Raw genomic sequence first — 72,089 nt, 5'->3', positions numbered from 1 at the left:
TTTTTAAATTTAGCCCCTGCAATTTCATTTTGTTCCGACTTGGCCCATTTCAACGCTGCGTTTTGGGCCTGTGGTTTATTTGCAGTTTTGGCCTTTCCCTTTTCAGCACGCGTTGCAATTTGGTCCTTTTTTTGTTTTTTATTTCGATTTCGCCCAGTACTTCCGTTTTTATTCTGATTTAATCCATATTTTAGCAATTTTATTATTATTATTACTATTATTATTGTTATTATTATTATTATAATTGTTTTCATGCATATACATATTTTTTTAACTTATCTAATATGTAAACACTCATTTTTATATACATATCTATCTATATATATAATTAAAACATATATATTATATATATTATTATTTCATATCTATTTTTTATTTATTTTTTTGAAATACGTATATTATGTATTATCTTATTTTATTTTATAATCCACATCTGTATATTTTTTATCTACATACATACCTTCTTATGTTTTGTAATATTTATGCCTTTCTTAATATATATATGTACATATTTTAACCTTTGTAAATACATATATATATATCTATATATACATACATTTTAATTTTTTGCCTATATATATATCTTTATATTTAATCGTATTTACTATTTATTTGTTTCATTTTCATTTTTATTTTGAATGAATGTTTTAATTTCATTTGTTTTTATGCTTTGTTATTTTTATGTTGTAGATTTGGCCTTTTTATATCGTTGTTATTGCTCGTATTTTTTTACTTTTTATACTTTCGTATTCATTATGGTTTTACCATGCATAAAAAATGTAATTTGCTTTCGTATTTTTTGTTACGGTTTTCGTGTTTTTTATTATACTCGATTTAACAAAATTGGTTTTGAATAAATAATATTTCGTGTTTAGATTTGAGAAGGCCGTACCCTAACTTACTGGGTTTCGATTTTCACGATAAATCTAAATGTACGAATCTTTTTGAACTCAAATTTTAAATGATCTCGGGGTTTTAAAAAAAGTCGCGTCCTAACTTACTGGTCGTGATCTCGTTTAAATCCGAGAGGGCTAAATTTTTTAAATAAACATTTTTCATTCGCGTATCGGGAATTCGAGGCATCGTGTTCTAACTTACTGGATATGACCCTCTTTCTCGAATAACGTGAAATATGCTTCTTTTTCAATTTTTTTTTAATACAAGGATTGTATTTTTAATTCCTTCAAGTTCTCAATTTTCGACATCAAAACATTAGCTAATCAACTAGGTACCAATTTTGGGCGTATCGAGGGTGCTAATCCTTCCTCGTGCGTAACCGACCCCCGTACCCGTTTTCTAAATTTCGTAGACCAAAACCGTTGTTTTAATAAAAATCAAATTATTTATTAAAAACATCCTTTTTCAAGGTGACCCAATCACACCTCAAAAAAGATTGGTGGCGACTCCCGTTTCTTTTAAAAAAAAAACCCAAGTCGACCCCGTTTTCCGTCAAAAAATAGTGTCAACAGCTTGGCGACTCCACTGGGGAGTGTGTAAGTGAGTCGAGCCACGAGTTGATTATTTTTTTTGTCTTTTTGTCGAAAATCAAAAACTTGGTTTAAATATACGATCCTTTCATCGCATTTCATTGCTCTTTATTACAATTTTCATCGTTGTGGTTTATAATTGCTGTGTTAGTTTAAGTTTTTGTATCTTTCTGCACATTGCATTGCATGACCGTTGGTCACACCCTTTTAAGTGGGAGTGAGAAACTACGCCTTCGTGAGGTTTTCACCTCCGCATGGGATAGTGAATCGCTTTCGGGATACATCCGTACCTATGTCTTCGTGAGATTTTCATCTCCGCATGGCCATAGGGAAATGTATTCCCCTGAACCGAACTCGGTCTGTATGAGCCTATAATGGGTAAAGATCGAGGAATCTGCTGGTTCAGGTACCTTATCTCTAGAGCCATACCACATGTAGTGAACCTTAGGAACCGACCTAGGTAGAGCTACTCCAAATTTTAGTGCTTACCTAAATGAATGTTGTATTTATTTGTCGCTTATTTTAAATCTTATTCTGTGTTTAATGCTAATTTACTTTGTTTGTGATTGCATGGCATCTTCATTCTAAAAGAGGTGTCAATTTACGTTCAGTTTCTTGGTAGAAAGCTTATCATGGAAAAGGAGTTTGTTGATAAAGTAGAGGATAATGCGGCTGTGCGAATATGGGCTGAAACGACACAACGGGAGAAAGGCGATAGTTTTACCGAAGGGTACGTGTCAGAATTGTGGGATTTTACCCGTATCAATGTAATCCAGAATGACCTTCGAGAAATGAAAGAAGTCTGGGATCAATGGGATGTCGAGGCCAAGCAGCTGTTCTATTGTAACTATGGTGACCTACCTTATCTGCTTAGTGTCAAAGTGGACAAGTATTTATTCCGAGCCCTTGCTCAGTTCTGGAATCCTGCCTACAGTTGTTTCACTTTTGGGAAAGTAGATTTGACGCCTACTGTGGAGGAGTATACGACCTTGCTTCGGTGCCCAAAGATTCAAGTCGACAAGGCTTATTCCAGAGCTGCTTGTGTCCCTCCGTTGTTAAAGAAATTAATGAACATCACTGGGATGAGCGAGCAGTGGGTCGCTGCCCGGATCCAACAGAAGGGCGACAGTAAATGTGTTCCTTGGAAAAGTTTGCGAGATTTGGTGCTTGTACATCCTGACTTAAAGAAAAGGGTCGATGTCTTCGCTTTAGGTATCTATGGACTAGTGGTTTTCCCCAAAGCTTTAGGACACATAGACGAGGCTGTATCTGATTTGTTTGATCGGCTTAGTAAAGAGGTTACACCGGTTCCGGCAATACTCGCTGAAACTTTTAGATCCTTAAATGCGTGTCGAAAAGCAGGGGAGGGAAGGTTTATTGGATGCGCGCAGCTCTTATTGGCATGGTTCCATAGCCACTTCTGGAAAGTCGAAAAGGTCTCTTATCGGGTATTCTCCGATAGCTACTCCCCTCTAGGAGAATTGGTGGCCACGCCAAGACGGGATGATATTTCAGAAGAAAAATGGATAGAGATACTCCAGAATCTCCAGGAGGAAGATATTGAATGGAGGGCTCATTGGTTAATTCCTGATGAGATATTGTACCGATGTGGAGATTTTGACTGGGTTCCGCTGCTCGGGATATGGGGAGCTATCGGATATGCTCATCTACTCGTATCAAGACAGTATAGATCACGACAATTCATACCAGCAACGCAGGGGTTGGCTTATAGTGATTTTTCCTATAGGGAGGACAATTACAAGAAGAAGGTTCGAGAAATATCTAGTGCCTGGAACCAGACTCGTCGAATAAAGATCTTAGCCGTGGGTCCGACAATTACCCCCGAGTATGGTCAGTGGCGTGATCAAAGGATCAACGACCACATCCCGGCGTCAAATTCAGAAACTACTCGATCTTTAGAGGAACACTTACAAGTTTTGCCTTCTGAGATAGAAATCATCAAACAAGAATTCGAAAAAAGGAGTTTAGAATTGGGGAAGAAGATAGAACAACTAGAGGAAGAAAAAATGCAGTTAGGACTGGACGTGGACATTCAAAGATTAGAGGCCAACAAATTGAGAAAAGGAAAGAACAAAGCAGAAGAAGATTTGGACAGCCTGAAGACAGATTACAAGAAGTTGCGTAGGTCGGTAAGAGCTGCTGGCTTGGGTAAAACGCCAGAACAATGGCGACAAGAAATTCAGGAGGAAAAGATGAAAGCTAATCAGTGGGAAAAGAAATTTCAGGATACTCGGGCTCGAGAAGTCGCCTTGGGAAAGAGTCTACTAGTTTGCCAAGACGAGAAGACGGAGTTGAAGGTCCGGATAGCTGAACTAGAAAGATCGCTTCACCAGTACTGTAATCGTAATGCTACGGTGGAATTAAGGGCGAGCTTAGACAAAATTGAAGAATTAAAAGGACAAATAGGAGGGCTAGAGAATGCATTGCAAAATAGTGAAATCCGGATAGAGCTTCTGGAGGAAAGTAATGAGCAGTGGCAAAGACAATTCCGTCGGTCTCAAGAGCAGATTGGAGAAAGAGATTATATTATGGGAGAGGCGGTGACTCAAGTGCGCGAAGTAGCTGATCATCTGCAAACTCTAGCGGTTCAGGCTGATCTATTAAGTTTGAAGTATGAGTCAGAGTCGGACAGGGGCCGAGAATTAGCTTGGCTTCTTAGAAAGGTTAAGGCTTTAAGTGTAAGGGCAAAGCCATATATGTAGTCTATTTTATGTAAAGAAACTCTTTATCTAGTAAAGTTTTCTAATGAAGTTGAATTAGAATCAGTGCCTCTTTTTCTTTGCATTCTTTTCATGCATTGCATCACATCACATGCATTAATGACCATTAAAAACCTAATCGAATAAAATCATTTCAGTTAACCTGGAAAACCAACAAAGTTACGGCACCCGAGCTAAGACAAAAATTATGGACCAAAGGTTGGAGAAGCTAGAACGACTTCAAAAAGAAATGCAAGACCAGTTGCAGGCGCAAATGAAAGAGCAAATAGAAAAGATTCAGCGTGACATGGTGCAAAAGATGGAGGAGTCCCAAAATGATCTGGTGGCTAAGATGACGCAATTATTGAAGGGAGTAGATAAGGGTAAAGGTCCTGTGATTGTTAGTGAAGAAGAAAACAATGGTGAACCACTTTATCCTCCAGGTTTCACGCCTCCGCATGCGCAAGTACAGACTGAGCTGCATCCGCGGAGACCCTCTGTGTCGGTTAGGCCCCAGCAGTTCCAAGGCGATGCTTCAATCCCAATGAATTTTCAACCCGGAGCGGGCTTTAATCCCGGTGATAGCCCGAATAATATTGCTGTCCCAGATCTTGACGAGATGGTTGAAAAGGACAAGGCGAAGGAGGAATTTCCAAAACAATTTGAGGAGAAATGGAAATGGATAGAAGAGAAGTTTAGGGCAATAGAAAGCATCGAAAGCTATGGAATAGATGCAAAGGATCTGAGCTTGGTGCCGGACTTGGTGCTCCCTTACAAATTTAAGATGCCGGAATTTGAGAAATATAACGGGACTAGTTGCCCAGGATCCCATATTACTATGTTTTGTAGAAGAATGACGGGGCATATTAATAATGATCAATTATTAATACATTGCTTTCAGGAAAGTCTTACGGGAGCGGCGTCAAAGTGGTACAATCAGCTGAGCCGAGCTAAAATTGCTACTTGGAGGGATTTAGCACAGGCTTTCCTGAGACAATACAATCATGTCTCAGAAATGATGCCTGACAGGATAACCCTGCAAAATTTAGAGAAGAAATCGAACGAAAGCTTCAGACAATATGCGCAGAGGTGGCGAGAGGTGGCGGTTCAGGTGCAACCACCGCTTTTGGAAAAAGAGATGACGACGCTTTTTATTAATACTTTGAAAGCCCCGTTCATCACTCACATGTTGGGAAGCGCTTCAAAAAATTTCTCGGATATAATCATGAATGGTGAAATGATTGAGCATGCCATTAAAAGTGGAAAAATAGATAGAGGAGAAAATAATAGGAGGGCACCCCCGAGGAAAAGAGAAAATGAAGTGAATAATATGAATGCTTATGGTAGGTCAATTACCGTGAATCAACCAAAGAAAGTGGTTGCTAATCAACAGGGATCATCAAGACAAGAGTCAGGAGCTAGGCAAACTACTGAAAAGCCCCAATTCACGCCAATCCCGATGTCATACAAGGAGTTGTATCAGACTTTATTCGATGCACATGTTGTTGCTCCTCGTTACTTGAGTCCTCTACAACCCCCGTATCCAAAATGGTATGATACGAACGCGCAATGTGATTATCATGCGGGAATTTCTGGGCACTCGATAGAAAATTGTACTGCCTTCAAGAAGGTAGTAGAAGGACTTATCAATTTAGGTGTTGTCAAACTTGACGACTCACCTAACGCAAAGAATCCGTTACCTAATCACGCAGATAAAGGGGTGAATATGGTTAGCGAAGGTACGGGAGAAGAAGTCAAGACTGACATTGCTGAAGTAAAAACTCCATTGAAACGGGTCTGGAAAGAAATGGCGAAAAGAGGTTTGGTTATTTCAGATTCTGAGGAAGGGCATGAGATGGGAAATTATTGTGAATTTCACCATAAAACAGGGCACGAAATCCAAGAATGTGAAGGATTTAAGGCTTTGGTTCAAAGCATGATGGATAACAAGGAGATGAGGTTTTACGAAGATGCGAAAGAAATGAGGAGCATATGCGCGACAGAGTTGGGAACAAGGCTCCAAATCATCCTGTGGTCATTATCTCACGCCCTAAGGGTAATGAGGTTAGGGCTCAGGTAACACCGAAAATTGTAATCCAGAAACCATCAAATTTCTCTTATAGGGATAACAAAATGGTGCCGTGGAATTACGGGTGTAATGTGACCATTTTGGGAAAAGAAGCAGAAAGAAATCAGGAAACAGGTTCTTACACGCGCAATGGAAAAAGATATGACGCTCAAGCAGAGTCGTCCAGGGAAGAGAATTGGAAGAAAGAACAGAGGAAAGGGAAAGCAGTAGAAGTTGAACCATTGGTAAATGAACCAATAAAAGAAGAGGAGGCAAAGGAGTTTTTGAAGTTTTTGAAATACAGTGAATACAGTGTTGTGGAGCAACTGCACAAACAGCCAGCCCGCATTTCTGTATTAGCTTTACTCTTAAACTCAGAAGTACATCGGAATGCACTATTAAGGGTGCTAAACGAAACATATGTGGCTGACGATATTTCGGTAAACAAGCTGGATCGGCTGATCAACAATATTGGTGCTGACAATTTTATCTTCTTCAGTGATGATGAAATACCATCAGGAGGAAGAGGTTCTACTAAAGCCCTGCATGTTACTGTCCGATGTAAAGAGTACACACTCCCGGGGGCCTTGGTTGATAATGGATCTGCACTAAATGTATTGCCTTTGTCCACTCTTAGTCGATTACCAATAGACAGTTCGCACATGAAAGCATGCCAGAGCATAGTAAGGGCATTTGATGGAACAAAAAAGGAGGTTATGGGGAGAATTGAGGTACCATTAAGGATTGGCCCAGTCACTTATGAGGTGGATTTCTTGGTAATGGATATTAAACCCTCCTACAACTGTCTATTGGGGAGACCGTGGATACACTCAGCAGGGGCAGTACCTTCATCATTACATCAGAAGGTGAAGTTGGTATCGGAGGATCGGTTGGTAACAATAGATGCAGAGGAGGATATTATCGCAATGATGACTAGCGATGCACCTTATGTGGACATCAACAATGAGGCACTAGAATGTTCTTTTCGGTCGTTAGAATTTGTGAACGCGATGTTTATTGCGGAGGGAAATAGAATTCCAGTACCGAAAATATCCAGGACCACTGAGATGGGATTGCGATTGATGGTAGAAAGAGGAGCCTTACCCGGGAAAGGATTGGGAAAATATCTTCAGGGAAGGATCGAGGCACCAATACCGAAGGAAAAGTTTGATAGATTTGGTTTAGGGTACAAGCCAGACATGAAGCAGAAGAAGAAAGAAGTAGAGAAGAGACAAGAGAGAAGAAGGGCGCGTTTGAATGGACATGAAGCTAAGTGTGAGCCTTTAACCTTTCCCCACATATCTACATCTTTTGTGTCGGGAGGATTTATTCATTCTGAATGTGGAGTGTCCGGTAGCGGCATGGGAGGAATGTTGGAAAATGTTTATACCAACGCCATAGAAGCAACGGAAAGGAGGGCTTTGTTGGAGATCTGCCCTTATGAGCCTGGAAGCGAGCTAAACAATTGGACTGCTGAAGAAATCCCTGTAGTCTTTAGGGCTTATTCAGAGTAATGCTCAAAACATTCCTGTTGTTTGTTGGCCTAGAAACAATATGAAATTTTTTGTGAAATAGGCATGGGGCCTAAATATCATTATTTTAATGAAATACGTGTCAACGTTCATCTTGATCAGTCATTTTTTTCTTTTTATATTTTTCATTTGGTTGATTGTCTTACAAATAATTCTTTCATTTGTAATTCTTTTGCACAAACATATTCATAAATTTATATTCTTGGTATATTCTTTGATATGCCATCATAGGTCTTCAGATATCAATGACATGAGTGACGCTACCTCAAACACGGAGCCTATTTTTGAGCAAGAGTGTGTTCAGAAGGATCCCACGACTTTGAAAATGACGAAGATTATGATGCATCTCCGGACTTGTTAAGAATGATGGAACAAGAGGATAAGCATATCCTACCTCATAGGGAATTGTTAGAAATAGTGAGCCTAGAGGATGGAAAGGAGGTGAAAATTGGAACTGAAATCACCGCAAAGACAAGGCAAGACCTCATTAATTTGCTCCGAGAGTTCAAGGATGTTTTCGCGTGGTCGTACCAAGATATGCCTGGGCTAAGTACTAACATTGTGGTGCATCGTCTGCCCATAAAGGAGGATTGTAAACCCGTTCAACAGAAGCTTAGGAGAATGAGACCTGACATTGTGTTGAAAATAAGAGAAGAAGTCAAAAGACAATTCGACGCTGGTTTCTTACAAGAGGTCAAGTATTCGGATTGGGTAGCCAACATTGTCCCGGTTCCCAAAAAAGATGGAAAGGTACGAATGTGTGTGGATTATAGGGATTTAAACAAGGCTAGTCCAAAGGACAACTTTCCACTGCCTCACATTGATACTTTGGTAGATAACACGGCGGGCTATTCATTGTTTTCTTTCATGGACGGTTTCTCTGGATACAATCAAATAAAGATGCATCCTGGAGACATGAGGAAAACCACATTCATTACCTTATGGGGAACATTCTGTTACAAGGTAATGCCCTTCGGATTGAAGAATGCGGGAGCAACGTATCAAAGAGCTATGGTGACTTTATTTCACGACATGATGCACAAGGAGATCGAAGTCTATGTTGACGATATGATCGCGAAGTCTAGAACGGAAGAAGAGCATGTTCAGGTCTTGAAAAGGTTATTTTTGAGGTTAAAGAAATTTCAGCTCAAGCTTAACCCAGCCAAATGCACGTTTGGAGCCAGATCAGGGAAGTTATTAGGCTTCATAGTTAGCAAAAAGGGGATCGAGGTTGACCCAGACAAAGTAAAGGCAATACGAGATTTACCTCCCCCGCGCACTCAGAAGGAGGTTCGAGGTTTCCTAGGGAGGCTGAATTACATTGCTCGGTTCATCTCACAACTGACAGAGAAATGTGATCCAGTATTCCGGCTCTTAAAGAAACATAATCCGGGCGAATGGGATGAAGAGTGTCAGAGGGCTTTCGATAAGATAAAGCAGTACTTGGCTAATACTCCAGTCTTATCACCTCCAAGTCCAGATAGGCCATTGATATTGTATCTGACAGTGTTGGAGAATTCCATGGGATGCGTATTGGGCCAACATGATGAGACGGGAAAGAAAGAAAGGGTAATATACTATCTCAGTAAGAAATTTACCGATTGCGAAATGAGGTACTCATCAATTGAGAAGTTGTGTTGTGCTCTAATCTGGGCAACCCGAAGACTGAGGCAGTATATGTTGTATCACACGACTTGGTTGATTTCAAAGTTAGATCCTTTAAAATATATGATGGAATCGACTGCTTTGAACGGGAGAATGGCTAGATGGCAGATCTTGCTCTCAGAATTTGATATAGTATATGTCAGTCAGAAGGCCATAAAGGGAAGTGCAATAGCCGATTTCCTAGCTAGTAGAGCCTTGGAGGACTATGAGTCTTTGAATTTTGATTTTCCAAACGAGGACTTGATGTATGTGGCGAATACTGAAGAAAATCCTCAAATGGATCACGTATGGAAGTTAAATTTTGATGGAGCCTCAAATGCTACGGGTAATGGAGTTGGGGCAGTCTTGGTATCCCCAAGTGGAGATCATTATCCTGTTGCTAGCAAGTTGGACTTCGATTGTACAAATAACATGGCAGAATATGAAGCATGTATTATGGGCATTCGTGCAGCCATTGAACGGAACATCAAAGTACTGAGAGTATACGGGGATTCAGCGTTGGTGATATACCAACTCAAAGGGGAGTGGGAGACTAGAGATCCTAAGCTAATCGGTTATAGAAAACTAGTTCTTGAATTGGCTGAGGAGTTTGACGATATCACCTTCTATTACCTCCCACGGGAGGAAAACCAAATGGCTGATGCATTAGCTACTCTAGCTTCGATGATTCAGGTGAATAGACTTGAGGCAATGAGGCCTGTTCAGATGAGTATCTCTGAGACCCCGGCTAATTGCTGCAATATTGAGGAGGAGGGAAAAGATGATTGTCCTTGGTATCGGAGTATCTTACAATATGTGAAGAATCGGGAATACCCTGATCAAGCGACAGAGAATGACAAAAGAACTCTGAGAAAGATAGCCATTGAATATGTCTTAGATGGAGAAGTGTTATATAAAAGAAGGAAGGATCAAGTACTGTTAAGATGTGTGGATGCTGTGGAAGCCAAGAAAATTTTGGAAGAAGTCCATGAGGGTATTTGTGGGATGCACGCCAGTGGTTTCACGATGGCCAGACAGATCATGAGATTTGGGTACTATTGGCCCACCATGGAAGGAGATTGTATTGATCATGCCAGGAAGTGCCACAAATGCCAAATTTACGGAGACAAAATACACGCGCCTCCTTCACCTCTTCACGTCATGACCTCTCCTTGGCCGTTTTCCATGTGGGGTATGGATGTTATTGGGCCAATATCACCAAAGGCTTCTAATGGGCATCGCTTCATCTTTGTAGTAATTGATTACTTTACCAAGTGGGTGGAGGCTGCTTCATATGCAAATGTCACAAAAGCAGTAGTCAGCAAATTCTTGAAGAAGGAGATCATTTGTCGATATGGGATGCCTGAGAGGATCATATCCGACAATGCGATGAACTTGAATAATAGCACAATAGCTGAAGTTTGTAGCAAATTTAAAATTAAGCATCATAACTCATCGCCGTATCGTCCCAAAATGAATGGTGCAGTGGAGGCGGCCAATAAAAATATTAAAAGGATTGTGGGGAAAATGACTGAAACCTACAAGGATTGGCATGAGAAGTTATCATTTGCTCTCATTGCCTATCGAACATCTGTTAGAACTTCTACTGGGGCAACGCCTTTTTCTCTGGTTTATGGAATGGAGGCAGTATTACCCATTGAAGTTGAAATCCCTTCTCTACGGGTGTTATCTGAGCTACAGTTGGATGAAGCCGATTGGATCCAATCTCGGTACGATCAGTTGAACCTAATAGAAGAAAAGAGGCTAAGAGCTATTCACCATGGGCAAATGTACCAGAAACGAATGATGCGAGCCTATAATAAAAAGGTTCACCCCCGAGAATTTCGTGAAAGGGACTTGGTACTAAAAAAGATTCTTCCTATGCAAAAAGATTTTAGAGGAAAATGGATGCCAAATTGGGAAGGCCCTTATGTTGTAAAGAAGGCCTTTTCCGGTGGAGCTTTGATCCTATGCGAGATGGATGGCAAAAGTTTACCAAATCCTGTAAACGCAGACTCCGTCAAGAAATACTTCACATGAAAGAAAGGGGAACCAAAGTGAAAACCCGTAAAGGGCGCTTTGCTTCCTAAAAAAAAAAAAACTTTGGAGAGGCTAAGGTGAAAACCCGTAAAGGGCACTTTGAGACCAAAGAGGGCTTGAGTCGAAAACCCGAAAAGGGCGACTCAAGTATTGGGCAGGATTGGAACATCAGGACTTGAGCGGATCAAATTTTGATCAGGGGCATATGATGATCTTGCTTTACCAATAAGAAAGGATATGCAACGTCTTGGAACATTGACAGAGTATTGCAGATCTCCTGAACACATGTCAAACTTAGAAGGGTCTTCGGAAAGTTTGTACAGAGAAACTCAAGCGGCGATAACTGGGGCATCTAGTTCTTAGGTGTATTCTTGAAAATACATTTTTTATTTTCTTTCTTTCTTCCATTCCTTTTGTGAAAACGCACATTCTCAATCCACTTCTTTGTTACCTTTCTTTCGCCATCTTTGATGTTTTATTCGAGTTATGATCAGAACTAGCTTTATTCTTATCCATTGTTATGATCTTTTTGTAAACATGTTGCATAGGAATATTGATTAACGAACTAATAAAACTTTCAGGAAAGAAGTTTTGCATATTACTCTGAAAAGTTCTAAATAATATAGGAACCTGAAACAGGACTAATGTTTAGAACACGCCAATTTTAAAGGTTGGAAATCTAAGAAGGAAGAGTCTAAGTTAAAGACTATCCTTTCAGATTTTGTTGTCTAAACATTGATTGAACAAAATGACAAGCTGTCGTGTTAATTACAAAGCTTAAATGAACAAGCAAGCAATGATCATCAGGCAATAGGAAGAGGTTACCTCGGAGAAGAGAGCCTTCACTTGCGCATAAGGCTTTGGTACGACACCTTGAGAATGGTGTAGGAAACCAAAACGGTTCAGATCCTATATCCCCGAATTGTGATAAAAGAGGACAGAGGAAAAGCCACATATTTCTACCCTTAGATTACTGTGAGAGAATGATGGTACAAATTTTGGCGTCTCAGTGGATATAACTTTGAGGTTTACAATGGGGACAGTCTGGCTAAATGTTTCTTCAGAAAAATCAGTCAAGCGAGAAGGCGTTGTAGCACATCAGTCACAAAACCTTGATAAACTTCGAGTAGTGATAACCTAAGCGAGATCATTCTCGGAAAAATAAAATTCTGCATTCATGCAAACACCATTCACATATGTCAAGTTAGGAGCATTTGTTTCATTTTGATCATGTCATCCTAATCATTAGGCATAATTAGGTTTATTATACAGGTCTTATCTCCCTGAGATTACAGTGGAACAGACCAAAGAATTTCAGATCTTATCTCCCTGAGATTACAGCGGAGCAGATCAAGGATAGTAATCCTATCTCCTTGAGATTACAATGGAGCGGATTAAAGGATCTTATCTCTCTGAAGTTACAGTAGAGAAGATCACATCAGGTCTTATCTCCCTGAGATTACAGTGGAACAGACCAAAGAATTTCAGATCTTATCTCCCTGAGGTTACAGTGGAGCAGATTAAAATAAGAGATCTTATCTCCCTGAGATTACAGCGGAGCAGATCGAAGACACTATCCTATCTCCCCGAAGTTACAGTGGAGCGGATTAAAGGATCTTATCTCTCTGAGGTTACAGCAGAGTAGATCGCATCAAGTCTTATTTCCCTGAAGATGCAGTGGAACAGACTGAAAACAATAAGGCGTGTCTCCCTAAAGTTGTAGCGGAGCGGACAGAAGATAGTGATTCTTATCATGTCTAATCTTATTCCCCTAAAGTTGTAGTAGAATAGATGGAAGCGAAGTCACAAACCTTGTCTCTCTGAAGTTGCAGTAAAGCAGGTTGAAGTCACGAATCTCATCCCCCTGAAGTTGCAGTGGAGCGGGTCAAAATGATGGACCTTACTCCCTGAAGCTACAATAGAGTGGATTGAAGCTACAAGTTTTGTCTTTTGGAAGTTACAGTGGAGTGAGTCGACGCAACAAGACACAGTGGACTAGAATAAAGTTACTTGAAAAGAAGCGTCAAGAGAAGTCAATACTCGGCAAAGACTGGACAAAAATTGGTCTTTCTTAGTCTTTGCTCTGTTATCGTTACACGACAACGAGCAAAGAGGGGCAGCTGTACAAGCCCAATTTTTGACCCAGGGCCCAATAACAAATTTTAACCTAAAAACTACCCAGGCCCAACTAGCCTAACCCAATCAGCCCAATTGGCAGAGCCCAAACGGCCCAATAAGCCCAACCGGCCCCAAACCCAGTCAGACTAGGGCGGAAACCCTAGCCAAGCCTAGCGCCGTGCCCATCCCTCTGCCATCGCTTTGTCCCATCGGCCACCTGCCCCAGACCTACCGCCACTCCTCTGGTAGACACCAACTCCACCGCCCTCGTCACATCACTTGCAAAGAAGATGGCAAACACGCAAGCAGAAACGAAGACAAACTTTTTTTCTCTTCTTTCTTTCGGCTATAAAAAGCCAGATCTATTATGTTTGAGGGATTTTTTTTTTCAATTCTTGGAAAGATAGTTGATATACAAATGCTACAATCCTAACAGAGGGAATATTTTTTAAACACCACTAACATCAGAGAATATCAAGAAAATCGAAGAGCAAAAACTGAAAAGAAGGTTGACTCATTTTTCTTTCTTTCGATTCTGTTTCTTTCATTTTCATATAATAAAAGAGTAAAAGGAATTCGATCGGAGCCTCCGACGGTCGTGGATCCCTCACCATCGTCGGAATCGGACCTAGAAGGAAGCCGAAAGCCTCCTCCCTTCGGTGTATCTACGTCTCGGTGGTATGGCCTTTAAAAGGTGTCTGAAGCCCGACTGAAAAATCCCCTTTTGAGCGACGATGGCCACCGGTCACGGTGGTGGAGCGATGACGGCGAGGATGGGCTTCTTTTGAAACCCTAGCAGAGCTCAAATAAACAAAAAGGGGGGGTGTTCTGAAATTTCGGACGAAAATGAAGCAAAAAAATGAATTTTTTTTATTTAAATAATGAAGTGAAACGGTGCCGTTTTGCACCTGGAGCACCAATGTCCAAACGGTGTCGTTCGATCGACTATACCCGCGTGTCGACCCGACCCGACCCGGAGGATCCGCGTTTGTTAGTTTTTTGGACTATTTGCGCGCGCAGTCCCCTGATTTGGCAGCGTGTTGTAATTTGATCCCTTTTTCGTTATTTTCTCTTTTTTAAATTTAGCCCCTGCAATTTCATTTTGTTCCGACTTGGCCCATTTCAACGCTGCGTTTTGGGCCTGTGGTTTATTTGCAGTTTTGGCCTTTCCCTTTTCAGCACGCGTTGCAATTTGGTCCTTTTTTTGTTTTTTATTTCGATTTCGCCCAGTACTTTCGTTTTTATTCTGATTTAATCCATATTTTAGCAATTTTATTATTATTATTACTATTATTATTGTTATTATTATTATTATAATTGTTTTCATGCATATACGTATTTTTTTAACTTATCTAATATGTAAACACTCATATAGTAAAAGTATGTTTACATGCATCATATGTAGTAAAAGTATTTATCAGGTAAGGTATTAGACAAAATTGTATGTTTCCAAGGTAAGATATTAGCAACATATTTGAGATTGTTAAAAATTGAGCAAATGTGCTCATATAGATGTGTTTGATTTGGGTTTGCTGAGTGTGATTGATATGTTTTTGTTGGATTTTGAGTTTGAAGTGTTTGAATGTTCTAATTGTTGATGTAATTGTAGTTCTCCACAATAATAGTCAAATGGAGTTAATTAAGGTATTTTCTCTTATGTGATGCTTTATTCTTTCATTATGGTTCTCCTTAGCTTTTGGATTAATCCATTTATCCTTTCAACTAAAACTGTAAGTATAATAAATATTTTTAGAGATTACAGCACAAATACATATTCCAACAAACAATTAAAAAGTAAAATTGAATTAAAAAGCATAAATAAACAAAAGAAAACATACAAAATTCACCTATGACGATTGCATAGACTTTATTCATAGAAGAAATTCATTATTATTTTTTTGTTGAGAAAAAGCGAACAACCAAAAATAACAAACGAACACCCCTGCTTATAGATCTGCCTTCTTGTCCTCCTGCAGAAGATGCAGTGTTTCATTCTGTGCTTCCGAAATAATCTGGACTACCACCCCATTTAATTTTTGAAATTGGAGGAGGTAGTAATTCTAGAACTTAAGGAATTAGACGATGATTTAGTGTCCGTAATTTTGAAAGAAGTGGGAGGGAACATCAATGGACTAATCTTGACTCTCTTAGAGCTAGATTAACAAACATGGATCCTATTTTTGAAAGACTAAAAAGTTCAAAGCAATCAAAACTTAGTTCGAGCTTTCTTAAAAATGCAAATGCTAAGCTAGGGAAAGCAATGTTCAAGTTTATATTGCATGAAGCTTTACTTGCAAGAATCGCAGTCACCATTCCTCCAACTTGTACTTCAAGTTGCAGTGGAAGTTGGAAAATTGGTTAGGGATCCTTCAACTTATGAGGTGACAGGAGTGTATTTGGAAGAAGAGTATAAAGAGATACAAGAATGGGTAAATAGCTTTAGGCCTATATGGGAAGAAAGAGGGGTGACCATTATGTGTGATGGGTGGAAAGGGAGTAAGGGACAACTAATCAACATATAATCAATTTCTTGATTTATAGTACAAGAGGAATTGTTTTTAAAAAATCCACTGATGCTAGCAGTGTTACCTCTTGTACTGCTGAGTTTTATTTTGGTTTAATGGACAAATTGGTTGATGAAATCGGTGAAGGATTTGTTGTTCAAGTTGTTACAGACAATGAAGCAATTATTAAAGCCGGTCATATGTTGATGCAAAAAAGAAGGCACTTGTATTGATCTGCATGTTCTGCTCATTGCTTGGATCTTATTTTGGAAGAAATTGGTAATAGAAAAAATATGAAAAGGGTCTTAGATGAGGTAAAAAAGATAACTTCTTTCATATACAATCATACTTGAACAATTGATTATATAAAAAAATATGCCAAGGGTGTAGAACTCTTACGACCTAGGATCACTAGATTTGCTACCAATTTTATTGCTTTGGAGAGCATTGTTAGAAACAAACAAGCACTAAAGGAAATGGTGACTTTTTCAACATGGAAAAGGTTCACATATGCAAGAAAATCAGTGGGACTAGAAATGATGGAAGTCATTAACTCAATAGAGTTCAGGAAAAAGGCTGTTGATGTCTTAAAGATCCAATGAACGGTTGGTTAAAGTGTTAAAAATGTGTGATGGCGATGAAAAACTAGCTATGCGTTTTATTTGTGAAGCTATGGATCGAGCAAAGTTGGCAATTCAAAGAGATTGTCGCTATTACTAGAAATGTTGAAATTTCATTGATAAAAGATGGAGTAACCAACTTGATAATGATTTGCATTCAACTAGTACATCGTAAAATTTTTAAATATATTAATTTATAAAGTGCTTTATTTAGATATTTACTATATTATTTATTATTCATGATATTTCTTAAATCCACAATTTGTAAACGCGAGACCCGTTCAAACAAAAAGAAGTGAAAATAAAAAGTAAAGGGAAAAATATCATGGAGGTATGTTTGTGAGTTAGAAGTTGGGTACAAGTGAAAATAAAAAGTAAAGGGAAAAATATCATGGAGGTTCTTATTTTAAGAATTAAATTGTATTGTGTCACTCTATTAAAAAAATTGGCAAATTGATCTCTATAAGTTAGATCAAAGAACAAATTGGTCATTTTGTTAAAAATTTTATCCAATTTTACTATTAAAAACTAGTATTTGTATGTTAGCGTAAGATATACGTGGCACACCACGTGCCACTATATAGTTATTGTGTCAAACACGTCAGTTTTAACGGTACAAATTGATGAAATTTTTAATAGAAAGGACAAATTGCTCTTTAATATAACATACAATACTAATTTTTCTATTTTTTAGTGGAGGGGACAAAATAGAATCTAACTCCTAATACAGAAACCTTTATGATACTTTTATTGAAAATAAAAAAATTAAAAATATAAGAAAATAATAAATAATAAAAATTATTAAAATATGTGAAAGTGAATAATAATAAATTATAAAAAAATTGGATATAAAAAGTTTATTTTTGTAGTTAAAAATTAATAGTTAAAAATATGAGTAGTTTTTAAATAAATTATGTTCTAAAAATTTTAAAATTTTATTTTACCCTTATTAGTAAGGTATTGACAAAGTCTATGATGTCCAGATAGTATAACCATAGCCATAGTCAGTCTAAATTTGAAGCATGGTCTAAATAAAATGAAGAAAAAAAACGGAGAGAGAAGAAATTACATGGAAAATTCGCCATCAACTCCGCTTCATCTTCTATATAACCATAGCCATGGTTCCAGTTTTTATAATCTCTGAACCCTACAAAAATCCCAACCTTGGTAGATTTATATCAGCTGTAGTAGCGAAGTATATATTGTCACTGATTCCCTGAACAATCCTTAAGAATGAAAGCTTTGTTCCTCGTTGGCAAAGTCGTCACTGTAGTTTTACTCCTGATTTTTATGCAAATTTGGCCTCTTGAAGCTGCTCGTGATCTTCCTCCTGTAGGCTGTGATGTTCCACCGGGAGCCAATAGACCGGGTTTCTGCAAACCTCCTTAAAAACCATCCTTAACCTGCACTGCTAAATAAAAGCAAGAACTTTACATGCATCATATGTAGTAAAAGTATTTATCAGGTAAGGTATTAGACAAAATTGTATGTTTACAAGGTAAGACATTAGAAACATATTTGAGATTGTTAAAAATTGAGCAAATGTGCTCATATAGATGTGTTTGATTTGGGTTTGCTGTGTGTGATTGATATGTTTTTGTTGGGTTTTGAGTTTGAAGTGTTTGAATGTTCTAATTGTTGATGTAATTGTAGTTCTCCACAATAATAGTCAAATGGAGTTAATTAAGGTATTTTCTCTTATGTGATGCTTTATTCTTTCATTATGGTTCTCCTTAGCTTTTGGATTAATCCATTTATCCTTTCAACTAAAACTGTAAATATAATAAATATTTTTAGAGATTACAGCACAAATACATATTCCAACAAACAATTAAAAAGTAAAATTAAATTAATATAAAGCATAAATAAACAAAAGAAATCATACAAAATTCACCTATGACGATTGCATAGACTTTACTCATAGAAGAAATTCATTATTATTATTTTGTTGAAAAAATGCGATAAAAAGCGAACAACCAAAAATCACAAACGAATAGCCCTGCTTATAGATCTGCCATTCTTGTCCTCCTGCAGAAGATGCAGTGTTTCATTCTGTGCTTCCGAAATAATCTGGACTACCACCCCATTTAATTTTTGAAATTGGAGGAGGTAGTAATTCTGGAACTCAAGGAATTAGACGATGATTTAGTGTCCGTAATTTTGAAAGAAGTGGGAGGGAACATCAATGGACTAATCTTGACTGTCCTAGAGCTAGATTAACAAACATGGATCCTATTCTTGAAAGATTGAAAAGTTCGAAGCAATCAAAACTTAGTTTGAGCTTTCTTAAAAATGCAAAAGCTAAGCTAGGGAAAGCAATGTCCAAGTTTATATTGCATGAAGCTTTACTTGCAAGAATCGCAAAGTCACCATTCGTCTAACTTGTACTTCAAGTTGCAGCGGAAGTTGGAAAATTGGTTAGGGGTCCTTCAGCTTATGAGGTGACATGAGTGTATTTGGAAGATGAGTATAAAGAGGTACAATAATGGGTAAATAGCTTTAGGCCTATATGGGAAGAAAGAGGGGCCATTATGTGTGATGGGTGGAAAGGGACAACTAATCAACATATAATCAATTTCTTGATTTATAGTACAAGAGGTATTGTTTTTAAAAGATCCACTGATGCTAGCAGTGTTACCTCCTGTACTGTTGAGTTTTATTTTGATTTAATGGACAAAATGGTTGATGAAATCGGTGAAGAATTTGTTGTTCAAGTTGTTACAGACAATGAAGCAGCTATTAAAGCCGACGGTCATATGTTGATGCAAAAAAGAAGGCACTTGTATTGGTCTGCATGTTCTGCTCATTGCTTGGATCTTATTTTGGAAGAAATTGGTAATAGAAAAAGTACGAAAAGGGTCTTAGATGAGGCAAGAAAGATAACTTCTTTCATATACAATCATACTTGGACAATTGGTTATATAAAAAAATATGCCAAGGGTGTAGAACTCTTATGACCTGGGATCACTAGATTTGCTACCAATTTTATTGCTTTGGAGAGCATTGTTAGAAACAAACAAGCACTAAAGGAAATGGTGACTTCTTCAGCATGGAAAAGGTCCATATATGCAAGAAAACCAGCGGGACTAGAAATGATGGAAGTCATTAACTCAATTGAGTTCTGGAAAAAAGGCTGTTGATGTCTTAAAGATCCAAGAACTGTTGGTTAAAGTGTTAAAAACGTGTGATGGCGAAGAAAAACCAACTATGCATTTTATTTATGAAGCTATGGATCGAGCAAAGTTGGCAATTCAAAGAGATTGTCGCTATTATCAGAAATATTGAGATATCATTGATAAGAGATTGAGTAACCAACTTCAGAATGATTTGCATTCAACTGGTACGTCGTCAAACTTTTAAATATTTTAATTTGTAAAGTGTTTTTGTTTAGATATTTACTATATTGCTTATTATTCATGACATTTCTTAAATTCACAACTTCTGTATGGAGGCAATTCCACAAACCATGTGCTTTATGAAACCATGAATGGAGTTAGAAATATTATACAAAAGCTAGAGCCCAAAATGAGTATTCAAGTTTTGGCAATGAATCAGGTAAATATTTATATACCTAAATTTGTAAAGGGACCTATAAATTATTATATTGTAATTACTAATTTATTTATTTTTAGTTGTTGCTATATCGAGATAAAGTGGATTCTTTTGAAACACCATTAGCTCAAGTTGCAATTCTGAGGACTAATCCTGGTAAAAAAAAATTTTACGTTTATAGTTTTGTAGATAATAAAGATATATTTATAAATACTTTACGAATTGCATATTATTATTTATGTTTTTTTTTATGTAGTTGAATGGTGGATTAATTATGGAGGTTGTGTGCCTCAACTTCAATGCATTGTTGTTAGAGTTTTGAGTTAAACAACTTCATTTTCAAATTGTAAGCGCAATTGGAGTACATTTAGTTTGATTCACACAAAGAAGAGAAATAGGCTCAAGCATAAAAAGCTTCAAAAATTAGTTTATGCCCATTATAATATGAAGTTGAAGCTAAGGCACATGAAAAGAAAAAGTGTAAAAGAGTTACAAATGAGATTTAATCCAATCAATCTCGTTAATATTTTTGAAGAGGAGGATCCATCAAATACATGGATTGAAGAAAGAGAGGATTCTATGTAAGCAATAGAAGTCAAATGGTGAAAAAGCTTTTCTCATCAAAGATGGACTAAAGTAGACAAGCAATGAAACAATTATTCTCATAAAAGATGATGAGCATGCATAAAATAAGGTCAAAACAAAAAGAAGATATAGAAGACGATGATAATCTACCTTTGAAGAAGCTTATAAAAAAAATGAAGTTCGATTCACTACAGCAAAACAGGTTTTTAGCGGCGTTTATAGTGGCGCTTGAACCAAAAACGCCGCAAAAGTTGTAGATTAGTGCCGCTAGTATGAAAACGCCACAAAAGGTTAGAGCTATAGCGGCGTTTATGACAAAAACGCCGCAAGAGGTCAAGCATTAGCGGCGTTTTTGAAACAAACATCGCTATAGGTCGAGCATTAGCGGTGCTTTTTGAAAAACGCCGCTATAGATTGAGCATTAGCGGTATTTTTCAGAAAACGCCATAAAAAGTTGAGCAAAACACGTTGTTTGTTGTTGAGCTTTAGTGGCATTAGCAGCGCTTTTTAAAAAATGCCGCAATAGATCGAGCATTAGTGGCGATATTTGAAAAACGCCGCTATAGATCGAGCATTAGCGGCGCTTTTTGGAAAACGCCACAAAAAAGTTGAGCAAAACAACGTTGTTGTTGAGGTTTAGTGGCATTAGTGGCGCTTTTTAAAAAATGTCGTAATAGATCAAGAATTAGCGGCGCTTGTTGAAAAACGCCACTATAGATCGAGCATTAGCGGCGCTTTTCGTAAAACGCCATAAAAAAGTTGAGAAAACGGAGTTGTTTGTTGTTGAGCTTTAGTGGCATTAGAGGCATTTTTGATAAAAACGCTGTAAAAATTCATTTTATTTTAGGGTTTAGGGTTTAGTATTTAATGTTTAATGTCTATGGTTTAGGGTTTTAAGGTTTATGATATAATGTTTATTATTTTGGGATTAGAGTTTTGAGTTTGGAGTTTATGGGTTAGAGTTTGTGGTTTAGGATTTATTATTTTATAGTTAGGGTCTTAATACTATTCATATATCTTTCGTTGAATTTGAAGTATCATTTAGATTTTCTATTTTTGGTTGGATTTCATGCTACAGGAAGGGTTGTATGTGGATGAAAATTGAATGTTACAAATCTGCCAAACTTAGTGGCGTTTTTTCATAAACGCCGCTAAAGAATGGTACTTTTAGCGGCGTTTGTGAAAAAAAACCGCTAAAATCATTCTCTTTAGCAACGTTTGTGATAAAGGCGCCGCTAAAGGTCATGTTCTTTAGCGGTGTTTTTAATAAAAGCGCCGCAAAATGTCATGTTCTATAGAGGCATTTTTTTCATATAAACGCTGCAAAATTTAGCGGCATTGTCTATAGCGGCATTTTTTTTATCTATTATAGAAAAAACAACAATGAATTCAAGTCAAATTGACCCATAAGCTTGAAATTGAGTAGAATTCAAGAAGATTTGAGCCCAAAACAACTCAAACCCAAAATAAACCGAACAAATAACTGAAATGACTTGAACACAAAATAAATCAAACCTATGACAAATTGGCATGAAAAACTTGAGCTTTAAACTCAAATGACATAAACCAAAAATTAACCTAAATCCAAAGCGATTTGGCCGTGATACATGTCACAGCTTACACATTGAAGCCAGAGTTATAGCAGCTGAATTTTCATTTTGCATATTGAAAATAAAGCGATTTGGCCGTAATACATGTCACAGCTTACACATTGAAGCCAGAGTTATAGCAGCTGAATTTTCATTTTGCATATTGAAAATGGAAGAATGATCGATTGCAGACAAGAGGTTCTTTTCAACATAGACTAATTTCATTGTCCATTCAGATGACAATATTGTTTCGTTTGTTAATACAATAATTTAAAGATAAAAGCCAGATAGAATGAAGCGCTCCTAGTGCATGCGTAGCAGCACATTAACCCCTAGCATACTTCTGGGTCCAGCTCCGTGCAATTGTATCGTACTTGCTACGATTGGTCTTGTACATGTGGGCAATCTCTGGCACCAATGGGGCATCGAGATTTGGATTCTTTAAGAGTGAGCAAATTGAGTGCAAAACCTAGAATCCAAACAAATAAGAAAACATCTCCACCTCTAATACTAGTAAACCCAGCAAAGCAATAGTTACAAGATATATAAAAAAAAATCTAAACCATGGTGACCTGATTCAAAATAACAATGACCCATGATGCAATACTTAAAGGGCTTGCTGTTTATTTCATTTTAAAGGGTACATGGTCGATAGATGACCTAAATAATAACATATGTTCAAATTAAAGTATGCATTTTTCTTCAAGGTAGTTAGGACTATGAGCAAATAACCTGGGAAATGGTGAGGTAGGCTCTCCACCGATCCTTCAAAATATCAAGGCCAATGCTACCATTCCTATCAATATTAGGATGAAAGATCTTTGTCCTGAGTACAACCTAAATGGAAGAGGAAAAAAATCAAAAGAGAATATAAAAGAAGTAAAAAAGAGGTTAGGTGAACAAAAGTAAAAGGTAAAGTCGGTGGTCACTAATTAGCAGCTAAACAAGCATGCTATAAGGTCAGAAAACCATGAATTAACTTCACCCTATTATTTGCACCTTGGGTGGTTCAAATGGATATTGGGAAGGGAAATGAATGTCAACTTCAAACACTCCACCAGCATATGGACTGTCTCGAAGATCCAAGAGAGTTGCTTGCCAATGAAACATGTCTCCATCAACAGGACCTTATTCCATCATTAATAAAAATGAGGTAAAACAAATGTTAGATGGAATACCCAATCTACAACTCATCGTACACGCACCAATCAATCCTTTTTCCCATTTGCCTTGGCAAAGTATAACATGTTGCACTCCTAAAGAATCTTACCACATTTAATAGAAATAATGGTACGATGATGAGTTCTTACATGGAAAACCATAATTGGAATGACTACCTACCAACTTAACAACAAATGGATATGTATGGCAATCAATAAGAACCCCCCAGAAGGAGTTTCATATAAAAATAAATGGAAAAGGATTTTGAGAAAAAAAACCACAACAAATAAACAACGAGAGGGTAAAAATCAAACCTGCACTGCCATAGCTAGGAGGAAACCTCTCGAGACCCTTAAGCTCCTCCCAGATTGTTTCATAAACAGGACCCTAAAACCCCAAAACAAACAATTTTTTTTATTTAAATAAAAGAGAAAAGAAAATCCTAGCTAGAATATCACCTTTGCTTCATCCAAGGAAGCACTGAAAATGTGTTTAAATTTGTAATTTTTTTTATTTTATTTCAGTTTTGAGTTTTAAAATTTTTTTAAAAAAAGTCAAAATTGGGTTGTCTTTATCCTGCTTGACCCACACAATTATAACATAAATTTCATTTTTGTAAATATAACATTTTAGCTTACCATAGCATACTTCTGCGTCCAGTTCCGAGCAACTTTCTCGTATTGGCTCCTATCCGTCTTGTACATGTTGGCAATGTTCTCTTCATATGGGTCATCGAGCATTGGATCCCCTAAGATTGAGTAGATTGACAGCAGCACCTATAGAGTCAAAACAAATAAAATTACACTTCTCCGCATCTAAATACCAGTTAACCAAATAAAGATAAAGTTTAACCGGGGTGACAGTGACTAGATTCAAAATGACATTAATGATCCATTATGAAACCTATTTGACCAATGGCTTGATGTAAAATTCATTTTAATAGAATAGTTCTAATTAATTAAATACCAATTCAATTTAAAAAACAATAAATTTTATTATAAAAGCATTAATGCCTTTCAATAATTTTATATTTTTAAAAAAAATTTAAATAACTCAAACTATACAACTTTTAAATTAGTCTGAAAATGATTAGAGATTCATTTAGTTTTAGGTGTGGGTTGGGATTGATTTTATATAATTTATTTTCTTTCACCCATGGGCATCTCATAATCTAGTTTTTGACAAAGAATGGTTGAGAAATAGCATAACAGGGAAATGTAATTTTCAAACTGAAATATACATTTACTTGGATGCAGTTAGGAGGTTTGAGCAAATTATAACCTTGGATATGGTGAGGGCGGGGGTCCACTTATCCTTCAAAATATCAATGCCAATGCTACCATTCTTGTTAATATTAGGGTGAAAGATCTTGCTCCTGAAAGCAACCTAAATGGAAGGAAAAAGAATCGAAAAAGAAGATAAAAGAAGAAAAAGAGAGGTTAGGTGAACAAAACTACAAGTTGGGGGGTCATTAATATGTTATAAGGTTGGAAAATCATGAAATAACGTTGTCCTATTATTTACTATGTAACTTCAAGATTTAGCACAGTCTAGCTCAGCATTGAAGGTCCATACTCCTCTGGTTACAATAAATTTCTCTTCGAAAATAAATTTGATGCTATTCTATCCTCAGTATATATTAACATCAACATTATGAAGCACCTTGGGTGGTTTAAATGGATAGTCCGGAGGGAAATGAATTCTGAGTTCAAACTTTCCACCTTCATATGGAGTGTTCAGAGGACCCGGCATAGTTGCTTGCCAAATGAAGATTTCTTCATTCTCAGGAGCTTATCATGCCATCAATAATAAAAAAGGTAAAACAAGTGTTAGATGGTAGTGCAATGAGAAAATATATCATGTTGCAGTCCTAAACAATTTTAGCACATATTTAACAGAAATAATGGTGCAATGATGAATTCTTACATCCACCCAAGCTAATACCCAGAAATATTCTCTTTTTGCGAAACATGCTAACCATTTGCTATCAACTTCATTTACATCTATAGCATTATTAATTCCATTGACTTCCTATCAGCTGTAACTGTAACAAAAGGAAATAGGTAAAGAGGAGAGAAGGAATGGAACCTAAGCTGCAAAAGTTAGGAGGATCTTTTTGGAGATCCTTGAGCTCCTTCAAGATCCGCTTTGAAGCCATCACACCTAAAATCCCAAGCTAGATTGATCACCTTTAGCGTCAATCAAGGTGTTGCACTGTATTTGTTTTTAAAGTGAGGTTCCAGAACAAAAGTGTTGACTTCCTAACCCCCCCCTTTTTTTTTTGCCAGATAGGCTTTATAATTAAAAAAGAATATGGACGATCAGGGTCTTTCTTAAGTTCTAAATTATTGTTTTGGTGGACCCCACAGGACCATAATATATATATTTTTTATAAATCTTAATTAAGAATAAGAAATGGAATGCTTGACTTTTAATAATATATTTTTGCCATTAGGTTAAAAGTTTGTTGACAAAATAAAATAAGTTTACTTGCCCTTTCTTGAGTATATTATTTTTTTCCCTATTTATAAAATTATAAAGCTTTTGAAACGATGATAAAATAAAATATTTGTAAACTCTAACAGCACGTTTGGTTCGCTGTAGTGGAATAGAGGCGTAATAGTAAATCAATTGTTTGGTTGAATGTAATGGAATAGAGGCGTAATAGTATTCCTGTGTTTGGTTGAATGGAATAGAGGTGTAATAGCATAATAGAAAAAACTAAAATGACTAGAATACCCTTAGCATAAATTTGTTTGGGTAAATGATTATTGTTATTGTTATTTAAATTTTAATAAGATTATTAATATCAATAATAAATAATTTAATCATATTTAAACATAATTATTATTAAATATATTATAATTGAAATATATAATTTAATAAAATTCTTACTAATCAATATTCTTATATGAATTTACTCAAATAATAATATATGATACTATAAAATATAATTTAACATAATTATTATTAAATATATTATAATTAAAATATATAATTTAATAAAATTCTTAATAATTAATATTCTTATATGAATGTACTCAAATCATAATATATGATACTATAAAAGATAATTTAACATAATTATTATGAAATATATTTTAATTAAAATATATAATTTAATAAAATTCTTAATAATCAAAATTCTTTTATGAATTTACTCAAATCATAATATATGATACTATAAAATATAATTTAACATAATTATTATTAAATATATTATAATTAAAATATATAATTTAATAAAATTCTTAATAATTAATATTCTTGTATGAATTTACTCAAATCATAATATATGATACTATAAAAGATAATTTAACATAATTATTATTAAATATATTTTAATTAAAATATATAATTTAATAAAATTCTTAATAATCAAAATTCTTATATGAATTTACTCAAATCATAATATATGATACTATAAAATATAATTTGAAATAATTAAATTTAAATATATTTTAATTAAAATATATGATTTAATAAAATTTAAAATAATTATAACTAATAAATTTTCTTATATGAATTTGTATAATTTAAAATAATTATTATTAAATATAATTTAATAATAATATATAATTTCATAAAATTCGTAATAATAAATTTTCTTATATGAATTTATATAATTTAAAATAATTAATATTAAATATACTTTAATAATGATATATAATTTCATAAAATTCTTGATAATAAATTTTCTTATATGAATTTATACAATTAAAATAATTAATATTAAATAAAATTTAATAATAAAATGTTCTTATATTAATTTACTAAAAACAAAATATAACTTGAGAATTATATTCTGCATAAACATAATTAACTTATATTAAGAAAAGGTTAGATGAAAATTAAATTCTACATCATAATCCATATGTTATATAGTTTTACAACATCAAAAAGTTTGAACATTGATTTTTAATGGTCAGAAAGAAATCTTCTGACCCATTCCAATCGCGCAACAGAAGGTAAACTAAAGAAAACGAGCATTTGAGTTGGATGATCTGGAATTTTACTTAAAGCTTGATAACGCTCATCGTCGGTTAAACCTTCAATTTCCCATAAGGTTGAATATAAATTTGTAGCTTTCTCTTGGATGATCTGGAATTCTTCTGAATTCTATTGAACTACCACATCGGAGGCAATACTCCTACTGATTTGATCGCCAACGGCCTTGATGTTTTCGGCCAATAAAGTGGCAGCCTCATCAAATGAAGAAGACATATTATCTCGAGCATCAGATTTCTTCTTTCTCTTGTTTGAAGATGAGGAACCCCCTTGGTCTCTATCTCGTCAGCAGAAACATCCATGTCATCCAAAGAGACGTCAGCTTCGCAGTCATAGAGTGAGTTTCTTTCTTCATCCATACCTGTAGTAGGTACACCCTCAGCATTTATTTCTTCAAGAACATCAGCAGCTGTTTGAGCATCTTTCCCAGTTGCTCGATCTCTTGCGTATATGGTAGTAAGCTGGTCGTAGTAAAGGAAAGAACGATGTCTGAATTGAGCGGCTTCTTTGTGACTCTAAAAAAATGAGGAAATCATATTAGTTATAAGTTTGGTAAAAATAAGATAATAAAGACTTGAAATAATCTTACCTTTAAATAGGAGTCCCAAACCGCATCTTCAGCAACAACGAGCTGCCTATGCTCGTCCCAACCAAAACCGCTATTGTTTTGGCCATTAAGCATGTCATAGACGATTGACCACTCTCTTTTTAGTAACCTAATCCTTGATTCAATATTAGGTTTCGCCTTCAACATTGCATTTGGTAAAACCTTTTGTAGCATTCTTTCCAACTCGTTTAAATAACCGGCTTTGAACCTGGTATCAGCATTAAATGTTCCAACATTGTTGAGGTCCACCATGCAGGAAACCAATGCTGCATCTTCTTCTGGAACCCATTTTCTTTTGGTTCCTCGAGAAGCTTAAGAAGAAGCATTTGATTCTGGAACACCTGACATAATTATCTTAAGAACAAAAAGAAACAAATTATATTAATTACTATTTTAATATCATGAATCAAAAGGTGAACACTTTATAAAATTATAATTAAGTTCAATATCATGAATCAAAAGCTCCATACCACAAAAAATTTAAAATTATAACACATGCTGAATGAGAAGAAATTAAATTATAATTCAACAAGTTTAGTACAATACAAAAATCAATACAAAAGTTTCACAAAAGTTTCACAAACTAATTTCTAGATGCTTGCCATTCATCGAACATTTGGTTGGCTAGTTCCATCCTCCAAGTAGTCCAAGCATCCGATGGATGAATATTTGTGATAGTTGGTTCATCGTCATCCACCACATTACTAGGTAATCCTTTTCCCACCTCCGCTTCAATGGGATCAATACTCATATGGGTTCGAATAAAATTATGGAGCAAACAACATGCAATAATAATTCTATTTTACACCCTTACAGGATAGAACGATGAACTTTTAAGTATTCCTCATCTAAGTTTTAATAACCCAAAGCATCTTTCAATAACATTACGTGCTGAGGCATGTTTCATATTAAAAAACTCTTGCGGAGAACTTGCCTGATAACCCTGACGCCACTCGTTCAAATGATATCGTTGTCCTCTAAAAGGTGCAAGAAATCCCTTACAATTTGTGTATCCAGCATCAACTAGATAATAACAACCTATAAAAAAAATATTTTTTAAAATGATTAATTCAGCACAAAAAGTTTGATCTTAATGAACAATATCAAAGTCCTCTAACTATCCACTTTACCATGAGGAACTTTTAGTCCATGTCTTCTACTAATTGCATCTCGAAGAACCCGTCCATCGGCAACTGAACCTTCCCAACTAGGAAGAACATAAACAAATTGCATCTCAGGTGTACAAACACCTAGCATATTTGTTGCTGTGTCACCTTTTCGCGTTCGATATCTAGGTTTATCAACTATTGGAACCTTAATCTTGATGTGGGTTCCATCAAGAGCACCTAAGCAATTCTATATCACATGATATAAAACCTTGAGTTAGAATACTAATTTAAATCTAAATCAACTAAATGTTGTACAAGCTATATATAAAACTCAGTCCAATACCTTAAACCATTTCCACCTTGTGTCAAAAGAATCGGCTGTAATTGGCTCCATCTTTTTAAATAACACATCTTGTAAGCGTATGACAGCATTTAAAACGCTATGAAATGCTCTGTTAACAGTTTCTCCGGACCTTCTAAAGTGATGCTTGATAACTCGATTTTTCAGGTGATGGGAGATGATATGTAAAAACATTGCTACTTGCTCATCAACAAGCATGTTTCTTGACGACTTCAATCCCCCTAACGATTCTAACATCTCACATAGTTTAAAAAAAACAGTTCTATTCATCCTCACTTGTTCAATACAAGTCTCGTCACTAGCATATACAAGCCTTTTCACATAATCTCGTTTTGCATAAAAATCTAAGGTATAGGACCTAATCCTTGGTCTATAAGTATGTAGGCTAAGGCTGGCACCCATTCTAAATAAGAACCAAATCGCAATTCTACAGATTTCCAACCATATTGTCAATACAATACCAATTCTTTTACGCCTCACACTTTGTGCAATTAAAGGCAGACGAGCCATTACTGCAACATATTAAAATTAGAAGACACTATCAAAGAATTGAAGTTGCAATTACACATTATAAAATAAAAATAAACAATACAAATTTAGAACACACGAAGCAAAAAAGTATCTATTAAATGATATCGTTGCAACTTTAATTTCATTTCTTTATCAATCACCCAAACAATAAAGAAATTATAAAGCATGTATAATTGACCTAAAATTAATTGTTGGTATATGTATAATTGACCTAAAATTAATTTTTGGTATTTGTTAGATTATAACTAAACTAATTATAATTTAAAATTATAAAGCATGTTCAAAGTTTGAACATTGATTAGTTTATTTATTGATGATTAGTTTAATTAAGGTAACCTAATTTTAAAACAAATAAAATAAAGAATGAGGATTTGGTTTAATAATGAAATTAAAGTTTTAAAACTTTTATAACATTTTAAATTTAAATTTCATTTCGTATAAATATATTGATTAGTTTATTAAAGCATGTTCAAAGTTTTAACATTGATTAGTTTAATAAAGCATGTTCGAAGTTTGAACATTGATTAGTTTAATAAAGCATGTTCAAAGTTTGAACATTGATTAGTTTATTTATTTATGATTAGTTTAATTAAGGTTTTCTAATTTTAAAACAAATAAAATAAAGAATCAGGATTTGGTTTAATAATAAAATAAAGAATTATTATGGCTAACTTTTTCCTTTGTATTATTATGGTTTATGTTCAAAATACATGCTCTTGAAATCATACTCTTATCCCAATCTATGTGAATTATTTATGAATTGGATATGGAAAATAATTTAGTTCCACCAAATAAAAATAAATAAATTCGATCAAATATTGATTTATGATAAGAGCTTAGGGAGTAATATTTAGTTCCACCAAATAAGAGTTTTTTTAATATATAAATTCACCATTTCATTCACTGGCAATGCACAAATATGAGGAAAATTATTTGATACACTACTAATGGACAATCGGAGGTAGGGGTTGACAAGTGTTTTATAAAGGTATTTTATATACTACATACTAACCCTAAATATAAATTTGTAAATTAAATATGAAAATTTATCTCGATTCAAATTAAATGTTTAAAACTTATTTAATAGAAATTAAAGGTTAAAATTTTGTTTGAATTTTAAAAATATATATAGAAGGATAAAATTCATAGAGTATTTTTATTATTCTATTTTAGATAATCAGAGTTAGAATTCGTAGTGTATTGATAACCTTGTATTATCATTTTGTTAATGAATTATCTTTGATTTTTAATTTCCAAGTTGTTGAATTAATTAGGTTTCAAAAAGTCAATTCCATTCTTCATGAAATTAAAGGAAGAAGAAAAAATGACGGAAAACAATTGGAATGCATGATTTGCGGATTCAAGTTGAAACTTTAATGTGTTTTGACTATTTATATATATATAGATATATATTGGCTCTTTGATGAAATTAATTACTTGCTTATTTTAATGGCTGACTTTTTCCTTTGTATTATTATGGTTTATGTTCAAAACACATGCTCTTGATATCATACTCTTATCCCAATCTATATGCCTGTTACAGCACAGTTTTAAAATTCTCATTTTATACATTATCACTCAATCACAACTTGGTTGACATTTAATAAAATTAAATTATTATAAACAGAGTGGTCCTGCAAGTAACTCGTTTACAGCATTTGATTTCCATTTTCATATTCTACTGACTAACAAATCAAAAACAATTTCCAGCAGACTATCAAAACAATTTCCAGAACAAATCAAGAACAATATCAAAACAAATGCAAGAATTTCCAGTTTCATCTTCTACTGACTAACAAATCAAGAACAATTTCCAGCAGACTATCAAAACAACTGCCAGAACAATTCAAGAACAAAATCGAAACAAATGCAACAATTTCCAGTTTTATCTTCTACTCACTAACAAATCAATAACATTTTCCAGCAGACTATCAAAACAATTTCCAGAACAAACCAACAAAATCTTTATCGCCTATAAAGTCTTCAAATATGAAGCAAGCAATCTCATTTTTCCAGTCAAACAGGCTGACTTTGACTAGAAAACCATGGTCACACACATCTTAAAACAATATAAGGCCTGTTACATTAATGTATATAAAAGTGGTAAAAGAAATAGTAAGGAGCATAGAAATGGAGGTGCTGGAGAAGATGATATCTGAAGATGAAGATGTTTTGCTCCCTGGTTTTCGATTCCATTCTACTGACCAAGAACTTGTGGGGTTTTATCTTAGAAGGAAAGTGGAGAAGAAACTCTTTAGTATTGACATTATCAAACATGTTGATATCTACAAACATGATCCTTGGGATCTTCCAAGTATGATTTCACAGTTCCTTTATGTAATATTTTTTTATTAATTGCTAACTAATTATGGTGCACAAGTTAGCAAACTGAGCACTGGTACAGAGGAGTGGTACTTCTTTTGTAGAAGAGGAAGAAAATACAGGAACAGCATAAGGCCAAACAGGGTAACAGGGTCGGGATTCTGGAAAGCTACTGGGATCGACAAGCCTATATATCCGATAGGTGGATTTCACAATTGCATAGGTCTGAAGAAATCCTTGGTTTATTACAAGAGGAGTGCAGGGAAAGGCAGTAAAACTGATTGGATGATGCATGACACAATTTTATTGATACAAGACACAATTTTATTTCAGAAAAAAGACATTGTGCTCAATGTATCAATACATACTTGCCTGACATAAGCCTTAAAACTCTTTGCATTACATAACAAAGGAAAAGAAATAGTAATAGAAACATGCAATCGGGGAAAACTAACATTTCAATCGAACATGCAATACAAACAAAATACCTATGGAAAACTAACCTGTAATGAGCAAATCGGGGCAGAGTGCGATGAAGAAGAACCTGTAATGAGAAAAGGGGAAACCAATTAAGTGAACAGTGCAATAATCGATGAAGAAGTCAATGTACTAACAAGGCAGTGATTTGAATCTGCTTACATGCTGAAAAAACAAAAGACACTAACAAGGCAGCCAATGAAACTCATTACAGAGAGAAAAAGAGAGTTAGAAACATTAAAGCAGTTTGAGAGCCATAGATGTTAGAAACCTTTACCTTTCAGTTGCAGTAACTTGGAAACCCACCAACTGAGAGCAAGCGAAAGAGTGACAGAGAGAAAAAGATAAGAAAAGGTTGAGAAGGCCAAGCGTAATGTTGTAAAGAAAAAGAAAAGGTTGAGAGACAGAGGGAGCAAATCGGCAGAAAAGGTTGAGGCTAGAAGGAAGGAACAGAAGACGGAAAGGGGAAGCCGATCAGGAGGGTAAAACAGGGAGAGTAAACTGAAGCAGCACCTAAACTGAGCAAAAGGGAGGGATTAGAAATCGGTGGATTTTGGGGATTAGGTTAGTAATGTATTAGACCCGTAATAGCAATACTCTGAACCAAACAAAGGATTAAAGAGGGATTAAGTGGGGCCCACCAATTAAGGGTGTATTAGCATATAACCAAACATGCTGTAAATATTGAAAGTAAAACTACTAAAATTTTAGAAATCTCGACTTGTTAATTGGGTGTACATTTCAAATGGAACTTCACGCAATGGCAAAACTAAGGAGTGACAAGGGCCCCAACCCCAACCCCAACCCCAATTATAAAAATGTATATTTATCATTTAACCTTTTAACTTTTGAAAAATTTGCCCCCCTTCAACTTTCTATTTAGCCCCTTTCCAAGTTTGAACACTCAACCATGTACCTTTTTTTATTATATCGCACTTATGGTTTTTTTTTTAAATATCAGTTCAAATGAAATGGTGTTTTGTTAAATATATATATATATATATATAAAGAAATGGTTCTAACATTTCCCTATATATAATAAACAGAGATGCATTCATTAAAATTTGTTTTAAATAAAAGTTAAACCTTCTATCTAATATTTAGATATCAATATTATAATGAAAAAAATTCACACAATTAAGATCTCATTTGCTTTGTCTGAGAACAAAAAAGGTTGTTAAAAAAATTAAATGTCTATATATTTTTTTTCTTTTTCTTTTTTTGGGATATATATTTGATAGATTAACCATGGGCCAGAAAATTTTTTTAGACGGCCAAAATTAAATTTTAATTTTTAATAGTCTATATCTTTATAATTTTTAAAGGATTAAATTAAAATTTCATAATTTTAGGGGGGTCAAATTAAAATTTTATTATATACAAATATAGCTTATACATGTTTTCAAGTTTAAATTTTAGAGAGACAACTTATTTTCTTTTTTCCCACTAAATATACATATAAATATCTATATTGATGATTAGACTTGGATTAGCATGAAAGTCTGTCCAAAAAGTAGGAGGATTTAGGTAAAAATATAAATTCAAAAAATGAGTTTAGACAAAAAAAATAATACCCATTTTATAAATGGCTTAGGTCTTAGGTAAGTTTTTTTAGCTTAAGCCCAGCTTGGTCTGACACGAATTTGCAAAAAAAAATGTTGCTCATTTTTTTTATTATTACTATTTTACTGTTGTTTTTTCATTGTTATGCTATCATTTTACTATTCTATTGCTATTATTTATAGTTATTGTTTGAATATTGTATAATTCTTTTATTATTATTGTTTTTGCTACTATTTTAGAGGTATTTGCTTGTTAAGTTGCATCTATCTTAATGTTATTGAAGTTTTTTTAAAAAAAATTTCATTTGTTAGGAAACATTTATTTTAATATTTTTAATATATTCGATGTATTATATTTTTTAAATTTATTTTTATATAAAAAATTTTAATATGAGCAGATATTTTAATTATAGTATATAATAAGAAAAAACAGAACACTTAAAAAAAAAGAAGTAAGATTGATAAAATTTTATTAAAAAGAAAAGAGAGACTAACAACCAACTTGAATCCCCTTTAGCTTAAATAAAAAAGTGAAGACGAAAACATGAGAAGTCATAGTAAAAAAAAAGCCCTTAGATGATCCCAACTTTATCTTCATCTTCAAAATTTATCCTTAGACTAGGATTGTTTAATAAATAAAATTGACCTCGGAGATTTTATTCTTTCAATTTTAGGTAACATCATTATCTATTTCTTTTATTTCCTTATATGTGAAGTAATAAATTTTAAGGTTTTGTGATTTTTTTATTACTACAAATTTATATATAATTCATAATAAAATGTATTAATTAAAAATATAAGTAAAAATACCTTTTTGGTCATTCTCAATATTGATATTAAACAAATTGGTTCCTCTTAGAAAAAAAAAACAACTAAAGATAATTAATCGTAACCTTTACTTTTTTAATTTATCCTACAATAAATTATGCACATACTATTCATCGAAACATAAACTTGAACTTGAAATTAAATATTATAATTTATCGTACAATAGATATCTAGACTTGGGCAACAAACCCAAACATAAACAAAAATTTGAATTAGACTAATCAATTTTAACCATAACCTAAAAACCCAATTCAATCTACCAACACCTAACAAAATTTTATCTATCATAAAAAAACAATAATGAATTCAAGTCAAATTGACCCTCAAACTTGAAATTGAATAGAGTCCAAGAAGATTTGAGTCCAAAACAACTCAAACCCAAAATAAACCAAACAAGTAACTCAAATGACTTGAACACAAAATAAATCAAACCTATAACAAATTGGCATGAAAAACTTGAGCTTTAAACTCAAATGACATAAACCCAAAATTAACCTAAATCCAAAGCGATTTGGCCGTGATACATGTCATAGCTTACACATTGAAGCCAGAGTTATAGCAGCTGAATTTTCATTTTGCATATTGAAAATGACAGAATGAACGATTGCATACAAGAGGTTCTTTTCAACATAGACTAATTTCATTGTCCATTTAGATGGCAACATTGTTTCGTTTATTAATACAATAATTTAAAAATAAAAGCCAGATAGAATGAAGCGTTCCTATTGCATGCGTAGCAGCACATTAACCCTTAGCATACTTCTCGGTCCAGCTCCGTGTAGTTGTATCGTACTCGCTACGATTGGTCTTGTACATGTGGGCAATCTTCGGCACCAATGGGGCATCGGGATTTGGATTCTTTAAGAGTGAGCAAATTGAGTGCAAAACCTAGAATCCAAACAAATATTAGAAAACATCTCCACCTCTAATACTAGCAAACCCAGCAAAGCAATAGTTACAATATATAAAAAAAAATTCTTAACCATGGTGACCTGATTCAAAATAACAATGACCCATGATGCAATACTTAAAGGGCTTGCTATTTATTTCATTTTAAAGGGTACATGGTCGATAGATGACCTAAATAATAACATATGTTCAAATTAAAGTATGCATTTTTCTTCAAGGCAGTTAGGACTATGAGCAAATAACTTGGGAAATGGTGAGGTTGGTGCTCCACCGATCCTTCAAAATATCAAGGCCAACGCTACCATTCCCATCAATATTAGGATGAAAGATCTTTGTCCTGAACACAACCTAAATGGAAGAGGAAAAAATCAAAAGAGAATATAAAAGAAGTAAAAAAGAGGTTAGGTGAACAAAAGTAAAAGGTAAAGTTGGTGGTCATTAATTAGCAGCTAAACAAGCATGCTATAAGGTTAGAAAATCATGAATTAACTTCACCCTATTATTTGCACCTTGGGTGGTTCAAATGGATATTGGGGAGGGAAATGAATGTCAACTTCAAACACTCCACCAGAATATGGATTGTCTCGAAGATCCAAGAGAGTTGCTTGCCAATGAAACATGTCTCCATCAACTGGACCTTATTCCATCATTAATAAAAATGAGGTAAAACAAATGTTAGATGGAATACCCAATCTACGACTGATCGTACACATACCAACCAACCCTTTTTCCCATTTGCCTTGACAAAATATAACATATTGCACTCCTAAAGAATCTCACCACATTTAATAGAAATAATGGTACGATGATGAGTTCTTACATGCAAAACCATAATTGGAATGACTACCTACCAACTTAACAACAAATGGATATGTATGGCAATCAATAAGACCCCCAAAAAGGAGTTTCATATGAAAACAAATGAAAAAGGATTTTGAGAAAAAAACCACAACAAATAAACATCGAGAGTGTAAAAATCAAACCTACGCTGCCATAGCTAGGAGGAGATTTCTTGAGACCCTTAAGCTCCTTCGAGATTGTTTTATAAACAGGACCCTAAAACCCCAAAAAAACAATTTTTTTATTTAAATAAAAGAGAAAAGAAAGTCCTAGCTAGATCGCCTTTAGCTTCATCGAAGGAAGCACTGAAAATGTGTTTAAATTTATAATTTGTTTTATTTTATTTCAGTTTTGAGTTTTAAATTTTTTTTTAAAAAAAGTCAAAATTAGGTTGTCTTTATCCTGCTTGACCCACACAATTATAACATAAACTTCATTTTTGTAAATATAACATTTTAGATTACCATAGCATACTTCTGCTTCCAGTTCCGAGCAACTTTCTCGTATTGGCTCCTATCTGTCTTGTACATGTTGGCAATGTTCTCTTCCAATGGGTCATTGAGCATTGGATCCCCTAAGATTGAGTAGATTCTCTACAGGAAAACAGGTTTTTAGCGGTGTTTATAACGGAGCTTGAACCAAAAACGCCGCAAAAGTTGTACATTAGTGGCACTAGTATGAAAACGCCGCAAAAGGTCATGCATTAGCGGCGTTTCTGAAATAAACGTCGCTATAGGTTGAGCATTAGCGGTGCTTTTTGAAAAACGCTACTATAGATCAAGCATTAGTGGCGCTTTTGTAAAAATTGCTGCTATCGATCAAGCCCTAGTGGCACTTTTCAGAAAATGCCGCAAAAAAGTTGAGCAAAACGATGTTTTGAGCTTTAGTGGCATTAGCGGTGCTTTTTAAAAAACGTTGCAATAGATTGAGAATTAGCGGCGCTTGTAGAAAAACACTGCTATAGATCGAGCATTAATGTCGCTTTTCAAAAAACGCCGCAAAAAAGTTGATAGTGGCATTAGCGGCGCTTTTTTAAAAAACGCCGCAATAGATCGAGAATTAGCGGCGCTTGTTGAAAAACGCCACTATAGATCGAGCATTAGCGGCGTTTGGACCAAAAATGCTGCAAATATGTATTAAAATCTTTCAAAACACGTCATTTCTTTATTTTTCTTTACTTGTATAGATATTGATGAAAATAATAAAATAAGATTCGGAGAAATTGCTTGCTGTTTGGACAGCAGCAGTAGGCTAAATTTGAAAAATCTCCATAAATTGTGAAAATAGAATTAGAGGATGAAAAAAATATGAAATTAAAGCTTATTGAGTCTAGTTTCTCATAGAAGTAATGGTGTAAGTAATGGAATTGTAAATCGTGAGATATAATAAACTTTGTGAGACAATGTCAGAATGAATTCGGGTTCCCCTGTTCTGACTTTGGAAAATCATCAAAAATTGGAGAAAAATAATTATGGGTTAAAATTTACATGTTTAAATTATTAATGGTTCTATTTTCAATAGAAACAAATGGAAACATTATCCAAATTTTGTACTAAGAGATAATTAATTTTTAACAAAGAAAGGTCGAAGTTGTCAGACAGCAGAACAAGGGTAAGTTTTAAGATTTTATTGTACTTATTAGCTGAACCAAAATTCTGAAAATTTTATGGTAGAAAGATATTTGAGTCTAGTTTCAAATACATCAAGCGGATCTTAAGTTGAAATTCTGTAGCATAAGATATAAATAATTTAGTAACAGTGACTCAAGTAGATAGTTTGGAAGGAACACATAAGTAAATAGTGAAAACATATATGAATTTTTAGCTAGCACGTGTTATATTAAAAATGGACCACGCGACCAAGGCCAATTTGGGCCAAGTGGGCCACACGAGTGTGTGGGCCCACATGGGCATGTGAGCCCATTTTCACTGAATTGATTGCTAAGGTTGCACGGGTCGCCCAAGTCGACTGTGAACGTACTGTAGGGTCGGTAAATATCACTTAGACCCCTAATTATACGAACTGACTGTTTGATTTATATATGTGTTGAGCATGATGATAGTATGCTTGGGCCTCTATATAGCCCAAGGCACAAGATTTTAAAAGAAAAGTGCTCACCCAAGTAGAATAGGGCGCATACATATATATACACACATACACATATATATACATATATATTATATTAGAAAAAATTACAATTAAAAAAAACTAGAAAATAATTAAAAGAAGAAGAAATAATAGAATAGATAGAGAAAAAAGATATGTGCTTTTGCTTGGTAGTGTTTTTATCAGGTTTCAAGAGCAACATTGGAGGTTGATTGAAGTTTTGAGTTTTGATGATCTAACAAATTTTTAACTAATAAAGTTGACCTATAGTAGGTTTATAATTAATAAAATAAAAAGAAATAATAGTATTTGAGTTTTAAAATAAATATATATATAAAGAAAAGTTAAAAGTCGCCCAATAAAATAGCTTCACCTGAGAACGTAGAAGACAAAACGTTGATTTCTCGCCATGCCTTAGTTGGTAGGCGAGTGCCTTAACAACACTCGATACTAGGAAAAATGTTTTATTTATTTATTTTATATATATACTGGGAAAAATGATTGTTTGTGTTACTGGATTCTAGATTTTACTTTTTACACATGGTAGTCATTATGACTCAACATTGAGTTTTTGAAAGATTTGATGCTGTGCTTCTATTTGGAAGTTATTTAACTGGCTCATAAAAGAACAAATGAGGAGTTTTTCACTTCTCAGTTGTGTGAAGCTCTTGACATAGCCAGTAACAGATTTGAGCATTTGATGATTCATCTGTATGTAAATTTACACTTTATATATAATTGGGCAGATTGTAACCATAGTTTTTAACCCCTATGATTTGTCGTTGATGTTTTAGTTTTCTTCAGGCCTTTTTTTGGTTACTATTTTCTTCAGCTCTTTACTATTCTCTTCCTGTTGGATTCTGGTGTTCTGACATAATATGTTGCTTAATACTTTTTTATTTGCACCCCCCTCCTTTTAATTAACTAATGAATGCCAAAAAGATAATTTGTCTTATTATTGCTGAAAATTTAGGGATCTTTTCCTGGATCTTCACATTCGCCTCCAGCTATAGAAGGTGCATCAGAAGCACAAGAAAAATCTGACGACTGGGAGATAGATGGAAGACTTCTGAAGATAGGAGAAAAAATAGCTTGTGGGTCTTGTGGAGATCTGTATGTTGCTATTTCTGATCTACTCTATTCTTTGTTTCCCCTTTTTATTTCTTTAGCTTCTTCTGATCTTCTTGTGAAGGTATCGTGGTATCTACCTTGGGCAAGATGTTGCCGTTAAAATTCTTAGATCTGAGCATTTTAATGATACTCTTGAAGATGAGTTTGCTCAAGAGGTGGCAATCCTACGGTGAGAAGATTTTAACTGTTGCTGTAGAATTCAGTGATTGTTTGGATTGTCTTTGCAACTATCTTTAATGCTTTTGGCTCCTACTATATTCTGTTTAATAGCCACTCTGTCCCTCACTTTCTACACCCACCCACTTACCCAAAAAAAAAAGGTAATGAAAAGGAAAGACATAGCTGTAGTCGTGAACGCATCTCTTTCAATGTTAGCAGGTTTCTCAATTTAGGACCGTTCTCTGACAGAATTTTGCCTCCTATGTATGACACCCTGTTAACCTTAATACGCTATAGGAGTGCAAACAAGAAGTCGCTTTGTCTTTCCCTTTGTCTTTGTCAATATTCTAAATTATATAATTATGTACTTGCTCGTTAGGTTATAAACCTAACATAAAACATTTTTAGCTAGCATTTCTTAACTAAATGATGAATGTATAATGATATGTTCCCCCTTGGGAACTATTTCAGCAAAAAGTATTTCTATATATCTATCTCTCTTTCTAAAGAATTGGCTGCTTTCTCTTTTAGTCAAATTTAATTTTGATTTTATTGAGGATAAACTTGTGCTATTAATAAATAAAAAATGAAGTTACACATGAATATAAGTTTCTTTTCATTGCCTTTTTTTCTTAGGCCCATTACCTTCCGGCTAATTTTTGCTACAGGACATGCTGCTGTGTTTCATTGCACTTGTCTTTATGTCGGATCATAATAATATGAATATTAGTCTTATTTTCTGGGTTCTTGAGTGCAGGGAGGTCCAGCACAGAAATGTTGTTCCTCTCAAGCTGAAGTTCAGAGGTTAAGAGACAAGATGGCTTAGATGCAAGCGAGCACAGTTGAACAAATTGCTCAACTTAAAGCAGAGGCAGCATCGAGAGAAGCTGAGGTTCAAAGAAAATACGAAGAACTCTAGCTACAACTTAAAGCAGAGGCAGCAGCGAGGGAAGCAAAGCAGAGCAGAAAGTATGACGCACTCTAGCTACAGCTTCAGAACACGATGAAGATGTTTCAGCAGTCGTAAAATCCGCCATCTTAGACATTTGTTTTCTTATTGTAACGCCCCAAAATTTTAATTTTGGGTATTGTGAATGTGTGACACAAATATTTATTTGCTTTAGTGGTTATGTGTTTTTGGTGTGTTTGGCAGGTCCCAAGTTCAAGCCAGGACTTCGATAAATTTTGGTATTTTTATGAATAAGCCCTATCTTTGGCCAGTAGGCTTTTAGGTAAAAGTTGGCAATATAATTAATAGAATGGGTTTGCTGGTCTGGTGGATAAGTGGAGTGTTGGTGTGAAGGAGGTCTTGTGTTCAAATTTTGGTGTGGGTATTATTTTTGCTCGTCCGTGCCTCCAGGAGAGTTTGAGATGGACTAAAAATTTGAGTAGTGGATTTAGTGGGGAAGTTTGGTGGGAGAGAATTAAAGGACCGGGGTGGTTATCAAATATTATGTTCATCTTTTTTTTACTTTCCCCAAAATATGCTCGTGTGGTAGGCCGTGTGATCGAACATGAGCGTGTGATCAATGAGGCTGGTCATGTGCGATTCATGGGCCGAGTCGAATTGGGTCGTATGGGCCATACGAGCGTGTGGGCCCCACACAAATGAACCACACGGACGTGTGGGAATATTGGGTCAGGCCATGTGATCCACACGGCCAAAGCCATTTTGGGCCGTGTGGGCCTACATGGGCATGCAACATGGGCCTGTGGGCCCATTTTCACTGTTTGACTGTTAAGGTTGCATGGGTCGCCCAAGTCGACTGTGAACCTACTGTAGGGTCGGTAAGTTTACCTAGACCCCTAATTGACTGAAATGATTGAAAGACTGTTATATGCCTATATGGGATAGATATGTATGTTTGTATGTTGAGCATGCTATATACACTATATTGATTATGCATGATACAATGATATGTCTGTATGATGCATTGCATTAGGTTAGCAATTGATATTGATTGGATGAAGTGTACTGAAAGGCTTCAAGTCTAACTTACTAGCAGCTCAGCTGCAACTACTGTCTAGTGCCGCATTCAGTACTATTTGAAGTGTAAGGATGGGTGGGTTGATTATATCTGTAACAGCCCGATTTCGACCCTAATCGGATATAGTGGTTTTGGGACCACAAATCTGAGTTGGAAAAATATTTTAATATTATTTTGTGTGTTTATTATGTGTGAATTTGATTGTGTGAAATTTTATGTTTTAATTTTGTCGTTTGAGTGACCGATTAAAGAAAATGGCTTAATCGCATAAAATAAGAATTTAGGGGATTAAATCTAAAAACACCTAATTGTTTTTGTCTTTATAAATTGGAGGTTTGAATATGCAATTAGGCCAAAAAGAAGATAGTGGGTGGAAAAGGACAAGTATAACCTTGTTATATATATGTTAGTTTATTATTAAGGTTAAATAGGTAAACTAATTAATATAACTAATATATGTTAAATAAAACATAAAAAAATAAGATTATTATCATCTTCTCCTAACCGAATTCAAACAAAAGAAAAAGAAAAGAAGCCTAGCAATAGTCGACCATGTTTAAAGCCTGATTAAGGTTAGTTCTTTGTTTGATTTTTGATAATTTTTACGTTTTTGATATCACTGCTTCGAATGCTTCAAAACCCATGTCTTAATTTTGTGAATTGTTGAAGATTTTGAAATGTGCCCATTGATGAATGTTTGAGTTTTATGATGTTAGATGATGAAATATGAAATATATGTGTTAGATTAACATGTTTTGTCTTTGAATTTTTGGTGAATTTGAGTAATTAGGGCTAAATTGAGAAAATAAATTTTTGAGGGACTAAAATGTGAAATAAATGAAATGTGTATTTTAATTGTATGGATTTTATATACATTAGCCGAATGCATGTTTATTAGTAAGATTTGAGTATAAATTCGATTTTTGCTGAGATACGATGATTGAGAAGCCTTATATGAATCTTAAAACATATTTAGAATTTCTTATATAAGAGTTATGTTTAAGACCAACTTTGTATCAGTGAAATTCAGGCTTTGTGCCTAGTAGGCTTATTACCGGTGAATTAATTCAGGCTTTGTGCCTAGCAGGCTTATTGCCGGTGAATTATTTCAGACTTTATGTCTACTAGGCTTCATGCCGGTGTACCAAACCAGGCTTTAGGCCTAGCAGGCTTTGTGCCGGTGTATCATTTCAATACGCGTGCCTAGTAAGTTTTAAGTTGATGTGGTACAAAATGAGATTGAAGAATTAAATTAGTCAAGTATGTGATGCTTCATTACCTATTTGATAAGTAAATAATTTGGTTGGTTATATATTAAAAAAATGATACATATAGCTATTATAAGTAAATGTGTATATATAATAAGTATATTCGGCATTATGTCAATTATAAGAAAATGTTTGGAAGCTTTTGTAATATCAAATTGCTATGGCTAAAATGACTTGAGATAAATGAATGTAATGGTAATGTTATTATATATGTATATTCGACTTTGATATATTGCCTATGAAAATATATTTTTTATATGTTCTGCTTAAAGCTTACTAAGCTAAGTTAGCTTACTTTTTATATTTATTTGTAAATGTTTTATAGATTTTGGAGGTCCTTACGTGCTCGGGGATCATCAGTGAAGTCAATCACACTGTCGACTACTTTCGGTACTTTTAAAAATTTCATTTTGAACTTATGGCATGTATAGGCTAGTAAGTATTTCGGTTTGATTTTGGTTGTGTACATAAAAAGCCATGCGAAAATGGCTTATCTCTTTTTGTTTGACATTGGTTTTGGTATTTGGTAAAAAGATATAAAATGGGGGGTTCTACTTACTTATATTCGGATGTAGTATAATTTTTATGCAAGGTATATATATATAATTTTTTTGCATTTGAGTTGGATTGTTATGAGTTGAACTAAATGTCTAATGTACATGAATTGGAGGATATTAAACTGAAAGTGTGTATATGGATTGGTTTTAGTACGTATACCATATGTGTGCATGATTTGTTTGATTTCGATAGGATATGATTTCAGCTATGGGTTGTAGTTGAAACCTTGATTTTGGTCTTTATATTTTTGAGTAATTGGTTTGAAAAGATGCCGTTACCTATGTATATTCGGCTACGTTATGAACTCTTGATTACATGTCTAATAAAAATTGGTTTTTAATAATTTGACCTTAGCTTATTATTTATGAAATATAGTTGTTAAGTTTATGTTTGATTTGGTGGACATGTTTTGTCAATGAATATCAAATTAGGTCATGCTTTATGTTAGACATTAGAGTCTTAAATAATGTTTGATTTGAAGTTGTGATTACCTATAATATTCGGTATTGATACTTGTATTATATTGATGATATGGTTATGACTCAACTGATATAACAGTAATTGCGGCTAAAGATTATAGTATAACATGTTATATGTATAAGTGTGTGGTAATGTTCGATTGTAATGTTTTGCTTTGCATGTCTATGACATGTAATTGTAAACTTATATTATAATGATAGGTAATTACTAAAATGGTTTGGTTGTTTAATAAGTAAAATGTAATAGTGGGTATATGTTCGGCATTGGGTGTAGTTATAAATTTGGTTATAAGGTGCTAATATATTTGAATATAAGATGTATTAAATGATAAGACATATATGGAGTGATAATATTTCATATTTGGGTATGGTAGTTTATATAAATTAGATTCTGTTATAATATTATATAAATATATTATGGATTAAATAATTTGTATGCAATGATGTATTTTGCTTAAGTTAGTTAAACGGTTATTATTATGAAAAGTAAATGTTTTAAATTGGCTCAAGTGAAATGGTTGCTTTATTACAAATTTAGTATTAAAAAAATGTAGGTTGTCATGAATGAAATATAAATTTGAATGTACCTAGATTATTTGAGTTCGTTTATGGTGGTAAGTTTGTAACATTATTTGTTTGAATGGTTTAATATATGTCAGTAGAATTGACTTTTAAGCAATGAACATGTTCTATTGTTTATATATGTAAGTTCGGGTTCAAAATTTTTTAAATAGAGTGATTCGTAAGTTATGATTGGTCCTTTAATTGTTCTGTGAATATTTTAACTTTGATAATGAATTTAAAAGTATAGTTATTCTTTGGTGAGTTAATGATTGTGGTAAAACACGCTTTGTTCGGTAATGCCCTGTAACCCTAGTTCGGCAATGAATAGGGGTTAGGGATGTTACAATATCCCCACATGGAGTGTAGGGTTGGACGGAGATGGAGTGTAGGGCTGATTGGGTAGGATTTTATAACTGCATAGCTGTCACTATTACTGTACTGTGATGGGCTAAGGCCCTAATGCTTACTGATACTGAAAAAGGCTTAGGCTCAAACTGAGATTATCTCTTATTGTCTGTTTACGTAAACTCACCTCTTCTGTTTAATCTGTACAGGTAATCCCCAGACATAGGCAGATCGGTGCAGCGGAGAACCCAACGGTGGCCACATGACTCCTTTTTGCTATTTGATACTTATTTACGATTTTAAGTTTTATTTTGGGGTATTTTTCTGTAATAATGGCCTCTATGGGTTTTTACCTAAAAATTGGATATTATACTATTTTCTGTTTATATCTGCTAGAAGTAGGTAAAACTCGGGTTTCCAAAAGAGATGAATGTTTTTATCAAAATACCACGCACACACAAACTATTTTTTAAAAGTTTTCTCAAAGTATAGTGTTTTGGAAATGAATCACTGTTTGAGAATTAATGAAAGATAATGATAAGTTCTAAACGGAAACGGTTTTAGCAATGATACGGTTTTCGAAGACACTTTTTTCATAAAATATTAAGATAAGGAATTCAATGGAAATGGTTTTAACGTGACGACACGTTTTTCAAATACCCTATCACTAGATCCAGCCATAACGTCTGAGCCGGGTTTGGGGTGTTACACTTATTGTAAGAATATTTTTAACATTGTAACTTTTAACATTATTGTAAGAATATTTTGAATTATACTTCAGTTATCAATTTATATCGTATATCTTCGTTGAATTTGAAGTATCATTTAGATTTGTTGTTTTTGGTTGGATTTCATGCTACAGGAAGAGTTGTATATGGATGAAAATTGAATGTTACAAATCTGCCAAAGCTTTTTTTCATAACCACCGCTAAAGAACGATTCTTTTAGCGGCGTTTCTGAAAAAAAAAGCCGCTAAAAGTCATTCTCTATAACGGCGTTTGTGATAAAAGCTCCGCTAAAGGTCATGTTCTTTAGCGGCGTTTTTTGCGGCGCTTTCAAATAGTTTTAGCGGAGCTCTATAGGCCTAAAAAAATGCCGCTAAAAGCATGTTTTGCTGCAGTGATTCTATGTGTATTTCTATATTTTAATAAATTTTGGATGATATATTTTATTATTTTTAGGGATAAATATCAAAATTATACATCAACTTTGACCCAATGTGTAGTTATATACACAAATTTTAATTTTGTTCAATTATATACATAAAATTTTAATTTTGATTCAATTTTCCTGTATCATTAAAACTATTATCTACGTAGTACTATTTTCCATTAAACCTTTTGAAAAACGATGACATGATATTTTACTATAAAAATAAATAAATTTAATGTATTTCCACCTAAGTAAAAAATAAATATGAAAAAAAATTTATTCGAACAAAGTTACACTAACTATTCGTATACATTTCACCAACAGAAAAAATAGCTCCCATCATAATCAATTTGATAAACAAAAAAAGCTATAAAAAATATCTCATAAAAAAAGTTGGGTTTTTTCTAAAAAAAAAATGTTGGGTTGTCTTTTCCAAATTCCAACTATCAAAAGATTTAAAAAAAAATACTGGGTTGTTTTTCTTAAGCAAATAACCCAGGTGCTTGGTAAGTGCAATTAGTCTGTCCCTTACCTCTCCATTCAAACCATTCAATATTTCATCTGGCCTTGTCTTCTGTCATACTCTCCTCTATCGAGAATGGGTCTCTCGCCACTTTCCTGTGGAAAACAGATGTCGCTCTTCTGGTAGTCATTGTTTGCTTCATCGGTTTCAGTATTATTTGCTTGGTCAATTTATTCCCACTTTACATGTTAGGAATAAAGAATCTGTTAGTTGTTAGGCAGTTGTTATTCTGTTATTCTGTTAATAACCACTGCTAACTGATATATTACTGCTAACGTACTGCCTATAAATATCCTTGTATATTTTCTTGTTGATGAATGGAAATGAGTTTACACTCAACATGGTATCAAGAGCCATAGTGTTTCTGGTATAAAATTTTTTTCTCTTCTACGTTGTTTGTATGCATGGCTACAGATGGCAATCCTGCAGATGGTACGCCGCATCATTCCAGCAACTATGGTGCAGAAATTCATCCGTCAGATTCTGGAGGTTCAAGTTTAACTTTTGTTCAGTACTTTGCCAAGCATGACTCCATTAAACTCAGCAGTCAGAACTTCTTGCTATGGAAACATCAATTGTTATTGATCCTCGAAGGGTATGGCCTGGAAGGGTTTGTGCTAGGCACCACGATCCCTCCATCTGCGCTAATTTCAGATTCTGATGGTCAGCTTGTTGCAAATCCAGCGTTCATTATTCATCACAAACAAGATAAGTTCTTGGCATCATGGCTTTTATCCACAGTTTCTGATGATATTTTGATACACTTAACCAAAGCTAAAACCAGTTTTGATATTTGGGCTACCATTGAAAGACGATTTGGTGCTAAGTCCAACATCAAGTTATCTAGTATGAGGCATGCCTTATATTCGATCAAGAAAGCCAGTCTTTCAGTCAAAGACTATCTTTCCAAAGTCAAGACTCTAAGTGATGATCTAACTACTGCTGGGATTCCAGTCTCTGAACAGGAACAGATCAGTGTTATCCTGGCCGGCCTTCCCGTTGAGTTTGAGTCTATTCGGGTTCTTGCTACTGCTACTTCCTTGAATCTTGATCTTGTCACTGAAATGCTACTCGATTGCGAAGAACGTCAGTTAAGTCAGTTATCTGATGCATCACTACAAGCAAATCTGGTATCCAGTAAGCAACAAAGTAATTCTGAAACTTTGAAACCAAGTTCAGATTCCAATCGTGACACCAATTGTGGACAAAGGGGTCCAGGCCGTGGGAGGTCTCGTGCTCGTGCTCGTGGTTCGGGTCGAGGGTGGTCTCGGTCTAAACCACAATGCCAGTTGTGTGGTAAAATAGGACATTTGGTGCAAACGTGTTACCATCGGTTTGATGAGAACTTTGCTGGTTCTGATTCAAGTTCGGTGATGGCTGTTAACTATCATCAATTTCATGGTGATCCTACAAACTGTTGTTCCTCTCAGAGTTGTTGTCATGCATGCCCCGTCTCCTCACCATCTTCAGTACCTGATCAGATGTGGTACCCAGATTCTGGTGCAACCAACCATATTACTCCAAATGTAAATGGTCTTCAGAATGCTTCGACTTATACAGGTACCAACAAAGTGTCCATGGGCAATGGTGAGTTAGTATCCATTGCTAATACTGGTTCTTCAACTTTTGTAGCTGGTTCTCGATTGTTGCATCTAAAGAACGTACTGCATGTTCCGTCTGTCTGTAAAAATTTACTTTCTGTAGGACAATTTGCAAGAGATAATGCAGTCTACTTTGAGTTTCATCCTTTTCTATGCTTTGTGAAGGACATACAGACAGGAATGATCTTACTGGAGGGCCACATGCATAATGGCTTGTATAGATTTGATGTTTCTCCTTCCAGTTCACAACGTCTCCTCTCTACCAAAAGAATCGAGTCTCCTAGTGTCTGCAATGTTCAGATGGCCTCATCTGTTGAAGTCTGGCATGACAGGCTTAGACATCCATGTCCCAGCACTCTTGCACGTATTCTAAAGTCTTGCGATGTTCCATTCAAGCACGACAAGCTACATTCTGTCTGTACACCTTGTCAGATGGGCAAGGCTCACAAACTGCCGTTTAGCACCTCTCGAACAGTTTATTCAGCTCCGTTTGAGTTAGTAGTATCGGATGTTTGGGGACCTTCCCATGTTACTTCGAATGGTTATGCTTACTATGTGTCCTTTATAGATATGTACAGTAGATTTACTTGGTTGTACTTTCTCAAATCAAAGAATGAAGTTTTCCACTGTTTTCTTAATTTTCATAAAATGGTTCAAGTACAGTTTGGGGCAACCATCAAAATGTTGCAGACAGATGGAGGGGGTGAGTATCGATCCTTGACCAACACTCTGACTACTCTGGGAATTCAACATCGGGTAATATGCCCGCGCACGTCAGAACAGAACGGAGTAGCTGAACGCAGGCACCGTCACATAGCTGATATGGGACTAGCGTTGCTAGCTCGTGCTTCAATGCCGTTAGAATATTGGTTGTCTGCCTTCTCGCATGCAGTCCATCTTATCAACAGGTTACCAACACCTGTCTTGGAGCACAAAACTCCCTATGAAAGATTGTTTAAAGCTAGACCAGACTACTCTCAGCTGAAGGTTTTCGGGAGCGCTTGTTTTCCATACCTCCGACCTTTTTAGCAACATAAGCTCCAGTTTCAGTCACAACAGTGCGTATTTCTTGGATTAAGTTCTAACCAGAAGGGGTACAGATGTCTGGCTCCAGATGGCCGAATTTATGTCTCAAGACATGTGGTGTTCAATGAGACACTATTTCCGTTTCAGAATGGGTTTGTCTCGTCAAGGATTGACACGAGTGCCAGGTTCTGTCGTCACCAATCTATTATCTCGATAGTTCGCTCGAGTGACCCGTTGGTCTCAATACCAGTGCATGCACCTGAAGCTCCCACACAGTCTTTACGGTGTCATCAGTCCCCCAGTTCTAGGTATGTCCACAGGGGTTCGGATAATGTGGTCGACTCAACCATGTCTCAATCTGCTGTACAGGTATTCCCTACTACCAACAGACACCCCATGTGCACTCGGTCAAAGAATGGAATCTTCAAGCCCAAAGTCTTTTCCACTATTGTTGAAGAGAAGGAACCAATCACGATTGATGAGGCGTTCAAAAGCACTGCTTGGACTGCAGCAGCACATGCTGTGTATCAAGCATTACTGGCAAACAAAACGTGGGACCTTGTCACGTTACCTGAAGGGCGTCGAGCAGTAGGGTGCAAATGGATCTTCGGAGTTAAACGTCATGCTGATGGGACAGTCGCTCGCTACAAGGGTCAGTTGGTGGTCAAAGGTTATTTACAGGAAGCAGGCGTTGATTTTTTCGAGACCTTCAGTCCAGTGATCAAGCCAACGACGATCAGAATGATCTTGTCTCTCGCAGTATCTCGAGGGTGGCATCTTAGACAAATCGATGTGAACAATGCGTTTCTGAATGGAGACCTGGATGAAGAAATATATATAACTCAACCACCAGGGTTTGAGCAACACTCGGCTGATGGGAGACCTCTTGTTTGCAGGTTGCGAAAGGCACTCTATGGGTTAAAACAGGCCCCTCGTGCGTGGTTTCAGAAGCTACGAGACTTCCTGGTAGCTACTAATTTTATTGCATCTAAGGCTGATAGTTCCCTTTTCATTCGACAATAAGGATCTCAAGTGCTTTATGTCCTCATATATTTTGATGATATAATAATTACAGGCACTAACTCTTCTGCTATAGACGAGTTTGTAAAAAGTCTTAATGTTTAATTTTCCTTGAAAGATTTGGGTCCTCTAAATTACTTTCTTGGGATTGAAGTAACATACACTTCGAGTGGCGTTTTTCTCAGCCAGAAGAAGTACATTCTGGAGCTACTTCGATGAGCTTCCATGGGCACATCCAATCCCTCTCCTACGCCAATGGTAACTACATGTAAATTGACGGTTAATGAAGGGGATCCAATAGAAAATGAGAGTATGTTCAGGAGTATTGTGGGAGCCCTACAGTATGTGGTCATAACAAGACCAGATATTGCATTTTCAGTCAACAAGGTATGTCAATACATGCACAAGCCTCTCGATACACACTTCAAAGCTATAAAACGGATTCTGAGATACCTACGAGGGACACTAGATTATGGACTACAGTTCACTCGCAACTCCAAACTTCTTCTTGAGGGCTACTCTGATGCAAGTTGGGGTTCAGACATTGATGACAGACGATCAACATCGGGGTTTTGTGTTTTCTTCGGTGGAAATCCAATCTCTTGGAGCTCCAGGAAGCAAAAAGTAGTATCGAGATCCACAGCAGAGGCCGAATATCGCAGCTTAGATCATGTTACTGTAGAAATAGCATGGATTCGATCGTTGCTGACAGAACTTGGTATTGAGGTTCATAGCAAGACATTGGTTTGGTGTGACAGTTCTGCTGCCATTGCTGTAGCAAACAATCCGGTCATGCATTCTAAGTTCAAACACGTAGAGCTAGACTTATTTTTTGTAAGGGAAAAGGTGGTGAATGGCTTGCTGCAAGTTGGTCACGTCTCTGGCCAAGAGCAAGTGGCCGATGTTTTGACCAAACCATTATCAGCAGGGCAGTTTGAAAAATTTAGAAAGAAACTTCGAGTAATTCCCATGGAAATTCGTGATATATAGCAGCAAGAACAAATCTCATACAAGAACGAAGGAAGTCAAGATGCATGGGCCATGTTAGGAATAAAGAATCTGTTAGTTGTTAGGCAGTTGTTATTCTGTTATTCTGTTAATAACCACTGCTAGCTGATATATTACTGCTAACGTACTGCCTATAAATATCCTTGTATATTTTCTTGTTGATGAACGGAAATGAGTTTACACTCAACATTACACACTCTTTTTTTTTGAAAGAATGTTTATCAAAAGATGAAAATTCTGATTATTTTCTAATGGAAGAGTGATATCTTATAACACAAATTATTGTCAAATGCATGGGGTAAAAGGTTAGAAATTAGCAAATACAATTTTGTACTCATCCATAAATTACTATCAAATTCCAAGCAACAATGATTTTAGTTGGATAATGATCTGGGTTGATGCAGGTCATAAAGAAAGATGACAGAAAACAACAGTAAAGGTAAATTTCTTGTATTTTATCTGGTGAGGAGCCAATGAGGGTCAATTGCTTATATGGGTCGATGGTGTTTGTATCTTTGTAAAGTTCTTTTTATGTGTTTTAGCAAACATGGCTCACTATATGCGTCTTGTGTTTTAATTTGTAAGCTCTACATGAGAAGTGCGATGATCATTAGGTTGAAGGATGAAGGTATTTGCTCTTGAGCAACAAAAATAAGTTTTGATTTGTAAATTTTGTTGGAAATTTTTAGTTTCTTGTAAAATTTTGTATCAATATCATTGGGTTATATATTCAATTTTCAAAATATAGTTTAAACAGGTTCATGTGTTTTTCACAATTCAACGTGTTGTTACATGTTTTAATATGATTAAATGAAAAGAGCTCATAGTCATTTCAATATTGGATTTAAAAGGTCAAATAAATTTTTTTTATTAATTTTAGAAATGATGATTTTTTGTCTTTCTATACTGCTATTAAGAGTCTGAAAATGAAATCTGTATACATAGAAGAAATTAGAATTAATAGGCCATGAAAATGTAGTCTTGAAGGAAGGCATTTGGTGTATTTGCGAGTGAAAATAGCAGTGAAAAACTAAGTCTAATTAATGAAGATAGCAGCGCTTACAGAAAATATTGTTAGAATAGGAGGGTTAGTTTTGGATTTTAAGGGTAAGTTGATGGACCAATTTGAGACCAATACTTCTCCTCATGATTCTTTCTTTGAAGGTATTTGATCAATTAAAATTTTGTACTCTTTGAATTTTCTCTTTAAAAAGGACAAAGGGTCAAATTTTATAGTAAAACTATTCAATTGAATTATTAGTGATAAATTTGAACATCTCACATAAGTAGATTAGAAAATTTGTACCTTATCCCTAGTTTTACTAAATTGAATTGCGTTTTGCATTTGTTTAGTTTGCTAGCAGCAATAGAATTTATTTGTTAAAGTGGGGCTCAACCTCTTTTGGGGTTCAACCTCCTTTTTGAGATTTTGAGTAAGTCTTAACTATATGCATACATATAGTCAATAATCAATCTTAAAAATTAGAATTTCTTAAACAGCAATAACAAAATTTAGTTTTCCATACAATTAAAAAAGAAATTAAAAATCGATGTACTTAAGTAGTTAAAAAAAAGTAATAAACTGCACTCAAAATGTTACTTCTCAATGAACTTTTGGTTTGAAACCCCATTCTACCTCTATTTCTTTTTCTTTGTTGTTGAGTCTTCATTATCAATTGGTCTTGAATATGGATGTAGTTACTCTTGGTTGCCATCATTCATCTATTGTGACTAGTAGAATTACACATAATTAGACATGTTAAAATGCATCCATTCATAATTTTGCAAATTAATTTCACTGAAAACAAATTATTACATGGTTGAAAGTAGATCTTTGTGGACAACCCCTCTGGTTATGTCCTGGTTGTTTACATATTCTACAAGTCATCGTTCTACCAATTTTGGTTAGCCTTTTTGTTTTCATTGCCTTAATAGATTCATCTTGCACCATCTTCGCCCTCTTTTTTTTGGGCCTTCCTGGCATGACATTGAACTTTGGTGGTGATATTTTTCATTTCTAGTCTTCTCCCACAAGCCAGGTCCATTTATTGGTTGTAAAACATACTCATGATATGTCCTCATGTATATTTCCTATTGGAACATTTTCAAATATTTATAGTGTTCCAATAATTATAAATGAATGTGTGTAATTCATCAAAAGATAAATCTTTTGGTCATTGGTCAAAAGTTATATCATTTGATTTTTTTAAAAATAATTATAACTATTCAAACAATATTATTTGAATAGTTATAATATTAAATGAATAATTATGTGTTCTTTTAGACATTATTATTAAAAAAGACACCTATTGAAAGATGTCTCTATGAAGAGATATGAAAATTCCTATAAATAGGAATCATATTTCATTTGGAAATCACACCAACAAGTTCTAAAAGTTCTTTCTATCCTTCCTCATTTTCTAATATTATTAGATTGTTCTATAAAGAGTTACTGCAGAAATTTTTTGTAGAAATTGAGTTTCTTGTTATTCATTGTTTAGTGCTTAGTGGACTATTCTTGTCAATGTAAAACACAAATAGTCATTGGCTTCATTGTATCCTAAAGGTCAATTTGCTTGAAACTCTTTTGCACACCGAATATAGGTGGAGGCGAATATAACATTAAAGATAGTTACTTGATACACGCCTTGGAGCCTTGTCATATTTCTTCGTTTTCTATTTGAGTTCCATTTGTTTGTTCGAGATTTTCCTCACTAGAGATTTGTTCTAAAAATTTTAAGGTTATAATTCATGATGACTACCACAACACATGAAAGTGGAACACTAAGAGAGTTGGTTTCCAACTTTGTCAAACTTGATCAGTTTGATGATGGCAATTTTCGACGATGGCAGAAAAAGATGCACTTCTTATTAACAACTTTGAAAATTGCCTATGTTTTTGATAATCCAAGACCAGAAGAGAATGAAAATGAATCTATTGCTGCAACCCGAGAAAGGAAAAAATGGGACAATGTTGATTACATGTGCATATGCAACATATTGAATGGTTTATCTGATGATTTATTTGACACTTACCAGAACGAGGTCACTGCTAAGGAGTTATGGGACAAATTGGAGACAAGATACATGACCGAAGATACTACAAGTAAGAAATTTCTTGTCAGTCATTTCAATAATTATCAAATGGTTGATGGTCATTTTGGTTATGGAACAATATCATGATATTGAAAAATGTTGAATAAATTTAAACAATATGATATGAAAATAGATGAAATAATTGTTGTAACCTCCATAATAGACAAACTTCCTCCATCTTGGAAAGACTTTAAAAGAAGTATAAAACATAAGAAAGAGGAAAGATCTCTTGAGGCTTTGGCAAATCATCTTCATATTGAAGAAGAATATCGAAAGAAAGATCAGAACCTAAATTTTGAAAATGTCAAAATGCATGTTACGGGGAAGTACAGACTATTAAACCATCCAAGAGAAAGTTCAAACAGACTAATGGAGCACCTAAGTTCAAAAAGAAACAAAAAAGCTCATGCTATCATTGTGGTAAGCCAGGACATTTCAAGAATAAATGTCGATTTTTACAGAAGAAATAATCTTCTAAGGCCGATAATAACGAAAAGTTCATTATAATGATATCTAGAATTAATATGGCACAAGATGATAATGCATGGTAGATTGATACTAGAGCAACTAAACATGTGTGCAAAGACAAAAGTATGTTCACAAAGTTCAAACAATGTGAAAATGACAATGTCTTGTACATGGGGAATTCTTCCACTGCAACAATCAAAGGAAAAGGGTATGTTGAACTACAATTCACTTCTAGAAAGGTTTTAACCTTGAATAATGTACTTTATGTACCAGAAGTTAGGAAGAATTTAGTGTCTGGAAGTCTATTGAATAAGTTTGGTTTCAAACTTGTTACTGAGGTAGATAAGTTTATTTTGTCTAAGGGAGGAATTTTTATAGGTAAAGGATATATGTATGAGAGCATGTTCAAACTCAATATTTTTAGTAAGAACATGCAATGACCCACACCCGGCCTAGACGTTACGGTCAGATTATGGAGGTCATATTGCAACTACAAAGTACAAAGAAAACAAGTTTGCTTAATAAGAAGGAAAGAAAACTATTTTTATGTGAATTAGATTTATTTTTATGTGAATTAGACGTTACAACATTTGTTAACTATAAATTGTTTAGTTCATGTTAAAACCCAAGTTAAAATCTCTTTAACTGAATCCTTTTAACTCATTTTATTGAAAACCTCAAACTTAACTTTTAGCGTCTATTACTTAAAAACTTATCGTTTAATTTTAATTACCTTAGATAAATCTATTAACCATTTTAGGCATTGGCAAAACGAGCTATCTAAGTCCTAATGAACTAACGATCCATAATTTTTCCAAAACTAACAACCAAAATAAAGTCCATAAAGTCCAATTAAAAAGAATATAATAAAACTACAAAATGGTGCTGAAGATATGAAACCTGAGCCTCCTGATACGCCATCCATAGCTAAATAGAAGAATTTCCTGAATCACATACAAAATCATGAGCTAATAATCTAGTGAGCGATTTGGCCCATTGCCCCAATTCATGCATTTAGCATACATTAATTATATAGAAAAATTTCATGCAATGTACATGTTCCAAATGTCCATATCTTATCAAATGCATACAGTGGTGTAACATGTTAAATCACAACTTATCAGACCATAACATACATATCATAAAGCTACCCCCATCCACTACATACCATCTTCGTCCAACCAATCACACCACATGGAACTATAAAAGTCCATCCATCCAATCACACCAATATGTGACTGGATGCCACTTAACAATCTATAGCTGAGCTGCCACACATACAATGTTGCGATCTAGCCACCATATTTGTAGTAAACACTACCTCCGTCATATATATATATCCCACCCCAACACATACATATCATACACATGTTTTATACACATTGTAATATCAAAATATAGCATATTCATATATTACATATATTATATGTCATGCTCAAACACAAAACTTACCAAATGCATTTTTAAACCATTAGTTTTAAACCTAGTTTAACATATTTACCACGCCTTTCAAGCCATTAGGACACTTTAAAAAAAACTTACAATTTCCCGACCCACGTGATGTCCTCAAATCCAAATATCATTTCCCCTAAACGACCCTTAAATAGGCCTTAAAATTTGCCAAGAGGGCTCACATGGCCGTGTGCCTCACACAGTCTAACCACATAGGCTACACAATCTCACATGACTGTATACTACACACGGACACCAAGCACGGCCATGTGCCAGGCCATGTGGAACTGGGCAATTTCACAGCAGCCACTATTTTGCAATTTTTTTATCGAATTCTAAACAAAATTTTGGGTTATTTTCACCCACCTAATTGTGCAAACGACCAACCACGCTATAGAAAGCTCAAGAAACCTACAATCAATCATCAAAAATGAACTAATTATTCATCCTTCATCCCCGAAACCTCCTCCAAAATTCTCTCTTTTCCATACAAACAGTTTCTAAAGAACGAGTTCAAACACTTACTCTTTACGCACAACAATCAAAATCAACGCTTACACCACTGGAGGGTCTTGATTATCTACTCCTTCACCTAAAAAGAATGAACCAATCGCACTAAGTAGTAAAAATAAAAATAAATATTTCTACATAACGAAACTAATCATTGAACTACCAAACAAATATGAGTTGAAACGAGCAATGCCAAAAGAATACCCAACAACTTACACCAATTTATATTCTGCGCCGAAACCGAAATCAAAAGAACAAGAGGAACGAGCAATGGCAGCAAGAAAACAAGATGAAGTGTATGGTAGCCAAACAAAATAAACAAAAAAAAGGACCCAAAGAAAGAAACTTTAAGGGGCAAAAAAAATGGCAGCCAAAAACAAGGAACATGAAACCCCAAAAGAAAGATTTTGGGTGGTTACCAAGATTAAAACAAAATAACAGATATTTAGTTCAATTTAAATCTAATTAAATCTAATATTATCTCAACCTCCATCCAAAACCCCACATGCTAAAATTTTTAAATTTTAAACAAACTCTAATTCTCAACAACCCCAAGCAAAAGAAAAAAATCCACAATTCACCCCCAACGAAACTCGAACACAAGACCTAACGCAAATGTCCAAGGCACTTAACCACCAAACTAAGTCAACTTATTTGACAATTAAACACATTCAAAAATCTAAAAATTTGGGACATTACAGAACAAAAATATTATTTTTGCTTATATGGTTGAATCTTCTTGTTTATGGAATTATAAATTAGGTCATTTGAATTATAGAAAACTGAATGACATGCATAAGTTAGATTTAATTCTTGTTTTTAATAATAATATTGAAAAATTCATTACATGTATGTTGACTAAAATTGCAAGAAATCTTTTCCCTAAGGTTAAAAGGAAAACAAAGTTTATTGGTTTGACATATAGTGATTTATGTGACATGCATAATACTCCTACATTAGGTGGAAAGAAATATTTTGTTACTTTTATTTATGATTGTTCTAGATATTGTTATGTATATTTATTGTATTCAAAAGATGAAGCGCTTGATAAATTTAAATTTTATCAAGTGCTTAATATCGAATAGAGGTGGAGAATACTATAATCCAAGTTATTTTAAATCCACTGGGATTATCCATCAAGTTTCAACCCTTTACACACCACAACAAAATGATAAATTCAATGTTATCATATTCAGGTCTTAGAGAAGGTTTTTGGGGAGAAGTTGTTCTAACAACTTGTCATTTATTGAATAGAGTTCCTAATAAGGAAACTAAAATAACCCCCTATGAACAACGGAAGAAAAGGAAACCAAGCATTTTCAAATATTTATAGTGTTCCAATAACTATAAGTGAATGAGTGTAATTAATCAAAATATAAATCTTTTGGTCATTGGTCAAAAGTTATATCATTTGATTTTTTTAAAAAAGAATTATAACTATTTAAACAATATAGTTGAGAATTGATACAAAGGTATTATTTGTTTACATAATTACAAGAATTATTTATAAGTTTAAACCATTATATTATACAAATAAGAGAAAATTACAAAGGTATTATTCCATATGAAAAGCTTACATATGGTGAACTAATTAGTTTCACCCAAAAAGAAGGATTAAAAATTTGCCAAGATTTAAAATTACAAAAACAACTCAAGAAAGAAAGATATCAATGTAGAAAGGAATTAGGATCATTCTGCCACCAATTTGACATCAGGAATGAGCCTTCTTCTTCAAAAACATGTTGCCCTGAAAAGCCAAAAAATAGGAAAAAGAATATTTCAGAATATTATAAAAAACCTAAATATAAAAAATACAGAAAAGGGAAGAAACAACAAAAAACAGAAAACAAAATTGACAAAACAATAAAATGTTATAGATGTGGAAAACCAGGACATATCTCAAAATATTGTAAAATCAAAAGAAAAATCAATAACTTAAATTTAGAAGAAGAGATAGAACAAAAATTAAATGAAATCCTATTAGAAACAACTTCTTCTAAAAATGATACATCTACTGAAACAGATGAATTACAAATAGACGAATTACATACAACATCCCAGTCTTCTGGAGATGAGAATGAACCTTCAATTAATATGCTAACTAAAGATCAAGAATTTATGATAGAAGTTATTGATAAAATTCAAGACCTAGAGCTTAAAAGAGAATACCTTTTGAAATTAAAATCCTCATTAAAAGATAAACCAGAAAAAGAAAAAGAAATCATTTCTAGTCAATCACAAATGTATAATATACAAGATATAATATTTAATAAATATGAAAAAATAAAACCAAGACAAATTACAAACTCTGAATTACAGTTGGAAATAAAACAGATTAAATCAGAACTTTCTCAGCTTAAAATAGAACAACAAGAAATGAAGGAACAAATTAGATCCTTAAAAGACGAAACCTCAGAAAAAAGTTCATCAGAAACTGAACCTGAACCTGAAGAAAATACACAAGAATATATGATGGTTCTAACTGAAGTATCTATTCAAAGATATTTAATAAAAATAAATATTGTCATAAATAATGAATTTCAATTAGAAACAATAGCCCTTTTTGATACAGGAGCAGACCAAAACTGCATTAGAGAAGGAATAATTCCAACAAAATATTATAATAAAACATCAGAATCTCTTAAGGCTGCAAATGGTAAAAAATTAAAAATTACTTACAAAATTCCCAATGCAGAAATATCCAACAAAGGTATAAAATATCAAACATGTTTTTTAATGGTAAAAGATATTACCCAAGATGTCATATTAGGAACCCCATTCATATCCTTACTCAAACCTTATAAAGTAACAAATAATTCTATCTCCACTAAAGTTTTAAACACTAAGGTAGAATTTCCTTTTGTAGAAAAACCGAAAATAAGAAACCTCAACCTATTAAAATCTTTATCCATTCATAATGGACAAATTAATAATTTAATTAATTACAAACAGAAGCAAATCTCTTTCCTAAAAGAAGAAATATGTTTTAAAAAATTAAATGAACAATTAAGAAAAAGAGAAATACAAAAAAGAATAGATCAAATCAAAAAGGAAATAGAATCAACAATTTGCTCTGACATTCCTGATGCCTTTTGAAATAGAAAGAAACATGAAGTAACATTACCATACGAAAACGATTTTGATGAAAGACAAATACCCACAAAAGCAAGACCAATACAAATGAACAAAGAAATGGAAGAATTTTGTAGAAAAGAAATACAAGACCTTCTTAATAAAAAATTAATTAGAAAGAGCAGTTCCCCTTGGAGTTGTTCAGCATTTTATGTAATAAAAAATGCAGAACTTGAAAGAGGAACGCCAAGATTAGTAATTAATTACAAACCTCTCAATCAAGCCTTAAAATGGATTAGATACCCAATACCAAATAAGAAAGATTTGCTACAAAAACTTTGTAATGCAAATATTTTCTCAAAATTTGATATGAAATCCGGATTTTGGCAAATCCAAATAAAAGAAGAAGAAAGATATAAAACAGCATTTACTGTACCATTTGGACAATATGAATGGAATGTAATGCCTTTTGGGTTAAAAAATGCTCCATCTGAGTTCCAAAGAATAATGAATGATATTTTTTACCAATATTCTCAATTCACAATAGTATACATCGATGATGTATTAGTATTTTCAGAAAATTTAGAAAAACACTTTAAACATATATCAATCTTTATAAAAGTCATAAGAAATAATGGTTTAGTAGTTTCTAAATCCAAAATAAGTTTATTCCAAACCAAAGTAAGGTTTTTTGGTCATTACATTACCCAAGGAACCATTACCCCAATAGAACAATATATAGAATTTGCTAGCAAATTCCCAGACCAAATTCTTGATAAAGTCCAATTACAAAGGTTCTTAGGAAGCCTCAATTATGTTATAGACTTTTATCCAGGTCTTAGCAAATTATGTAAACCATTATATGATAGACTCAAAAAGAATCCACAACCTTGGACAAAAAACCATACCAATATTATCACCCAAATCAAAAAAAAATCACTAAGCTACCTTGTTTATATTTAGCTGATCCAAATGCCCCCAAGATAGTTGAAACAGATGCTTCTGAAATAGGGTATGGTGGGATCCTAAAACAAGTTAAAGGAGGAAAAGAGCAAGTAGTCCAGTTTACTTCCAGACACTGGAATCCTACTCAGCAAAATTATAGTACTATTAAAAAAGAAATTTTATCAATTGTTTTATGCATTACAAAATTCCAAAGTGATTTATTAAATCAAAAATTCCTTTTGCGAATCGATTGCAAATCAGCAAAAGAAGTTTTACAAAAAGATGTTCAAAACATTGCCTCAAAACAGATTTTTGCAAGATGGCAGGCAATTTTGAGCATATTTGATTTTGATATTGAATACATCAAAGGAGAAACTAATTCTTTGCCTGATTTTCTCACCAGAGAGTTTCTTCAAAAATGCTCCCCAAACTCCGAGACAAAGGAAAGGGGAAAATAAAAGAATCATCCAAAACCCAAATCACATCAAAACCAATTAAAACATGGTATGAAATTTGCCAAGAAGAAGATGAGAAATCATCATCATCGTCAAAATCCTCCAAAAATACAATAATTCAAGATGCACAAGATCCAAATGAGATTGGTTCTCAAATCAAAAAATGGATTGAGTCCCTATCTCAATCTCCAGAAGTAGCATTGGCCTTTTCGCAAATGAAAGAGGAAACTCCTCTCAAACAAATTGTTGCTGAAGCGGCAAAGGTTTCAAAAAATAAAGAGATTGTTTTACACAAACCAAAATCTCTTTAAAATGTTTTAAAAGAGACTTCTCTCCAAGAGGTTTTTCCAAAAGAGATAACGGTATCTTCACAAACTGCTACACAAAAATCTTCACAATATTTTCCAAACAAATATTTTGAAAAAATTCTTGTTATGGAGGAAGAATTTTCAGAAAAACCTCCACATATACTGGCAAAAGAACTTTTCAATGGATGGCATTTCAAACCATTGGATTCTCAAAAACCCCAACAGTATTATGAAAATATACTGGTCCAAACTGGATCTGTTTTGTTCAAACATTACACAGATCCAAAAGATCCAAATTTTATTACCCATTCAACAGCCCAAATATTAAAAATTCTCCGACCAAGAGATTGGAGTGAAAACCCAAATGCTTCAAAGAAATTCCCAGCCAAATTTACCACCAAAATAGACAATTACCCATATTTTACATATTGGGATTACCAAATGGCATGGTACAATGCCTTTTTAATGAACAACCAACACATGAGATATTCGTGGCTCATATATTTCAAATATGGCACCCAATTCAAATTCCCAAACTGGTTCCAAGAGTGGTGGAATTGGTATGGACCATCATCCTTTGAGATACTACCAGAAAAAATTCAAAACTTATGGCCCAAATTCTTTGACAAATTTCATCCTGAACCAGATCAAAAACACATTTACAGGACAATCCATTTTTTCTCAAAACTATGCATTTCCTGGATTGTCTCATGGAATTATTCTTATGAGCAAGACCAACACACTGGAATTCCATTATTAGTTCGCAATTACAGGACTAAATGGTGGGACAAATTTAATGATGAGAAATATGATTCAAAATATTTGGATAATTTTTTCAACAAGAATCCAAGATTATGTAAGTCTGCAACCCCGGATCAAACCTGTAACACCCCTAACCCGTATCCGTCGCCGAAGTAAGGTTACGAGGCATTACCGAACAAACACAACCATTTTTAAAACCAAACTGATCACAAATATGAAAATTAAATCTTTTTTGCATAGCTATTTATAATTTACGATCAAAATCTAACCAACATCGTACTCAAACCTATACATGCCATAAGATCGAGTTCAAATATTTAACAAAATACCAAAAGAAGTCGATAGTGTGATAGACTATGCTGATGATCCCCGAGCTCATAACGCGTCTCCAAAATCTTAAAAAAAAATAAATGGACAAAAACAATCAAAGTAAGCTTTTATAGCTTAGTAAGTCTATAGCATATCTAAAATACATATAAAAGAATCATATAATTCTTTAAGTAAATTTATTGAAATCACAAAAATCAAATATGATTACTAATCAAACATTGCTATATTGAGTCATTTTGTTTAAATCTAAAAAGATGTATATTTATCTAATACACATAAACGGACAAATGTATATACATTATCTGCATATAATCAAGTTACTAGCATAATCATTAACGGCATATACTGATTTCTAGAGTACTTATTGTTCGCACTTCATCGGATCCATTTAAATACAATTGTTCAAATACATATACCAAAAGTATTTTTTTTTATACTCATCAACCATAAATGCCGAATGCATACATATATACACTTATTTTCACCTATGCCGAATGCATACATATATATACCCTTATTTTCACCTATGCCGAATGCATACATATATTTATATCCACCTATGCCGAATGCATACATATATATTTATCTATCAATTGCTAAGACCAAATATATGTATATATGTATATGCTCATCAAGTTAATATGACTAAAATCATATGATTGAACATTTATGTATTCATCAATTTCATATAATCAAAATCATAGAGGTATCAATTGTATATTATCACATAATTTAAACGGATTCACCGGCACTTAGCCTACTAGGTTTTAAAACCTGATTCGGTACACCAGCTCTTGAGCCTGCTAGACTTATAGTCCGAAATGTATCACCGGCATTAAGCCTGCTAGACGTATAGTCTGAATAATTTCACCGGCATTAAGCCTACTAGACGTAAAGTCTGAATTATGTCACTGACAATAAATCCGAATGGTACTGAGCTTTAACAAAAGAATCTCAATTCATAGGAGTTGTATCCCATAATGGTCTATAGAATCCACATAAAAAGTCAGCTCAATAATTTATAAACTATATCTTTAAACCACATAGGTATATAAAGTTCAGTCATCAAATCCAGCTCAATATCTTAATTATACATCCGAATATATATAACTTAACACATTGAAGCATACTACTAATATCATGCTTTCGAACACCTTATGATAATCAAAGCTAATAATTTCATATCTTCAACTCCGTTCAAGAACTTTTACATGAACATACTTACATAATCGAACCTCCCTTATACATATACAAATTTCATACTAAAACTCATTACAAAAACATATACATGCATAATTACATAGTCGAACCCCATATAAACTTGTATGAATGACATACCTAAATTCAATACTAGAACATATACATGTAGATTTGCATAATATATATTCAATACAAATTTTATACCAATATAAACCTATGCTTATTTATGAATCTTAGGTACACACATATATATCCACCTTTTAGTAAACCAATACTTTATATAGTATATATAAAAAAATATGAACTTTTATACTACAACTAAATTCGATAACATTTATAATTGTATATCCTTATAAACCTTCATGCTTTAACTAAATTCCAATGACTATATAAGTATATACCTATGATTCGAACTTGTTACAATAATACATATAATTCACTCATACTTTTAATTATTTCAACCAACATATTTTTTTAATTATAATTCATCCAAAAACAGCTCATATACTTATTTATATACTGATTTTATGACATTAAATAGCTAATAGACTTACCTCAGACGATGGAAAATTGAAGTCGGACGATTATTCGACTAATTTGGCTTTTCCCTGATCTAACTCCGATTTTTTTGGTTCTCGATCTAAATATATTCAAAATAAGATAATTTATTTATTAACACATTCAATTTAATCCAAAAACACATAATTTGGCAAATTACTATTTTGCCCCTAATATTTACACTTTTTGCAATTTAGTCCCTATTGCATAAAACACAATTTATACAAAATTTGCCCATACCACACAAGGGCCGAATATTCATGGTTCTCATACAAGTCCACACATTTCATTTATTTCACACTTTAGTCCCCCAAAAATTTAATTTCATAATTTAGCCCTATTTACTCAATTTCACTAAAAATTCCAATACAAAACATATTAATCTAAAATATATCTTTCATTATTCATCATCAAACATCACATAACACAAATTTTCATCAATGGAACAACTCAAAATATTCATCAAAATCAAAAATTTAAACATGGGTCGGATAGTATTCGAAGCAACGATCTCAAAAACGTAAAAATTATCAAAAACCGAACAAAGAACTAACCTTAATCAAGCTTTAAAATGGCCGAATAATACTTGACTTCCTTTCTTTTTTTCTTTTGCATGAATTCGGCTAAGTTAAGATGAAAACATTCATCTTTTCATCAATTATTTTAATTTTAATGTTTAATTTAACATTTGACTAAATTAACCTTATTATAATAAATTTTTATAACATATATTAAGGTCAATTATGTCATATATCACCCACTATCTACTTTATGGTCTTATTGCATCATAAACCCTTCCATTTAAAAAGACAACAACAATTAGGTGCTTTTATAATTAACCCCTAAATTTTCATTTTTCGCGATTTAATCCTTTTGTTTAATCGAACACTCAAACAACAAAATTAAAACACGAAAATTTCACACAATCAAATGCACACAAAATAAACACACAAAATAATATTAAAATATTTTTTTGTCTCGGACTTGTGGTCCCGAAACCACTATGTCCGATTAGGGTCAAACCGGGTTGTTACAAAACCACAGCAAAATTTCTTCAAGCAAAGTCAACAGCCAGTGCAATGTTAGCTCAAGCCAAGACCAAAAAAGAATACAAAAAACTCATGGCTGAAATGCTCAGCTCATTGGACTCCGAATCTGAAGATGAATCTCCGGCATCCTCAATCAAAACGGTGGATCTTGCAGATGATACCACTTCGGTAACCATCACCAGGTCCAAAAAGAAATAATACATGAACAGGAGAGATTCCCTGCAAGAAATGATGTGAACAGGAGAGATTCCCTGCAACAAAATAATGCGTGAACAGGAGAGATTCCCTACAAGAAATGATGTGAACAGGAAAGATTCCCTGCAACAGAATAATGCGTGAACAGGAAATATTCCCTGCAGGAAAAGACAAGTGAATAGTTATGTAATTTGTATTTTGTAACCAGAGAATATATTCTCTAAAAATTTATTTTCAAAAGTTTCAAATGTAATGATTAAACGATTTAGATGATGTAAGGAGAGAATAGCCCTCTATAAAAGGCATCAGTTTGTGAATGGAAGGCAGAACTCGATTTTACCCATTTGAGTTGTTTCTCCCAAAAGTTTCTCAAAGTTTTTCAAAACTTTCGCATTAACAAAGTTTCATTTTAAGTTTCCAAAATTTCAAATTAAATAATATTTTCTCAATATTATTTAAATAGTTATAATATTAAATGATTAATTATGTATTCTTTTAGACATTATTATTCAGAAAGACACCTATTGAAATGTCTCTATGAAAAGATACAAAAATTCCTATAAATGGGAATGAGATTTCATTTGGAAACCACACCAACAAGTTCTAAGAGTTCTTTCTATCCTTCCTCATTTTCTAATATTATTATATTGTTCTACAAAGAGTTACTATAGAAATTCTTTGTAGAAATTTTCTTGTTATTTATTGCTTACTGCTTAGTGGACTATTCTTGTCAGTGCAAAACACAAATAGTTATTCATTGTATCCTAAAGGCTAATTTGCTTGAAACTCTTTTGAACACCGAATATAGGTGGGGTGAATATAACCTTAAAGATAGCGGCTTGATACATGCCTTGGAGCCTTGTCCTATTTCTTCATTTTCAATTCAAGTTCCCTTCGTGCATTCAAGATTTTCCTCACCAGAGATTTGTACTAACATATCCTTGCTATAACATTTTGTCAAATACTTCTCTGGATCCTCTTCTTTATTGTAAATGGCACACACTGTATGTGCACATGAGATGCCTGACAAGTCTCATAATCTACATGAACAAGTAGGTCCACAATATGATCCTACCACACATGATCTCATATCCATAATCTCCATTGAAATGCTTATTCCACTTAGTAGATTATTTTATGCTCTTATCAAGCTTAGCTCTAATTAGAGGACCACACAACCTTTTCCATCCAAGTATTGTTTTTCTTTTACTAATAATTCGTTCCATGATAGCCAACCTAATATCATTTAGCATACTTATTATTGGCTTTAACCTGGCTTGCATGATTCTAACATTGAATGCTTCGGCTAGGTTGTTACCTGCTGAATCACACTTAACATTATGGCTTAAATATACTTTTCAAAACCTTGTCTCATTTGCATCCAAAAGAGCTGCAACTTCCATCTCTTTTTATTTTTCATGAGCAATACACATCTGTTCAAAACATGGTACATTAGTGGCTTTCACATGTGCCCAAAAAGCCTTTTTGCAAACATTTTCCTCTAAACCCATTCGAACCTTTTCCAATCCAATTTGCCCATACATGCCTAGTACAAAACCTATGCTCTGCATGTGGGAATATTTGTTTAAAAACTTTTTTCCCCTACAAAATTAAATTAAAATATATAAAAAAAAAATATGATATACTATAAACTATGCAAATCAACATATTAATTAAAGGTAATATTGCCTTTTTGTTGATCTGATATGAATGTCCACCCAAATCCATCAGGAGTGCCAATGTCTCTTTTCAAAATCTCAAGAAACCAAGTCCATGATGTTGTAGACTCGACCTCCACAACACACCATGCTAGAGGAAACATTTGGTTATATTCATCCCTAGCCACAACAGTTAGTAACTCCCCTTTATCTATTCCTTTTAAATAGCACCCATCCATTCCTAAGATAGGCCTACATCCAACTAAGAAGCCTCTCCTTAAAGCATCAAAACAAGTATAAAACCTTAGGAATAATGGTGGAAATCTAGAAACAAGCATTTCTATCTTAATTTCAATTGTACTCCATCTATTAGATCTTCTCAACTCTTCTGCATAATCATATAAAGTCACATACTCTTCAATCACATCTATCTCCATCTCTTTTAGTACATTTAGCTTAGTTTTTCTAGCCTTACTAATGTTGATATTAGTACCAAGCTCTGTTTTCACTACAGATTGTATGTAATTAAGCTTGATAAATGAATGAGTAGTAATTAATTTTTTGTATCTATTTCTCAACAAAGTTGTTAAAGCTCTTTACACCTTCCATTGAGGGTTGCACTTATTATTCTTCTTCACAGATGCAAATATATACCACTTACATTTTTCTCTCACATCTTGTTGAGACCGTAGTTGGTTTGCTCCTTTTAATCTCTATGTTTACCTAGTAGTGATTGCATACTTGGTCAAGGCTTCTTTAAATTAGGTCTTACTCAAGAAAATCATTTCAATAGTAAACTCTAGAACTTTAATATTTGAATCATAAAGGGGAAAATTTCTTTTTCTACACTAGGTTCATCTCTGGTTTCCAAGTGTGCATCACTATTTGAGATTTCACTATAGACTTGATCTGAGTCAAATCCATCAGTGTAATACCCCATACCCGTTTCCGTCGCCGGAATAAGATACGAGGCATTACCAGATTTTACTGAAATTTTTTTTTAATATAACCCCTTTATAAATATCAAATCTTCCCTGCAAATTTTAAACCGAGACCAATCCGGCACAACCAATCCATTTCAATATATTTTCAAGATAGATTTATCATATTCATAAGATAATCTCATCACATACCAAAACTAAAATTTGTTAGCCATACCAATGGCTAACTATACATTCATTTCACATTAACATATACATTACTAGCTTATACATGCCATTGATTTCTAAAATAAAGTTTCTTTATATACCGAGATCTTGAGGTTGATAGTGTGATACGTCTCCAACCAAATCCGACCTCTGAGCTCTTAACACTACAAAACAGGGGAAAAGGAACACAGGGTAAGCACTTTGTGCTTAGTAAGTTCATGCAACAAGAATTATACTTACCATATTATACACCTATCATTTAATAACACAAGCACACATCCAATTTACATAAACATATACATGTCACATACAAACTCAACTTTTTGCATTAGTTAAGTAAATATCATATAAATTCATTACAAAGACAAGTGATTGATGAGCTCATCAATTCCATACTTTCCATTCCCTTGTTATTTTTCCATATCTATCCCGTTGAATTTCTCAGAATTTCGATGGATTTTCAGAGGTACACTTTAGTGTACAAATCCGGGTCCGTCAATTCATATTCATGTGCACACATTTCCATTTCAGAGAGCACACTCCCACGAACCTCATCCTTACAGCGGGATTACCAGTCCAAGCTAAATCCCCTGTAATATAAACTCATAGAGTATTGTCGGGAATACCAGTCCAGGCTAAATCCCCTGCAACTACAATTACTCTAATGAGCTTGGATCTGAATTACCAGTCCAGGCTAAATTTAGACCTAATTCGGATTACCCGTCCGGGCTAAATTTATTTTCCACATATTCTTCGGGAGGGCTATATCAGGATAGGATCACCCGTCCGGGCTAGATCCTTTTTACCGTCAATTCATTTTCAGAGATCCATCGAATTTTCCTTCCGTTCAACCGGGATTTATTTTCTCTTTTCATCAAGAATATCAATACTTTATCAATTATCATACAATAAACATCCAAATCATATTCACATCAATAACAAATATTTCAAGCATTTATGAATATAATTCAAGTTACACGAACTTACCTCGACACTTGTTCGTAACCAAAAATCTACTAATCCCGAACTTTTTCTTTTCCTTGATCTTGCTTCGTATTTGAATTTTCTGGATCTAAATAAATAAATTTAATCATTAATTTAATACTTTTCATGTTCATATGTAACATTCTCTATAATTCCATTATTATTTATAGTGCATTCAAAGCTGTCTCACTGAGTCACAGTCGCTAAATTATTTATATCTTGAGATACGGAACTCAAAATTAAGATCCGCTAATTTTCCCCGAAACTAAACTCACATATATTCTTACCATAAAATTTTCAGAATTTTTGGTTTAGCCAATAAGTACAGTTTATTCTTTAAAGTTTCCCCTGTTTCATTGTTTGACAGTTCTGACCCCTCTTCACTAAAACTTAATTATATCAATGTAAAGAATTCAGATGATGTTTCTATTTGTTTCTTCTGAAAATAGACTCATCAAGGATTCTAACCATATAAATTATAACTCATAATAATTTTTGTATAATTTTTAATGATTTTCCAAATTCAGAACAAGGGAACCCGAATTCATTCTGACCTTGTCTCACAAAACCTATTATATCTTATGATTTACAATTTCATTTCTTACACCGTTTCTTTTATAAGAAACTAGACTCAATAAGATTTAATTTAATATTTTATTCATCCTCTAATTCAATCTATACAATTTTTGGTGATTTTTCAAAGTTAGAGTACTGCTGCTGTCCAAAACTATTTTAGTGTATGATGTTAATTACCATTTTTCCCTAAACTTTCAATAAATGATAATTTCATCCTTGCTCAATTAACCCCTCAATTGAGCTGATTTTTCTCAATTAACACTTTATCCCATCACTTTCAACTACTTTATAAGCTTTGGAAATCATAATTTTAGCACTAGACTTTAATTCCAAACTTTTTTCACAATTAAGTCCTACAAATCAATTTCTATTGAAATTACCTAACAAAATCATCTCATAAACAAATTAAAGCTTCAAAGTCACCCTATTTCATCATAAAATTCCAGCACATATTCATAGAAACTTTCAAATTCATTCATAAAATCAAAAACCAATGAATTTAGTAATAGGACCTAGTTGTAAAAGTCATAAAAACACAAAAATTACAAGAAAAAGGAAAGTATTAACTCACTTGGTACAAAAATTATGAAAAACCAGCTTGAAGAAACCCTTAGGACGTTTTTGGCTGATGGGAATGCAGAAAAATAAAGAGGAATCTAGATAATTCCACTTTTGTCCTAACTTTTAAAGCCAATTTTGTAATATTCCAATTTTACCCTTAATTCTTCAATTCTCCTGATTTTTCTCAGCGTATGCCGCCCAAAATATCTCCTTTTGGGGTTATTTTCAATTTATGTCCCTCTTCATTTAACAATTAAGCTATTTAACCCTTTTAGCTACTTTTACATCTTTTTCAATTTTGTCCTTTTCACTTAATTAACTACCCAAACATTAAAATTTTCTAACGAAATTTTAATACCATATTACTAACACTTCATAAATATTTATAGAAATATTTTTGACTTGTTTTTACGAGATTGAAGTCTCGATACCTTATTTTTACCCAATTTCTTCAATAATTTCTTTTTCTAACTAACCACTAAATCGGTAAAATTTTTCTATCGATATTTTCATACGATTTTCCTATCATACCAATATTCATGCAAAAATATTAAAATAAATTTCTCTTTAAATCGGATTTGTGGTTACGAAACCACTATTCCGATAACCTTGAATTTGGGCCATTACAATCAGAGCAAAGATCATCCTCCGAATCACTAT

General features: G+C 33.9%; 4 protein-coding genes and 1 long non-coding RNA gene across 7 annotated transcripts in view; 2 read left to right on the top strand and 3 right to left on the bottom strand.

The window, feature by feature from the left end:
• Nucleotides 1–22,613: 22,613 nt before the first annotated feature.
• Nucleotides 22,614–25,890, bottom strand: LOC107915879 (ubiquitin-conjugating enzyme E2 8). Of its 3 annotated transcripts, none has more exons than XM_016845072.2 (8): nt 25,709–25,890; nt 25,283–25,410; nt 24,902–25,006; nt 24,259–24,396; nt 23,935–24,007; nt 23,459–23,586; nt 23,192–23,296; nt 22,614–22,928 (listed from the first exon to the last, which is right to left on the bottom strand). In XM_016845072.2, the coding sequence occupies exons 1-8, from the start codon at nt 25,776–25,778 to the stop codon at nt 22,785–22,787; spliced, it is 891 nt and encodes a 296-aa protein (XP_016700561.1). In that variant the 5' UTR covers nt 25,779–25,890; the 3' UTR covers nt 22,614–22,784. The 3 variants fall into 3 exon arrangements, with proteins under 3 accessions (XP_016700561.1, XP_016700562.1, XP_040959458.1); XM_016845073.2 differs by lacking the exon at nt 25,709–25,890 and adding an exon at nt 25,547–25,691; XM_041103524.1 differs by lacking the exon at nt 24,902–25,006 and having other exon boundaries at nt 25,709–25,883.
• A 6,476-nt stretch (nt 25,891–32,366) lies between these two features.
• Nucleotides 32,367–32,833, top strand: LOC121222109 (NAC domain-containing protein 35-like). The gene is made up of 2 exons (XM_041102018.1): nt 32,367–32,573; nt 32,663–32,833. Exons 1-2 carry the CDS (start codon nt 32,367–32,369, stop codon nt 32,831–32,833), a joined length of 378 nt encoding a protein of 125 aa, XP_040957952.1.
• A 3,324-nt stretch (nt 32,834–36,157) lies between these two features.
• On the bottom strand, nt 36,158–36,969 carry LOC107915600 (ubiquitin-conjugating enzyme E2-17 kDa). The gene is made up of 3 exons (XM_016844739.2): nt 36,844–36,969; nt 36,578–36,682; nt 36,158–36,313 (listed from the first exon to the last, which is right to left on the bottom strand). Exons 1-3 carry the CDS (start codon nt 36,952–36,954, stop codon nt 36,170–36,172), a joined length of 360 nt encoding a protein of 119 aa, XP_016700228.2. The 5' UTR covers nt 36,955–36,969; the 3' UTR covers nt 36,158–36,169.
• Nucleotides 36,970–39,739: 2,770 nt separating this feature from the next.
• Nucleotides 39,740–42,222, top strand: LOC107916052 (uncharacterized). The gene is made up of 4 exons (XR_001689363.2): nt 39,740–39,991; nt 40,254–40,393; nt 40,473–40,580; nt 41,328–42,222. It is a non-coding gene; the product is annotated as an uncharacterized lncRNA (long non-coding RNA).
• A 24,123-nt stretch (nt 42,223–66,345) lies between these two features.
• LOC107915598 (putative receptor-like protein kinase At3g47110) overlaps nt 66,346–72,089 on the bottom strand; it is a 10,060-nt gene continuing 4,316 nt past the window's right edge. The window contains exons 3-4 of the mRNA XM_016844736.2: nt 72,038–72,089; nt 66,346–66,526 (exon numbers count right to left, since the gene is read on the bottom strand). The exon at nt 72,038–72,089 is cut by the window's right edge and continues 251 nt beyond it. Of these exons, the coding sequence (XP_016700225.2) occupies nt 66,346–66,526; nt 72,038–72,089 (233 nt within the window). The remainder of the gene's footprint in view (nt 66,527–72,037) is intronic.

This window comes from Gossypium hirsutum, chromosome D10 (genome assembly GCF_007990345.1).
Source record: "Gossypium hirsutum isolate 1008001.06 chromosome D10, Gossypium_hirsutum_v2.1, whole genome shotgun sequence".
Taxonomy (NCBI): domain Eukaryota; kingdom Viridiplantae; phylum Streptophyta; class Magnoliopsida; order Malvales; family Malvaceae; genus Gossypium; species Gossypium hirsutum.
Note: the sequence above shows the minus strand (reverse complement) of the source record. Positions and strands in the feature narration are given on the sequence as shown.

Coding starts and splice junctions, on each gene's coding strand:
- LOC107915879 (XM_016845072.2), bottom strand. CDS start 25,778: ATGGCTTCAAAGCGGATCTTGAAGGAGCTCAAGGATCTCCAAAAAGAT. Junction 24,397..24,901: donor CCGCCCTCACCATATCCAAG/GTTATAATTTGC, acceptor TTGACTCTATAG/GTGCTGCTGTCAATCTACTC. Junction 22,929..23,191: donor CCTACCTCACCATTTCCCAG/GTTATTTGCTCA, acceptor TTTGGATTCTAG/GTTTTGCACTCAATTTGCTC.
- LOC121222109 (XM_041102018.1), top strand. CDS start 32,367: ATGGAGGTGCTGGAGAAGATGATATCTGAAGATGAAGATGTTTTGCTC. Junction 32,574..32,662: donor TGATTTCACAGTTCCTTTAT/GTAATATTTTTT, acceptor CTTCTTTTGTAG/AAGAGGAAGAAAATACAGGA.
- LOC107915600 (XM_016844739.2), bottom strand. CDS start 36,954: ATGTTTCATTGGCAAGCAACTCTCTTGGATCTTCGAGACAATCCATAT. Junction 36,683..36,843: donor ATCCATTTGAACCACCCAAG/GTGCAAATAATA, acceptor TCTTCCATTTAG/GTTGTGTTCAGGACAAAGAT. Junction 36,314..36,577: donor CCAACCTCACCATTTCCCAA/GTTATTTGCTCA, acceptor TTTGGATTCTAG/GTTTTGCACTCAATTTGCTC.